This window comes from Hyla sarda, chromosome 10 (assembly GCF_029499605.1).
Source record: "Hyla sarda isolate aHylSar1 chromosome 10, aHylSar1.hap1, whole genome shotgun sequence".
In the NCBI taxonomy this organism is placed as follows: Eukaryota; Metazoa; Chordata; class Amphibia; order Anura; family Hylidae; genus Hyla; species Hyla sarda.
The window spans coordinates 132770428-132831375 of NC_079198.1; the positions used below are offsets into that span (position 1 = coordinate 132770428).

The 60948-nt window shown below is 44.4% G+C and overlaps 1 protein-coding gene across 1 annotated transcript; it reads right to left on the bottom strand.

Moving 5' to 3' along the window:
* Positions 1-26135: 26135 nt before the first annotated feature.
* On the bottom strand, positions 26136-54221 carry LOC130294449 (indolethylamine N-methyltransferase-like). Its single transcript, XM_056544274.1, has 3 exons — positions 54071-54221; positions 33105-33312; positions 26136-26559 (listed from the first exon to the last, which is right to left on the bottom strand). The coding sequence occupies exons 1-3, from the start codon at positions 54219-54221 to the stop codon at positions 26136-26138; spliced, it is 783 nt and encodes a 260-aa protein (XP_056400249.1).
* Between the last annotated feature and the right edge of the window lie 6727 nt (positions 54222-60948).

Genomic DNA, 60948 nt, shown 5'->3' on the forward strand with positions numbered 1-60948 from the left:
ACCCCAGTAGTAAGGAGATTACATGAGGAGGAGGTTTGTTACAGTGTGTCACCCCAGTAGTAAGGAGATTACATGAGATGGAGGTTTGTTACAGTGTGTCATCTCAGTCGTAAGGAGATTACATGAGGAGGAGGTTTGTTACAGTGTGTCACCCCAGTAGTAAGGAGAATACATGAGGAGGAGGTTTGTTACAGTGTGTCACCCCAGTAGTAATGTGATTACACTAGGAGGAGGATTGTTACAGTGTGTCTCCACAGTAGTAAGGAAATTACATGAGGAGGAGGAGGTTTGTTACAGTGTGTCTCCACAGTAGTAAGGAAATTACATGAGGAGGAGGTTTGTTACAGTGTGTCACTCCAGTAGTAAGGAGATTACATGAGGAGGAGGTTTGTTTCATTGTGTCATCTCAGTAGTAAGGAGATTACATAAGGAGGGGGTTTGGTAAAGTGTGTCACCCCAGTAGTAAGGAGATTACATATGAAGGAGGTTTGTTACAGTGTGTCACCCTGGTAGTATGGAGATTACATTAGGAGGATTACATGTGTTCATGTGTTCAATTATGTAATAATTGCGCACATACCAGGTTTACACAAGCCACACCTGGCAATGTTCAAAAATTCTGAGAGCTGTGGTAAGCCCGAAATTCAGGTCGAAGTCCTGTTCGCAAGGCTCTAGGCTCGCTTATGTTTAATCCTAAGGATGTGAATTAAGTTGAAAGTTGTGCTTGACCATAATCAACCTGGGGCCCATGAGTGACCCCTGATATCATGGAGCCTTTTCTGTGTAGTCAGGTTTTGAATAGCATATGAGGACCCTGGCACTATGTGGACTTTATTTAAATCTATATTGAGATCATCTGGTTGACTATCGGTTGTATGTACAGTATGTTGTAACACTGTGTAGGAATTGTATGATTATGTGAACAAACTATCACCTGATGTCTTATGATTTCTTTGTCAATAGGAATGAACAATGTTTAACCCCTTAAGGACACCCATACGCCCTCGTTTTTGAGTCCTTAAGGACTCAGGGCATACAGGGTTACAAGATGGCTGCCGATTATATAGGGCTGTGACATCACAGGGGTGACTGGCTGCTGGTAGGCTGCATCCTGCATGTGATTCAGGGTCATCCCGCCTACCCGCCTTCCCAGGATTCCTTGCCCCATGTCCTCACATGTGAATCTGCCATTTTAGATGCCCTGGAGCCTGGACCGCACTAAATGGAGTTTAATGAAGCAATTTGTGCGATCGTTGCAAAGCGAATTTTTTCTGAAATTCCGAACAAATTCGGATTCATCAGATTCGATTCGCTCATCCCTAATTACAATGATAGGATAATAGGGGAGCTGAGCAGCAGAGTACCCCTTTAAGGACAGTATGGAACTATGTGTTTTTTGTTTAATCCATAATGTATGATTATATGGAAAACAATGGCACTTTAAGGAAGAATATGACTATATAGTTGACCTTGTATGGCACGGCTCTATGGGCACAGTCCATCTCTAAGGATAGGTCATCTATGTCAATGTCCAAGAGAAGTCCTCACCAAGATCATAAAATATCATAAGTCGTATTAGAAATGCAGAAACATCATGCACACATCTCATGTCTTGTGATTCTTTTGTCAATAGGAAAGAACAATATTTTTTAATTAACGAAGTCATCTCGAGCAAACAATGACTGTGCATCACATGGAGATCAGCTCCCAACAACTAAATATACCTGTAAAATACAAAGTCACATAACAAATTTTTGTTTAGTATTCTTAATCCTTTAATATCACACATAACAATACGGATGGCCTCTCCTCAGTATACAGAGTTGGGAACTGGTCCTTAGCACTGAGTTTACGATCACATCCCAGGAGAGCGGCTGTGACTGCTGTCACCTCATGAAAATGGCTGGGATCAGGAAAAAGCTCCATTCTCACTATTTAACCCTTGTTATACTGAGATCAGTAGTGATCAGTGGCGTCATTAGAAAGGGGGCTGGGGGGGGTAGGGGGCTGTAGCCCAGGATCTGGTGCCCATAGCTATGGGTCTCAAGACGCTACTGCACAAATAATGTCACTGCTGCTTTAAGACAGCAGTGGCTTCTGGTAATAGATGCACCGCACGTACAGGACCAGCACCTACCCCAGTGGCCTAGAGTGCCCACTTGATAACATGTGGCTGCATGGGAGCACAGCTAAAACACATCCCTAGCACATTGCTGCGGATGGAATGGTGCTGTGTGCGGCTGCAGAGGCCGATGGTTGTAGAGCAGCAAATCAGGTTTTTGTTTAGCTGAAACAGCAGTAGTGCTCATCACATACCACCTCCTGTGCACCTCACCCCGGGACTGACCATGGACCAGAGGCACGGTAAGGAGCTGCTGTTTACTAGTATCTACATGTGTGCACTGTAGCGAGTGATGGACATCATGCCACATATGTATGTATGTATATATATATATATATGTATATATATATATATATATATATATATATATATATATAAATACACACACACAAACACATTACTAATATATTCATCATACAAATACATACTGTACAGCAGTTAAACAGCCATTATATACACATATACAGTACAGCAGTTATACATCCATTACATACACATATACTGTACAGCAGTTATACATCCATTATATACACATATACTGTACAGCAGTTATATATCCATTATATACACATATACTGTACAGCAGTTATACATCCATTATATACACATATACTGTACAGCAGTTATATATCCATTATATACACATATACTGTACAGCAGTTATACATCCATTATATACACATATACTGTACAGCAGTTATACATCCATTATATACACATATACTGTACAGCAGTTATACATCCATTATATACACATATACTGTACAGCAGTTATATATCCATTATATACACATATACTGTACAGCAGTTATACATCCATTATATACACATATACTGTACAGCAGTTAAAACAGCCATTATATACACATATACTGTACAGCAGTTATACATCCATTATATACACATATACTGTACAGCAGTTATATATCCATTATATACACATATACTGTATAGCAGTTATACATCCATTATATACACATATACTGTACAGCAGTTATATATCCATTATATACACATATACTGTACAGCAGTTATACATCCATTATATACACATATACTGTACAGCAGTTATACATCCATTATATACACATATACTGTACAGCAGTTATATATCCATTATATACACATATACTGTACAGCAGTTAAACAGCCATTATATACACATATACTGTGCAGCAGTTATACATCCATTATATACACATATACTGTACAGCAGTTATACATCCATTATATACACATATACTGTACAGCAGTTATATATCCATTATATACACATATACTGTACAGCAGTTATACATCCATTATATACACATATACCGTACAGCAGTCATACATCCATTATATACACATATACTGTACAGCAGTTATACATCCATTATATACACATATACTGTACAGCAGTTATACATCCATTATATACACATATACCGTACAGCAGTCATACATCCATTATATACACATATACTGTACAGCAGTTATATATCCATTGCATGCACATATACTGTACAGCAGTTATACATCCATTATATACACATATACTGTACAGCAGTTATATATCCATTATATACACATATACTGTACAGCAGTTATACATTCATTATATACACATATACTGTACAGCAGTTATACATCCATTATATACACATATACTGTACAGCAGTTATACATCCATTATATACACATATACTGTACAGCAGTTATACATCCATTATATACACTGTGACGATCCGTCTTGGGATTAGCTCTGGGATCGTCCTTGACCACGCCACAGGATGCGTTTCTTCTCAATAAACCAGCAAACAAACGCTTATAATGCAAATCTGGCACCTTGCCAGTTTTATTAGACAGGTTGCAGGGAAAGAAATAAACAAAAAAAAGCAGGAACAAACAAAATCCTAGACCGTCTGGTCACTGACTAAACAGATCAGCTTGTCCTGACTAACAACCGCTGAGCTTCCCTCAGCCGGTTAAACATATGTCCCCTGCAACCTTCTACTCACAATTCATGTCAGTCTCTTTGAGCCCCTCATATCTCGGGCTGTGTACTCCTCAGCAGCCTCTGTCTCTTCCCTACAGCCCACATACTGTCTCCTAGGAAGAGCCCCAACTATTCTGTCTCTTTTCCTTTTAAAACACACACTTTCCCTTCCTGATACCTCATTAATCAGGCCACAGGTGGAGCATTCTGCAGAGATAGCAAGGGAAATACACCCTTTCCTTGCCACACTGCCACAACACATATACTGTACAGCAGTTATATAGCCATTATATACACATATACTGTACAGTAGTTATATATCCATTTTATGCACATATACTGTACAGCAGTTATACATCCATTATATACACATATACTGTACAGCAGTCATACATCCATTATATACACATATACTGTACAGCAGTCATACATCCATTATATACACATATACTGTACAACAGTTATACATCCATTATATACACATATACTGTACAGCAGTTATATATCTATTGTATACACATATACTGTACAGCAGTTATACATCCATTATATACACATATACTGTACAGCAGTTATACATCCATTATATACACATATACTGTACAGCAGTTATACATCCATTATATACACATATACTGTACAGCAGTTATATATCCATTATAAGCACCTGTCTTACATATATGGTACTTCAATGGATCATGCATCAGGCATACATACAGCAATGTACATTATACATATATGCTCTATACCTCTCTTCTCTCTCTCTCTCTCTCTCTCTCTCTCTCTCTCTCTCTCTCTCTCTCTCTCTCTCTCTATATATATATATATATATATATTATACTTTATGGGGTAGTATAGGGGTTTAATATTGCATAGAGGACTACTAATATATGGGGCCAATATGGGGGCCTGCTACTATATGGGAGCAGTGTGGGGGCACTATTACTGTGTGGGACAATACATATGGGAGGATTGTATAGAGCTGGAGAAAGGATCCTTAAATATTTGTCCAAATTGCTGATTCTGTGGCAACAAGTTTTGGCAAAGAGAAGTTTACATTGAAGTCTTGGTCAGACAGAGAAGACAATTGAAGGAGTCCGATCAGAGAAGATTTCTGCTGTTGTAACTGTATGTAATCACTTATATGATCTGCAGAGCCTGTGTACAGCTGGTATCTTCCACTATATGGCCTACTACTTCTCTATTGTGGCCTAACCACTGTATGGGGCCTTACTTCTGTAAAGAAGGAGGCTGGGTGTGCTTGGGCGTGTTTGAGGATGTGGTTGGGATCAGAGGCGGCTCTCTTATTAGGAGATTTAGGCAGACACCTCAGGCCTCGTGCTAAAAGGGGCCTCGCGGCCGCCTAAATCTTGTAATTAGAGTGCTGCAGGCTGCTGTAATTAAACATATGTCGGCATTTGCATGGTATCGGGGACTCGTTTAATGTCCCCAATGCCATGTCCGATACCTGCTGCTGTGCGGCCCCACTCCACTGTCCTGCTCTCCCGATCGCATCATGGCGTCCTATGGAGGAACATAATATCCAGAAGAAAAAGAAACACGTAAAACAGCGCACACCCATGCAAGGTATATATAAAAAAATCCTTTTATTAATACATAGATCAAAAAGACAGACAAGATCATTAAAAACACTTAAAAAGGCCAAAGCACAAAACGGGGTGAGCCTTCTCAACAAGGGAACCCCACCCAGAGCACCTGCCTATTACAATGCGTCAATAACGTCACTATGATATACACATAAGCAGCCACATAGTAATATATTCATGTCAACAGCCCATATACAACCTGTATTCTCATGCAGCATAAGTATGATAAGATGACACAGGACGATCAATGGAGGAGTTACCAGGCAGGTGCCCCCCTAAAGACACACGTCACTCCTCCTCCCCTGCGCTCAGCGTAACGCTACGGAGGAAGCAGAGTGACGTGTATGTCACATGCTTTTCCATAGGACGCCATGATGCGATCGGGAGAACAGGACAGCGGAGCAGAAACACCCGAGGACAGCTGCAGTTGAGTGGTGTCAATAAGGGAGGGGGGCTTGCTGTCTATAAGAGGGGGGCCTGCTGTCTATATAAGGGGGGCCTGCTGTCTATAAGGGGGGCCTGCTGTCTATAAGAGGGGGGCCTGCTGTCTATTTAAGGGGGGCCTGCTGTCTATAAGAGGGGGCCTGCTGTGTATATAAGGGGGCCTGCTGTCTATATATGGGGGGGCCTGCGGTCTGTAAGGGGGGGCTGCTGTCTGTAAGGGGACAAGAGGGAGCACTGTCTACAAGGGAGGGGGCCTGCTGTCTATATAAGGGGGGCCTGCTGTTTATATAAGGGGGGGCTGCTGTCTATATGGGGGGGCCTGCTGTCTATATATGGGGGGCCTGCTGTCAATATAAGGGGGCCCTGCTGTCTATATATGGGGAGTCTGCTGTCTGTTAGGGGAGCTCTATCTACAAGGGGGGGGGGTGGGTCTGTTGTCTACAAGGGGAATACAGGGGGTGGGGATGCTGTCTACAAGGGGAGCTGCAGTCTACAGGGGGGCTGCTACTAATGTCTACATCTATCTATACTACCTACAAGGGGATACTACCTACTATTAAAGACAATCTTACAGCAGAGTCACCTGCACTTATTTGAATTTATAGGTAGATAGTGCAGGTGACCCGGTTTCTACCGCTGCTCACCATGTGAACGTCAGCGCAATTTCTCCGGAGACATCGGTCTCGCCGCCAATGCAAATTCCCAGTTCTGTCCAATGGAGAAGAGAGAAATCTTGGCTCATACTACAGCAGCTGCCTCCATTGTAAACAACAAGAACCCACATATCATACGGTAAACAGCGCCAGAAACCGCGTCACCCTGGTGTCAGATTCCCTTTAAAATAAAAGTACTCGTACATGGTATCGGCGAGTACTAGAATTAAAGTATCGGTACTTGTACTCGGTCTTAAAAAAATGGTATTGGGACATCCCTAAATGTAATTATAATATATTCTATAATTATATTATATAATATATTAGATAAATAATATATTAACTGTTAATATATTAATATTAGCAATAATATTATATGTAATATAGTATGACTACAGTATAGTATGACTATAGTATAATCATATTTAAAAAAAAAATAATAATATATATATATATATATATATATATATATATATATATATATATATTGTCAATTCCTGCAGGCTTTTTATGTAAACACTGCCTTTTCAGAGAAATGGCAGTATTTACATTACAACCTAGGAGCACCTCTAGTGGCCACTCCTTAGACTGCCAGTACAGGTGCTTTCTAGGTCAGTGCTTCCCTGACGTTCAGCAACTGCACGCTCTATTAGGAGATGCTGATTAACCATGGCAGCTGTCCCTGTTTTGACTCCTTGGCTGACATCAGAATTGAAGTTTTAACAGCTCATTTTCACCTTAAGGACGCAGGACTTTTTTGCAAATCTGACCACTGTCACTTTAAGCATTAATAACTCTGGGATGCTTTTACCTTTCATTCTGATTCCAAGACTGTTTTTTCGTGACATAGAATAACTTTTTGTTAGTGGTACAATTTCGTCGATACTTGCATAATTTCTTGGTGAAAAATTCCAAAATTTCATGAAAAATTTGAAAATTTTGCATTTTTTTAACTTTGAAACTCTCTGCTTATAAGGAAAATGGACATCCCAAATAAATTATATATTGATTCACATATACAATATGTCTTCTTTATGATTGCATCATAAAGTTGACATGTTTTTACTTTTGGAAGACATCAGAGGGCTTCAAAGTATAGCAGCAATTTTCCAATATTTCACAAACTTTTCAAAATCTGAATTTTTCAGGGACCAGTTCAGTTTTGAATTGGATTTGAGGGGCCTTCATATTAGAAATACCCCATAAATGACCCCATTATAAAAACTGCACCCCTCAAAGTATGGAAAATGACAATCAGTAAGTGTGTTAACCCTTTAGGTGTTTCACAGGAATAGCAGCAAAGTGAAGGAAAAAATTCTAAATCTTCATTTTTTCCACTGGCATGTTCTTGTAGACCCAGTTTTTGAATTTTTACAAGGGGTAAAAGGAGAAAAATCTTCCTAAAATTTGTAACCCAATTTCTCTCGAGTAAGGAAATACCTCATATTTGTGTGTGAAGTGTTCTGTGGGTGCACTAGAGGGCTCAGAAGGGAAGGAGCGACAATAGGATTTTGGAGAGTGAATTTTTCGGAAATGGTTTTTGGGGGGCATGTCACATTTAGGAAGCCCCTATGGTGCTAGAACAGAAAGAAAACCCCACATGGCATACTATTTTGGAAACTACACCCCTCAGGGAACATAACAAGGGGTCCATTGAGCCTTAACACCCCACAGGTGTTTGACGACTTTTAGTTAAAGTTGGATGTGTAAATGAATTTAAAAAAAATTCTCACAAAAATGCTGGCTTTTCCCCAAATTTTACATTTCTACAAGGGGTAATAGGAGAAAATGCCCCCCAAAATTTGTAACCCCATTTCTTCTGAGTATGGAAATACCTCATGTGTGGACTAAAAGTGCTCTGCAGGCGCATTACAATGCTCAGAAGAGAAGGAGCGCCATTGAGCTTATGGAGAGAGAATTTGGTTGGAATAGAAGTCAGGGTCCATGTGCGTATACAAAGCCAGAACAGTTAAAAAATATACCCCTCACAGAATTTAATCAGCGGTGCAGTGAGCATTTACACCCCACTGGCGTTTGACAGATTCTTGTAACAGTGGGCTGTGCAAATGAAAAATTTTAATTTTCATTTTCACGGACCACTGTTCCAAAAATCTGTCAGACACCTGTGGGGCGTAAATGCTCACTGTACCCCTTATTACATTCCATGAGGGGTGTAGTTTCCAAAATGGGGTCACATGTAGGAGGGGTCCATTGCTCTGGCACTATGAGGGCTTTGTAAATACACGTGGCCTTTAATTCTGGACAAATTTTCTCTCCAAAATCCCAATGGCGCTCCTTCTCTTCTGAGCATTGTAGTTCGCCCGCAGAGCACTTTACATCCACATGTGGGGTATGATCTTACTCTGAAGAAAGGGGGTTACAAATATTGGGGGGCTTTTTTCCTATTTTCCCTTTTGAAAATGAAAAATTTTGGGTAACACCAGCATTTTTGTGAAAAAAAATTATTTTCTTCATTTTCCCATCAAACTTCAACGTAAATTTGTCAAACACCTGTGGGGTGTTAAGGCTCACTATACCCCTTGTCATGTTCTGTGAGGAGTGTAGTTTCCAAAATGGGGTCGCATGTGGGTATTTATGTTTTTGCGTTTATGTCACAACCGCTGTAAAATCAGCCATCCCGGTGCATATCACCAATTTAGGCATCAAATGTACATAGTGTGCTCTCACTCCTGAGCCTTGTTGTGCGTCCGCAGAGCATTTTACACCCACATATGGGGTATTTCCGTACTCAGGAGAAATTTGCGTTAAGAATTTTGGCGGTCTTTTCTTCTTTTTACCTCTTGTGAAAATAAAAAGTATGGGGCAACACCACATTAGTGTAAAAAAAACATTTTTTTTTACAATAACCGGCTGATATAGACCCCAACTTTTCCTTTTCATAAGGGGTAAAAGGAAAAAAAGACCTCCAAAATTTGTAACGCAATTGCTCCAGAGTACGGAAATACCCCATATGTGGCCCTAAACTGTTTCCTTGAAATACGACAGGGCTCCAAAGTGACAGAGCGCCATACGTCTTTGAGGACTAAAAAAGGGTGTTACGCCGAGCGCTCCGTGTCCCTGCTCCTCCCCGGAGCGCTCGCGGCGTTCCTCTCTCTGCAGCACCCCGGTCAGACCCGCTGACCGGGAGCGCTGCACTGACATTGCCAGCGGGGATGCGATTCGCATAGCAGGACGCGCCCGCTCGCGAATCGCATCCCAAGTCACTTACCTGTCCCAGCCCCCGGCTGTCATGTCCTGGCGCGCGCGGCTCTGCTCCTTAGGGAGCGCGCGCGCCAGCTCTCTAAGATTTAAAGGGCCAGTGCACCAATGATTGGTGCCTGGCCCAATTAGCCTAATTAGCTTCCACCTGCTCCCTGGCTATATTACCTCACTTCCCCTGCACTTCCTTGCCGGATCTTGTTGCCATTGTGCCAGTGAAAGCGTTTCCTTGTGTGTTCCTAGCCTGTGTTCCAGACCTCCTGCCGTTGCCCCTGACTACGATCCTTGCTGCCTGCCCTGACCTTCTGCTACGTCCGACCTTGCTCTTGTCTACTCCCTTGTACCGCGCTTATCTCAGCAGTCAGAGAGGTTGAGCCGTTGCCGGTGGATACGACCTGGTTGCTACCGCCGCTGCAAGACCATCCCGCTTTGCGGCGGGCTCTGGTGAATACCAGTAGCAACTTAGAACCGGTCCACCCACACGGTCCACGCCAATCCCTCTCTGGCACAGAGGATCCACCTCCAGCCAGCCGAATCGTGACAAAGGGATTGCATAGGGGTGGACATAGGGGTGTTCTACGCCAGTGATTCCCAAACAGGGTGCCTCCAGCTGTTGCTAAACTCCCAGCATGCCTGGACAGTCAGTGGCTGTCCAGAAATGCTGGGAGTTGTTGTTTTGCAACAGCTGGAGGCTCCGTTTTGGAAACACTGCCATACGATATATTTTTCATTTTTACTGGGGGGGGGGGGGCAGTGTAAGGGGTGTATATGTTGTGTTTTAACCTTTATTATGTGTTAGTGTTAGTGCAGTGTTTTTAGGGTACATTCGCAATGACGGGTTTACAGTGAGTTTCCCGCTAGGAGTTTGCCGCAGCTCGAACTTGAAGCAGGAAACTTCCTGTAAACTTGCCTGTGTGAATGTACCCTGTACATTCACATGGGGGGCAAACCTCCAGCTGTTTCAAAACTACTTTTGCAACAGCTGGAGGCACACTGGTTGGAAAACCTTCAATTAGGTTCTGTTACCTAATTCAGTATTTTCCAACCAGGGTGCCTCCAGCTGTGGCAAAACTGCAACTCCCAGGATGCACTGATTGCCGAAGGGCATGCTGGGAGATGTAGTTATGCACCACCTGGAGGTACACAACTACAACTCCCAGCTGTTTGGGCATCTTGGGATTTGCAGTTTTGCAACATCTGGAGGGCTACAGTTTTGAGACTACTGCACACTGATCTCCAAACTGTGGCCCTCCAGATGTTGCAAAACTACAAATCCCAGCATGCCCAGACCGCAATTGGCTGTCTGGGCATGCTGGGAGTTGCAGTTTTGAAACAGCTGGAGGCACACAACTACAACTCCCAGCATGTCCAGACAGTCGTTTGTAGCCGGGCATGCTGGGAGTTGTAGTTTTGCAAAATCTGGAGGACTACAGTTTGGAGACCACTGTGTAGTGGTCTCCAAACTGTGATCCTCCAGATCTTGCAAAACTACAACTCCCGGCATGCCCAGACAGGCATTGGCACTACACAGTGGTCTCCAAACAGTGGTCCTCCAGATGTTGCAAAACTACAACTCCCAGCATGTCCAGACAGTCTGGGCATGCTGGGAGTTGTAGTTTTGCAACATCTGGAGGATCACAGTTTTGCGACCACTATACATTGGTCTCCAAACAGTAGTCCTCCAGATGTTGCTAAACTACAACTCCCAGCATGCTCAGACAGCCAATGCCTGTCTGGGCATGCAGGGAGTTGTAGTTTTGCAACATCTGGAGCATCCCTCACCGGCCAGCCAGATCCCTCTGCAGCCTGCAGGATCCGCCACGGCGCCACCGGGTAAGGCTGCATTCCCTAAGCAATTACTTCTTATTCCCCCTCACCCCGCTGTGCCCCGCTCACCCCAGATTTCCACACGTGGGCGGAGGTCCGGCAGCGGCGATGGCACTTACCCCCGCCATCGCCGCTGCCGGACCTTCAGATAGCCGCTGCCGGACCTCCGCGCACCCGCCACACCCCCTGCCGCCCCTGCACACCCGATCGCTGATCGGGTTAATCAAATGGAGTCCCGGGGTGTCGGGCAGGAGTGGTTTCCTGCCGGACACCCCGGGACTTTAGCTAATTAACTCGATCAGCGTCACAGGAGCGCGCACTTAATGAACGCCGCCTTTATACGGCAGAATGCGCAAAGGTATCACGTTATCCACCGTATAAATGCGGGTTCAGCGCGACGGGGGTTAAGCCGAACTTCTCACCTGCCGAAGACAACCAGAGGTGACAAGTTCAGCCCCCGGGATGTAGCAGTAGCTGCAAATATGTGAACGACAGGTATACCCGTCGTTTTGCGTTAAGGGGTTAAGCTAATCTAATGCTTTCCTATGGGAAAGAGCTGTGATTGACTGAGATCATCAATTTAGATTATGTCAGCCAATATGGCGCATCCAGAGCTGGTGGACTTGTGCCACTCTAGAATTAAGGTACCTTTTTTCTAAATTTAAAGGGGATGTGTGGTGCTAAATAGTTTACCACTATGGGGTCAGGAATACACATTTGTGTTCCTGATTCTAGAGGGTTCTTTGAATACCCTGTTGACAACTTTATTTCAGTTTTAGGAAACACTAACAAGAATAACTGAGTAGTCAGACACATTTTTTTTTTTTTTTTTATCTATACCCAATGTTTGTGTATAGATATTTTGTAGAATAATTTAATTAGAAAAGTAAGATTTCAAGAGCTGTAAATAGCAAGGTTATGATATATATTAAAGTTTGCCTTAAAATATGCAATTTATATAGTTTATTTTAATATCGCCTGCTTACTTATGTTTCTTCTTTTTATCGAGCTTGGGGGGCCTCAAAAAGTCCAGAGCCGCCTCTGGTTGGGAGCGTGTCTGGGGTCTGTGGTTTGGGGGCATATGTGAGGGTGTGGTTAGGGGCATATCTGAGGGTGTGGTTAGGGGCATATCTGAGGGTGTGGTTAGGGGCATATCTGAGGGTGTGGTTAGGCGTGTGGCTGGGCTATGGGCTCTTTCTCTGAAGCTTTTGGAGCCCTAGCACTGCCCCTGATAGTGGTTATTGCTAAGAAAAGAATTAAAAAGTCCCTATCAGCTCACCTTGGGCGTGGTGCATGTATAATCCTCACAATAGAGTGAAAAATTAGAACAGCAGCCAACACTCAGAAAAATATCTTCCTCTTTATTGAAAAGTCATACAAAAGCAGCACAGACATACAGCCTAAAAAACACAAAACAATGCAGTAGAAACGCAAAGCTAGGTTTAATTTTTTTTTTTTTTTACCATTTCTTTATTTAAGATTTTCAAATATAACAAGTTATGAATAGCAACGGTGACAGTGTTAGCAAATAAACAGTGAAGTACAAAACAGTTGATACTAAAGACAAAACTTGATATTCCAGCAAAGCTCATTCAGGCACATTGTAAGGATGGCATAAAGCAAAGAGTATGAAGACCTTGTTCAACAGCTTCATCAGCATTTGGACCATACATATGGTCCCCATATAGTGTGCCTGAAGAAAATACAACTAGGATACAAAGGGAGAAAGATTAGGGGAAGTATATCCAGTCTATTGAAGAACAGAGAATTCTAAGAGGGGGTGAAGAGCAAAGGGCAAGGGGAGAGAGAGTAGAGGGTTAAGCAGGAGGTGTAGAAAGAGGAGAAGGCAGTTCCTCCATTCTACAAATATGTGAGGAACTGTTTGCATCCAGTGGAGAGGAATCAGTGCCTTGGTGGCGGCCAGGAGGTGAGTTACCAAAGTTTTCTGTGAGAGATGACAAGTCGGTATCGACAGCCCCAGAAAAATCTGGGATGGAGTCAGCAGTACTGGAGAACCAACCACTCTATTAATGGCTCTATTGATTTCTCTCCAGAAGGTGGTTAACACTTTGCAGTCCCACCAGATATGAGAAATCAAGCCCTTTTCGGCACAGCATCTCCAACAAAGCGCATCTGGCACCAGACCACAAGAGTGAAGTAGCTCAGGTGTGCAATACCATCTGGTAAGTAATTTATAGTGACCCTCTAGCAATCTTACTGACCTGGAGAAGCCATGGCAGTTCACCAGGATCCTCCCCTTCTCCTCTTCGCTGAGGGATATGCCTAATTCTTTTTCCCAAGAGATGAGAAAGAGCGGAGAGAAACGCATTGAGTCCGCCAAGTAGTGAGTGCAGAACATAGCTAATTTAGGTTGGTTCACAGTGGGAGTATGAGTAAGGGCTAGCTTTTCTAGCCAATCCAGGTAGTCACCTATGCCATACACATCATGTATGTCTGAAGGAAGTTGAGAGAAGCGTGAGTGTTACGCCGAGCGCTCCGGGTCCCTGCTCCTCCCCAGAGCGCTCGCGGTGCCACTGACCGGGAGCGCTGCTCTGTTATCACCGGTGGGGATGCGATCCACGTGGCGGGACGCACCCGCCCACGGGTCGCATCCCAGTCCCCTCACCTGCCCCGTTCCCCTACTGTCACGTCCCGGCGCGCGGCCCCGCTCTCTAGGGCGCGCATGCGCCGGCTCTCTGAAATTTAAAGGGCCAGTGCACCCCTAATTGGTGCCTGGCCCCATCAGTGCTAATCACTCCCAAACATATAAAAACCCACTTCCCCTTCCTGTTCTTGCCGGATCTTGTGGCCTAGTGCCCTGAGAAAGCGTTCTGTGTGTTCCCAAGCCTGTGTATCCAGACCCTTGCCATTGCCCCTGACTACGAACCTTTGCCACCTGCCTTGACCTTTTGCTACGTTCGACCTTGCCTTCGCCTTGTCCTTTTGTACTACGTCTATCTCAGCTGTTAGTGAGGCTGAGTCGCTATTGGGGGATACGACCTGGGAGCACCACGATAGAAGCAAGATCCGCATTGTCAGGCAGAGGAACCCTAGTGGGATACATGGCCAGATCTTACTATAATGGAGCTGGATGTGGATCCTCTATCTGTGTGGCTGATGACTCGGACCGTATCGGGGAGTGGAGTTTAAGGTGCTGCTGGTCTTCACCAGACACCCAGGTCGCTACCCCCGACACGGCACGACCACACAGGTTACTGGGCAAGGCGAGGTACCGAAGGAAGAAGCAGTAGCGTAGTCAACGTAGCAGAAGGTCAAGGCAGGCGGCAAAAGTTAGTACTCAAAAAACGTAGCAGGAAGGTCTGGATACATGGGTATGGCAAATCAGGCAATATGAATGCTTTCTCTCAGGCAATAGGCACTGAAGATCCAGCAGGGAAGTGTGGTAGGTGCAGACAACTTATAATGTGGTGTCAGGTGTATTCACTAATTATGGCCGTACTGGCCCTTTAAATTTCAGAACTCCGGCGCGCGTGCCCTAAGGGATGGAGACTCGTGCACCGGAGCTGAGAGACAGGAGGAGCAGAACGAGGTAAGAGATGGGCCGGGATTCGCATGTGGGCGCGTCCCACGATGCGAATCCCGGCCCCGTCGGCGTTCGGTGACACAGGGACACTGCGCTCAGTTTTTGTATGATATACAAGAGGAAAAAAAAAATTATCTATCCTTACCCATATGAAACAGTAACACTGGGTTCACATTGTGCAATCGCTGGATGGAATTTCCACCAGAGATTTTGAAGGTGGGGATAGGACCGGGTGGACTGAATTGCCATCCCTACAAACAGCAATGCACTTCTCAGAGCATCTGCCAAAAGACCCGCCCAGAAATGCATTGCCGTCTAAGGGGATGGCAATGCAGTCTGTGTGGTCCTAGCACCGCCTGAGGGAATTCCTACAGAAATTTCCCCCAGAGATTTCATAAAGTGAACCGAGCCTAAGGCACCTTGCACACTATTGAGATTCCACTAGGAATGATTCTGTGTGGGATTCTGCTGCACTGTGCACACTACAGAAATACTGCAGTTGAAGTTCCAAGGCGGTTCTTGATTCTGACAAATGAATGAACAGTGTTCGTTCTTTCACCGGAATTCTCCCAGAAATGCATTGCAGTCAATGGAAAGGAGCCTAATGGCCTCCCAGCCAATAAACGCAGATTCTGATGGAGGCTGCTGCGAACAGAATACCACACAGAATAATTCAAGGCATTAATTCCATAGTTTCCAAGGGCTCTAAAGGTCTTATTCATTTTTATTGAAAGCCTATTATATCTCTGTACAAAACAAATCTATAATAGGTCAGTGGATCTGAGCTTGAAGGATGAAGAAAATTCATGGAAAGTGTTTCTCATAATTTATTTGCTGTGTGATATAATACAAATCTATGACACATAAATCTAGATCCATAATTCTTATGCTAAGGGTGCTGTCACGATGCCGGCTGGCAGGAGGTGGATCCTCTGTGCCAGAGAGGGCTTGGCGTGGACCGTGCTAGTGGACCGGTTCTAAGTCACTACTGGTTTTCACCAGAGCCCGCCGCAAAGCGGGATGGTCTTGCTGCGGCGGTAGTGACCAGGTCGTATCCACTAGCAACGGCTCAACCTCTCTGACTGCTGAAGATAGGCGCGGTACAAGGGAGTAGACAGAAGCAAGGTCGGACGTAGCAGAAGGTCGGGGCAGGCAGCAAGGATCGTAGTCAGGGGCAACGGCAGGAGGTCTGGAACACAGGCTAGGAACACACAAGGGAACGCTATCACTAGGCACAAGGGCAACAAGATCCGGCGAGGGAGTGCAGGGGAAGTGAGGTATATATATGGAGTGCACAGGTGAACACACTAATTAGAACCACTGCGCCAATCAGCGGCGCAGTGGCCCTTTAAATCGCAGAGACCCGGCGCGCGCGCGCCCTAGAGAGCGGGGCCGCGCGCGCCGGGACAGGACCGACGGAGAGCGAGTCAGGTACGGGAGCCGGGGTGCGCATCGCGAGCGGGCGCCACTCGCATCGCGAATCGCATCCCGGCTGGAGGCGGTACCGCAGCGCACCCGGTCAGTGGATCTGACCGGGGCGCTGCAGCAACGAGGATGAGGCGAGCGCTCCGGGGAGGAACGGGGACCCGGAGCGCTCGGCGTAACAGTACCCCCCCCCTTGGGTCTCCCCCTCTTCTTGGGGCCAAAGAACCTGAGGAACAAAAACTCAATTTTTTCGTGATGAGGTCCGATGCACATTAGGAGGGGTTCCGTGCGGTAACGCACGGCACAGTCCAATCTTTCATTGTTAACACAATTGATGTAGAGGGGTCTGGCGAGACTGGTCACAGGGACGTTGAACCTGTTGATAAGAGAGGCCAAAAAAAAATTTCCTGCAGATCCGGAATCCAAGAAGGCCATAGTAGAGAAGGAGAAGGTAGAGGCAGATATCCGCACAGGCACAGTAAGGCGTGGAGAAGCAGAGTTGACATCAAGAACTGTGTCACCTTTGTGCGGAGTCAGCGTACGTCTTTCCAGGCGGGGAGGACGGATAGGACAATCCTTCAGGAAATGTTCGGTACCGGCATAGTACAGGCAAAGATTCTCCATGCGGCGTCGTGTCCTCTCTTGAGGTGTCAAGCGAGACCGGTCAACTTGCATAGCCTCCACGGCGGGAGGCACAGGAACGGATTGCAGAGGACCAGAGGAGAGAGGAGCCGGGGGGAAAAAACGCCTCGTGCGAACAAAGTCCATATCCAGGCGGAGCTCCAGACGCCATCCGGAAGAACGCATGTCAATGCGAGTGGCAAGATGAATGAGTTCATGTAGGTTAGCAGGAGTTTCTCGTGCGGCCAGAACATCTTTAATGTTGCTGGATAGGCCTTTTTTAAAGGTCGCGCAGAGGACCTCACTATTCCAGGACAACTCGGAAGCAAGAGCACGGAACTGAATGGCGTACTCGCCAACGGAAGAAACACCCTGGGCCAGGTTCAGCAGGGCAGTCTCGGCAGAAGAAGCTCGGGCAGGCTCCTCGAAGACACCACGGACCTCAGCGAAGAAGGACTGGACTGTGGCTGTGGCAGGATCATTGCGGTCCCAGAGCGGTGTGGCCCAAGACAAGGCCTTTCCAGAAAGGAGACCACGGCAGAGTCTAGAGTCCCCATCAAATTTGTCCGGCAGGGACAAGCAGGGGTTAGGAGCGGACGGACGCTGGGGAGGAGTTGCAGGAGCCGGCGGAGGAGATGGTTGTTCCAGTTGCAGCTGCTGTGTCAGTGACAGCAGCTGCTGTAACTGTGACTTCAGTTGCTGTGTCACGGTGGTCAAGCATGCCAGCTGGTGATTTCGTTGGGTGATCATCGTGGAAATGTCGGCAAGACTTGACAGCGGCACCTCAGCGGAATCCATGGCCGGATCTACTGTCACGATGCCGGCTGGCAGGAGGTGGATCCTCTGTGCCAGAGAGGGCTTGGCGTGGACCGTGCTAGTGGACCGGTTCTAAGTCACTACTGGTTTTCACCAGAGCCCGCCGCAAAGCGGGATGGTCTTGCTGCGGCGGTAGTGACCAGGTCGTATCCACTAGCAACGGCTCAACCTCTCTGACTGCTGAAGATAGGCGCGGTACAAGGGAGTAGACAGAAGCAAGGTCGGACGTAGCAGAAGGTCGGGGCAGGCAGCAAGGATCATAGTCAGGGGCAACGGCAGGAGGTCTGGAACACAGGCTAGGAACACACAAGGGAATGCTATCACTAGGCACAAGGGCAACAAGATCCGGCGAGGGAGTGCAGGGGAAGTGAGGTATATATATGGAGTGCACAGGTGAACACACTAATTAGAACCACTGCGCCAATCAGCGGCGCAGTGGCCCTTTAAATCGCAGAGACCCGGCGCGTGCGCGCCCTAGAGAGCGGGGCCGCGCGCGCCGGGACAGGACCGACGGAGAGCGAGTCAGGTACGGGAGCCGGGGTGCGCATCGCGAGCGGGCGCCACCCGCATCGCGAATCGCATCCCGGCTGGAGGCGGTACCGCAGCGCACCCGGTCAGTGGATCTGACCGGGGCGCTGCAGCAACGAGGATGAGGCGAGCGCTCCGGGGAGGAACGGGGACCCGGAGCGCTCGGCGTAACAGGTGCATTCACACTGAGGAATTTGAGCGGTATTCTCGCTTAAAAATTCTGCTGTGGAATCTCCGTTTTTTTCCCCGCAGAATTTGTGTGGAATTTGCATGGAAATCCACACAGATGCTTCATGAGGAGGAAATTGTTGTTGTTTTTTTTTAGCTGACCTACAACCACCAATTAGAATTTCTTTTTTTTTTCACTCGGAAAAAATTTACTATTGGATTCTGAACATGTTCTTTCTTCAAGCGGATTTCTGCAGTGTGACCAGGAAAGTGTAAAACACATTGCAGTCAATGGGAAGAGAGGAAGTTGCTTAATTTAGAGCGGAGAATTGAAGAGGAATTACTCAGTGTGAACGCACCCTAAGGAGAAGAGAAAAAACACAAATCCTCCTCAAGAAAAGCGCAGACAGTCCGGTGTTATATATTTACCTTTATTACACTGTTGGTATAATGCAAATAATCAGAATCCTTATAATACACATTGATGTCCAAGAAGAAGACATATTGTTTAACAAGAAATGTGCAGTAAAAATCATATTCAATCATAGCAAAGCCTATTGTGCTTCTTAGTACATGTCTGCCTATCATTATGTGTAAGCCGTGTATATTCAGAAGTAGAAGGAGCAGTAAATATGGAGCCTTGTGCCATATATTCTCTTATTTCTAAATAGGTCTAAATGCTGCACTGATTAATTTTATATTTTATACTATATAAATATTAGAGCTTATTTATTCATATATATCGGAGTATTTATTCTGCAGTAAATATTGAGAAATCTTAGGCTTGAATACAATCTAAGCATTGTCTAAGGCCGGGTTCACACATTGATAATTGGAATTTTATATCAGACAGGAGGCCTCACATTATATTGCATTTCCTTCTTTACTGACATTATTAGCAGCAAAAATAGTAAAACATTTTTTCATACATTAAAAGAAAAACTTGCAACAACTAGCCAATGAGAGAGGAGTCCAGGTGGTAAAAGGTATAGATTAATGGTAATAATCTTTCTTTCTTTCTTTGCTGCTGCTGCTGCTGCTTCGCAGCTTATGATGAGTATTTTGTGCTCTGTTAATTTTTTCCTCACAATATTTTACTCTCCGTAATACAATTTCCTCTTAGCAATATTTTTTTCAAATTAATTTTTTATTCGCAAAACAAAACAAACACATGCATTGAAAACAGGTACAAATGAGTTGTGCTGAAACAGTAAGGCGATGGTATAAATTCAGTTTCCAAGCCAGTAGTGTTAGACAAAATGTGTGGGCTTATATGGAGAGCCTGGCCATACGGCTACAGTAGTGGAAAGAGGATGAGTAGGTAAGGACAATTGGGGTCAGCAACAAACAAATGTCCCAGGAAGTTCACGTAGCGGTTCAGGCTTGGAACAAAGGCAGGGCAAGTACGTACCCATAGACAGTCAAATTGTGACACAGCAAGAAGAGAGGGGTGCCCATAGTGGGAGTAACTGCATAGTTAACTAATGATACTGTCATTGGGCATCTTTTGCTGACTAAGAACGGAGAACACAACAATGCAAAATAAAAAAAATAAAAAAGAAGGAACCTAGTGAGCAGGCAACTAAGGTGGAGCATTGGGAGTGGGGAGAGAGATAAAAGAGGAAGAAAATAAAAATAAAAAGGGGGGGAGGGAGAAGGAGAGGTGCTGAGAAATAGAGGGGGGAGAAGAGCAGGGAAGAAAGGGTAGAGAGAGGGGAGAGATGTAGAAAGACAATCAATATTTTTTTTACATTCACATACATTCACTCCTTATATGTTTACGGTTTACTGAAATCTCCATTTTCTTGGTTGTTCCCTTTCACTAGATTCCTACATATCTAGATTAACTTTTACTTATTTCTTCTGATTATATCCTTATCCCTTTCACCTAATATCCATATTACCTCCTGTTTTCTCCTCTTATACTCCGTCTCGTGCTGCTGCCGCCGCCATTACTGTGACGCAGCAAATATTTTCCCCTCCTCTCCGTGTCACGCGACTTAGTTGGTCATCACCTAAGCCGTTCCCACCCTTCTCCTTACACTCGCTCTGAGCTCCGTCAGTCAAACGCTGCATACTTGCCATTAGTCCTCTGCTTCCTTACTACAAACTCCTATATTACGGTATTCTACTGCCCCCTAGTATCCTTTTTAGGACACTGCAGTATATATAGAAGAATATTTTTATTCTACCTTTCTGACATAATTTTTTTTTTTTACCTCACAACTTCTTCTCATAACAATGGAAGTCTTGAATATTACCTCAGAGATCCATATGTTGTTCATTCTCTACTCTTATTGTAATATGTATATTATTATTTCTATTATTATTACCCATATAATTATTTGGTTAATATTTACAATATTTACAAAAAACTAATCTTTCTATCCATTATTTAAAACTATACTACAAAACTATATACAAAATGTCCACTGAACAATTTATGCCTTTGGATACTAATTTTGTTTCTAGCAATCAAATCCAAGATTTGGTTGATGAATCGGGGGCCAGATCAGTTAAATCAGCAGTTTAATCCTCTGCTATGCTCTCCATGCAGGAGACAATCGCCAAATCAGTTGCTCAAACTATAATGCAATTTTCCTCTCAACAAGTGCAAACCGCTCATAGGTCCCAGAGTCATCCCAAAAAGAGGCCATATAATATAGACGACCCTATCCATAAACATACTTTGGGTCAAGACAATTTTTCAGACGTGCACCCATCATGCAGTCACCATTCAGATCCCCAAATGTCACATCCCCGACCCTCAATGCATGAGGAAGACTTAGACATATGGGGTGAAAAAGCCTCTAAACGTTCCAAGCCTAATTATTTTAATGAATACTCTTTGGATGACTCTAGTGATGAATACTCTGATACCTCAGAAATAGATGGAATCGATCCTACGGAATCGGAAGCAAGTTATACCAGTTTCGGTGAAACAAATTTCGGTGAAACAAATGTTTCTGACTCAGCTGTCCTTGACAGTTTAGGGATGCCCTTCTTCGACCCATCCCATCTAAAGCACCCCAGGTCGGGCAAATGGGCCCCAAATCCTGAAATTAAGAGATATCTCATTGGATCAAGAAAGGCATAGACAGGAAGGCTAGAAATAAACTACGGGCAGAATGCCCAAGACCAACACTCTCCCTCAATGCCGCTGAAACCCCAGAACTCCAGATGTTATTCTGGAATCAGACGCCAGTCTTTCCGGCTGTGGCGCTCGCTTCGGCTCCCTTTCTCCTGGAGGCAAATGGTCCCCTTCGGAATCATTACTCCAGGTCAATTGTCTCAAACTCTTGGCTGGTTTCTTCGCTTTGAAGAGTTTTGCTAGAGACATGTCACAATGTTGCATACTACTTTGCATGGACAACATTTCTGCTGTCCCAGATATAAAATGTCTAGGAGGAACCAAATCAGAACCTCTGGCCAATATGACGAAAGATCTATAGCATTTCTACCTAGACAGAAACATTATTTTAAAAGTAGAATACCTACCAGTTTATCCAACATTGTAGCAGATTGGAATTCTCGTTATATTGTAGATTCCAGCGACTGGAACTAGATCCCCTCATTTTCCAACATATTAATCTCCTCTGGGGTCCCCTTATCTGAAATGATTTGCCTCTTGACTCAATCGTCAGCTCCCTCTATTTTTCAGTTGGCAACCAGATCCGGAAGCCGTGGGAGTGGACACTCTCCTACAATCTTGGCCTCCTCAGACACTGTATGAGTTCCCTCCTTTCAATCTCATTCCCAGAGTCTGTCTTCAAACTCTTCTACAGAAATCAACCAATGTTCTAATCACTCCTCCGTGGCCAACTCAATTTTGGTTTCCCCAAGTTCTCAGCATGGTCATAGACTTTCCGAGAACCATTCCTCATTCTCCATATCTTCTTCTAGATCCATTGAACAATCCTCATCCTCTTATTTTCTCCCTTCAACTTGCCCTGGTTGCATGGCTAATTTCGGATCAGTCACATTTGACAACATTTTTTTTTCATCAACAAGAGGTATCCTCTTTGAGGCCTGGGCCACAGGCACTGCTTACCGATCAGCCTGGAAACTTTGGGTTGATTAGTGCACACAACGGAATTTGGATCCCGTTCCTTCATCTATCCCCCACACCCTAAATTATCTCTCTTTTTCTTTTGATTCCGGTAAAGCTTACCATAATTTAAATATCTACTGTTCTGCTATCTGTTTTTATCATGATCCTATTAAATCCACCCCCATCGGCAAACATCTATCAGTTTACAATCTCAAAGGAATTTGTTTTAAACGCCCACCTTTACCCAAATATCATTCAACTTGGAATGTCAATCTTCTCCTTAATTTATTCATTTCTTGGGATGATAATGACTTATTTCCCCTCAAAGTACTATCTTTTAAACTTACCACTCTCCTTTGTCTAATTACCAAATCTCGCAGAAACTATGCCCCTCAAGGTGTCATATTTTCTATCCATAGACGTACAAAACCTAATTTACATGAGGTCTTCTACCCTACTTTCTTAATTCTTATGAGACTAAGACTGAATCTCTTAGACTTTCCTCTTTTTCTCAATTACTTATTTCTTACTGTAAACCTCATTTACCCGTTTCTTCTACTACTCTGGCTAGATGGATCAGACAGGTAATGTCATTAGCCAATATCTACATGTCCACTTTTGGTGCTCCCTCTACTAGAGGTGCAGTTTCTACCAAACATGTTCAAGCAGGAGGTTCTCTTTCAGATCTTCTTAAAGCTGATGATTGGTCTTCTGAATCAACTTTTAAGACCTTTTACTTTAGACCTGAAACTCATGTCTCTATGGCTCTTTTATAATTGTAAAACTGTATTATTGTTGTTTTACATATATTTGATATTGTCCTATTAGAACATTATATGCTTTAAACTTGCAATATAATGAAACCTCCTGTCTGATATAAAATTGGAGATTTTCCTATCCTAGGTGACGGAGAATATAAATTTTATGAAAGACAGGAGGCGAGCATTATCCATCCCCTTTACCCATCCCTCATTTTATTGTTCTTATTCTCTTTTTCAGCATATTAATTACCTGAGATGTTATTTATCTACATTAGCTTCATTCAGATCTGAATACTACTGTTTTTCATTCACCTTCAGTTTAATGACTACTCACCTCATCGTTGATACCGGTTTTAATTCAGCTTGCTATCTACCTTTAAAGGGGTACTCCGCCCCTAGACATCTTTTTTTTTTTTCAAAGTAAAAGATTTTATTAGTTTTCAAAACAGAAAGATAAGAACAGTGACAATAATCATTCTGAGTAGTCATCAAGAACAACAGCAATGTGAGCAACATAATAGTACAGCTATGCAGATGGGTAAATTTCGCAATTATTTGTAACAGGGATATCGGTTTAGTACATCAGCAGTCTTGCATAGTGTCTAATCGCAACCATAGTGACCATAAGGGTCTTTTAACTATGTTATCAGTCACTTGAGAGTCTCATGAATCACCGGTGGCAGAGTGGAGGCAAGTTCAAAACATTCAGAGCTATAGTGATATATATGAAAGATCCGGCTCATACTGGTGGGGACATCGCTATAGTGTGGGGCCACCAGTAGCGAGGAAAAGGAAGAACAAGGAAAGGAGAGAGACAGTAGAGGTGAAGGGGGGGAAGACAGGCAAGATAGGACAAGGAGCAAGATCACTTACCCTGCGGATCGAACGGACACGGCTCATCTCCAGGTCCAGATGACGGCTAGCGCCAACTGGAGAAATGGTGGGGGTATCATGTTCCCAAATTTAGGAACTCAAGTGCAAGGAATCAAACTCCGGGGACGCTATGAAGGTAAGCCAGGGGCCCCATATAAGATGATATTTATCATGGTCCTGTTTAGATTCTGCTAACAGTTACTCCATCCTACAGATCCTGGAGAGCTCTTGAAGGAAGGAGGAGAAAGTTGGAGGATGTGTTGACTTCCATAGTCTCGGGATGACAGTGGGGGCTGCAATCAGTGCGAAGTGCAATAATCGGGCTAAGTGCTTGGGCACGGAGCAGGGGAGGACAGACAAGAGTAGTAATTCAGGGGTCCTCGGAAGTGCGTCGGAAACCCACCGTGACAGGAGATCGAGAACCGCAGTACAATACCCGTCTAGTCTAGGGGCCCCTAGACATCTTATCCCCTATCCAAAGGATAGGGGATAAGATGTCAGATCGCCGGGGTCCCCGGGGATCGCTGCTGCAGCACCCCACTATCATTACTGCGCAGAGCGAGATTGCTCTGCATGTAATGACGGGCAATACAGGGGCCGGAGCATCGTTATGTCATGGCTCCGCCCCTCGTGATGTCATGGCCCGCCCCGTCAATACAAGTCTATGGAAAGGGGGCGTGGCGGTCTTCACGCCCCCTGCCATAGACTTGCATTAAGGGGACGGGCCGTGATGTCATGAGGGGCGGAGCCATGATGAAACGCTGCTCCGGCCCCTGCATCGCCCGTCATTACGCACAGAGCGAACTCGCTCTGTGCAGTAATGATGGCGGGGTGCCGCAGCGGCGATCCCCGGGGTCCCCAGCAGCGGGACCGTGGCGATCTGACATCTTATGCCCTATCCTTTGTATAGGGGATAAGATGCCAGGGGCGGAGTACCCCTTTAATGAAGATTCTTCAGAACTCCAGCTTGTCAGCTTATTTGAGACTTGTATTTCCATTGTTATTACTTACGCATGTCCAGTTATTCTACGCAAAGAAAGAAGATTATTACCGTTACTCTATACCTTTTGCTACTCCTCTTTCATTGGCTAGTTGTCATGCCAGTATGTTTGGTTGTCACTATATCTGCATACCTGTGTATCTAAAGTTTTTCTTTTAATATATGAACAAACGTTTCACTATTTTTGCTGCTAAGCATGTGAGTAAAGAAGGAAATGCAGTATAATGTTCGCCTCCTGTCTTTTATAAAATCTATATTTTCTGTCACCTAGGACAGGAAAATCTCCAATTATAAGGCTGTGGACATTCTGCAAACTAGGACCGCACTTGGATGGCAATGCATTCCTTGCGGAGTCCGCAGAAAGAATTAACATGCTCATTCATTCTGCAGACACAAAATTCTGAATTTGAAATTTGGCAAAACACAGCCTTTTTATCCTCATTTTGTGGCTGCATTTTTCATGTTGTGTGCTAAGCCAAATTTGTTTGTTTTGAATTTCTACTTCTCCTTGTGAGCTGCAATGAACATGACGGCCTTATAATCAATAAGGTCACTCACAGCCGTTCTCTTCTTAATCACACAGTTATCTATAACAAATCCTTCTCCAACTAGAGCTTTCCTGGCAAAATCCTCATCATATGGGAAAGCATGGAGCCTGTCTTTCCCAACTGTGTAATATGTCATACCTAAAAGTCCAATTAGTATGAGGTGTCCTCCAGGTTTCAGTAACCCTGAGAACTTCCTAAGATATCTCCTGTAGTCATCTTGGTCTTTGCTGATCTTCACTAGGAGCCAAAAACTGATGATACAATCTACTGGTGGTAAGACTATTGGATCCGTCATATTTTCTTTCTCAGGGTGACATTTAACCACACGCTGAATGGCTGATCTCACTTTTCCTTCTTTTTCCTGTAGCTGGTCACTAAAAGAGATTAAAAAAAAATATAGCAGTTACTTTTGGATTCTCTTTTCAAGTAGAAAAAAGTTAACTCAACTGAAAGTTGAACAGATTTGTAAACTATAAAAAAATCTTAATCATTACAGTACTTTTTAGGAGCTGTATACTACAGAGGAAATGCTTTTTCTTTTTAGATTTCTCTTCTGTCACAAGCTCACGACCACAGTGCTCATATGTTTGCTATGGGGATTTTCTCCTGCTCTGGACAGTTCCTGAAATGGACAGCTGAGAGCAGTGTGGTCATGACAGAAGATAAATCCAAAAAGAAAAGCATTTCCTCTTTAGCATACAGCCTGTAACGCCGAGCGCTCTGGGTCCCTGTCCCTCCCCGGAGCGCTCACGGCATTCTTCTTCCTGCAGCGCTCCAGACAGTCCTGCTGTCCAGGAGCGCTGCTCTGGTGTCCTCGGCGGGGATGCGATCCGCGTGGCGGGACGTGCCCGCCCGCGGGTCGCATCCCGATCCTCTCACCTGCCCCGTCCTCCTTTGGCTCCGTCCCGGCGCGCGCGGCCCCGCTCTCTAGGGCGCGCGCGCGCGCCGGCTCTATGAAATTTAAAGGGCCAGTGCACCACTAATTGGTGCTTGGCCCAATCAGTGTATAACACCCAAGCACTACTTAAACCAACTTCCCCTTCCTGTCCTCGCCGGATCTTGTTGCCCTAGTGCCCTGAGAAAGCGTTTTGTGTGTATCCCTTGACTGTGTATCCAGACCCCTGTTGTTGCCCCTGACTACGAACCTTGCCACCTGCCTTGACATTCTGCTACGTCTGACCTCGCCTTGCCTTGTCCTTGTGTATTGCGCCTGTCTCAGCTGTCATTGAGGTTGAGTCGCTATCGGGTGTAACGGGTGCAACCATCTCCTTCACCAGCTCCAGCATCTCCTCCACAGCGAGCTGCTGCCTCCACTTCTAGACTCTGCTTGTCTCTACCTGACAAGTTTGATGGGGATTCTAAGCTCTGCCGTGGGTTCCTGACCCACTGTTCGCTGCACCTGGAGATCATGTCGGACCAGTTTCTCACAGAACGGTCTAAGGTGGCATTCGTGCTCAGTCTACTATCGGGGAAGGCCTTGTCCTGGGCCACACAGCTTTGGGACCGCAACGATCCTGCCACTGCTACCATTCAGTCCTTCTTCACCGAAGTACGCAGTGTCTTTGAGGAACCTGTCCGTGCATCTTTTGCTGAAACAGCCTTGCTTAACCTCGTCCAAGGAGACTCTACAGTGGGTTAATATGCCGTACAGTTCCGTACAATGGCCTCTGAGTTGGCATGGAATAATGAGGCTCTCTGCACGACCTTTAAGAAAGGTTTATCCAGCTACATCAAAGATTTTCTGGCCGCACGAGAGATACCCTCCTCCCTGACTGAACTCACCCATTTGGCTACCCGCATTGATATGCACTACATCGTAAGAGGCCAGGAGCTTCTCCAGGAAAAAGATCTTGTTCGCAGCAGGCATAATCTGTGCCTGGCTCCTCTCTTTCAGCATCCATTGCAACCTGTTTCTGGGCCTTCCGCCGAGGAGGCCATGCAAGTGGATCGGTCACGCCTGACTCAACAAGAGAGTAGGAACGAGAACTTGTGCCTGTACTGTGCGAGCTCCGAACATTTCTTAAAGGACTGTCCTCTTCGTCCTCCGCGTCAGGGAAACGCCCGCACCTAGTAAACGCGGGAGAGATGTTACTAGGTGTGAATTCCTCATCTCCACGCCTGACTATACCAGTACGGATTTCCTTGCCCACTAAGTCTTCCTTCTCTGCTGAGGCCTTTCTGGACTCTGGGTCTACGGGGAATTTCATTAAAGCCTCATTGATCAATAAATTCAACATTCCGGTGACCCGTCTCCTCAAACCATTCTACATTTCCTCTGTTAATGGTCAAAATCTGGACTGTACTGTGCGCTATCGCACTCAACCCTTGCGCATGGGTGTGGATGTCCTCCATCACGAGGACATAGAATTTTTTGTACTTCCTAACTGTACCTCAGAAGTCTTACTTGGCCTGCCGTGGCCCACACACCCCAGATTTAAAAGTTAGGGTCCTTCCTGTCGCAAGCGATGCCTGAAGTCTCTACCCATCTGTCAAGTTTCTGTCACTACACCTCTGCCAGGATTACCTAAGGCCTACCAGGACTTCTCCGATGTGTTCAGTAAAAAGCAAGCAGAAGTTTTACCACCACACAGACCCTTTGACTGTCCTATTGACTTGCTTCCTGGTACTACTCCACCCCGTGGCAGAATTTTCCCTCTTTCCGCTCCAGAAATGCAGGCCATGTCTGAATATATACGAGAAAACCTTGAGAAGGGTTTTATCAGAAAATCTTCATCTCCTGCAGGAGCAGGCTTTTATTTTTTCGTCGCCAAAAAGGATGGATCCCTACGGTCTTGCATTGATTACCGTGGTCTTAACAAAATTACAGTAAAAAAAACGTTATCCTCTGCCTATCATCTCAGAACTATTTGATCGCCTGCGTGGAGCAAAGATTTTTACCAAAATCGATCTTATGGGTGCCTATAATCTCATCCGTATTAGAGAAGGTGACGAGTGGAAAACTGTGTTCAATACTGAGATGGTGGTCACTTTGAGTATCTTGTCATGCCCTTTGGACTTTGCAATGCCCCTGCAGTCTTTCAGGACTTTGTCAACGAGATTTTTTGCGACATGCTGTATTCTTGTGTGGTAGTCTATCTTGATGATATCCTCATATTTTTCTCCAACCTAGAGGAACACCGCCTCCATGTCCGTCAAGTGCTCCAGCATCTATGCAAAAAACATCTTTACGCCAAAATTGAAAAATGTCTCTTTGAGCGTAGCAGTCTACCCTTCCTGGGATATATAATGTCCGGTCAGGGCCTTCAAATGGACCCTGACAAGCTATCTGCGGTTCTAGATTGGCCACGCATCACTGGTCTACGAGCTATCCAACGCTTTCTCGGATTTGCTAATTATTATCGTCAATTTATTTCCCACTTCTCCACCATCGTTGCTCCTATTGCAGCATTAACCAAGAAAATGCTAATCCGAAATCCTGGCCACCGCAGGCGGAGGAAGCCTTTAACCACCTCAAAGCTGCATTTGCCTCTGCTCCTGTACTGTCCAGGCCTGACCTGCTGAAGCCCTTTATCCTCTAAGTGGATGCCTCATCTGTCGGAGCTGGTGCTATCTTAATTCACAGAAAAACATCTGGAAAGACCCTCACCTGTGTTTTTTTCTCTAAAACTTTTTCTCCTGCAGAGAAAAATTACTCGATTGGCGACCGAGAACTCTTGGCCATCAAGTAGGCACTTGAGGAGTGGAGACATCTCTTGGAAGGATCTGTTCACCCCATCATCATCTATACGGACCATAAAAACTTATCCTATCTTCAATCTGCACAGCGATTGAACCCACTCCAAGCTAGATGGTCGTTGTTTTTTGCTCTCTTCAATTTTGAAATTCATTTTCGTCCTGCCGACAAAAATGTCAGGGCTGATGCTCTATCACGTTCCACCGATGTCTCCGAATCTGAAGCTCTTCCTCAGCACAGTATTCCTCCTGAGTGCCTTATCTCCTCTGCTCCTACCACCCTTGTGCAAATCCCTCCTGGAAAGACCTTCGTACCTCCACGTCTTTGGCTCAAAATCCTTAAATGGGGTCACTCATCTCATTTAACCGGACATGCTGGTGTCAAGAAGTCTGTGCAGTTAATTTCCAGACACTATTGGTGGTCTTCCCTGGAGAAGGAAGTGACTGATTTCGTTCGGGCTTGTACTGTTTGTGTCCGTGACAAAACCCCACGCCAGAAACCTGCAGGTCTTCTTCTTCCTCTGCCTGTACCTGAACAACCATGGTCCCATATAGCCATGGACTTCATTACTGACCTCCCTCTTTCTCACGGCAACACAGTAATTTGGTTGGTCCTTGATCGTTTTTCTAAAATGGCTCATTTTGTCCCTCTGCCAGGACTGCCTACTGCGCCTCAATTGGCGAAACAATTTTTCCTTCATATTTTTTGCCTCCATGGGCTTCCCACGCACATCGTCTCTGACAGAGGCGTGCAATTTGTTTCCAAATTCTGGAGAGCGCTTTGTAGTCAATTAAAAATCAAATTAAATTTCTCTTCTGCTTACCACCCTCAATCCAACGGTCAAGTGGAAAGAGTTAACCAAATTCTCGGTGACTACTTGCGTCATTTTGTCTCCGCTTGTCTGGGTGGACCTTTTGCCCTGGGCCAAATTTTCATACATTTTTAAAGATTCTGAGTCTTCTTCCAAGTCCCCATTTTTTGTGGTGTACGGCAGTCACCCGATTCCCCCCTCCCTATTCCCTCTTCCTCTGCAGTTCGTAATTCTCTTTTGCTGGCCTCATCTTGCATGAAGAAACATCCGATAAAAAGAGAAGACCTCCTCTTGTTTTTGCCCCTGGTGACAAAGTGTGGCTTTCAGCCAGGTACATTCATTTCCGGGTGCCTAGCTACAAGCTAGGTCCTCGGTTTCTTGGACCTTTTAAAATCAAAAAACAAATCAATCCTGTCTCCTACCAACTTCATCTTCCCCCTTCTCTTCGTATTCCCAATTCTTTCCATGTTTCTCTTCCCAAACCTCTTATACTTAACCGTTATTCTCCCAAGGTCCCTGTTCCTGCTCCTGTTTCTGGCTCCTCTGATGTCTTCTCCGTCAAGGAGATCCTCACCTCCAAGGTTGTCCGAGGTAAAAGATATTTTTTAATTGATTGGGAGAATTGTGGTCCTGAAGAAAGGTCCTGGGAACCTGAGGTTAACATTCTTGATAAAGACCTCATCCGCAGATTCCTGGGCTCCAAAAGGAGGGGGAGACCAAAGGGGGGGGGTGTACTGTAACACCGAGCGCTCTGGGTCCCTGTCCCTCCCCAGAGCGCTCGCGGCATTCTTCTGCCTGCAGTACCCCGGACAGTCCAGCTGTCCGGGAGCGCTGCTCTGGTGTCCTTGGCGGGGATGCGATCCGTGTGGCGGGATGTGCCCGCCCGCGGGACGCATCCCGATCCTCTCACCTTCCCCGTCCTCCTTTGGTTCCGTCCCGGCGCGCACGGCCCCACTCTCTAGGGCGCGCGCACATGCTCTATGAAATTTAAAGGGCCAGTGCACCACTAATTGGTGCCTGGCCCAATCAGTGCATTACACCCAAGCCCTACTTAAACCCACTTCCCCTTCCTGTCCTCGCTGGATCTTGTTGCCCTAGTGCCCTGAGAAAGCGTTTCCTGTGTATCCCTTGCCTATGTATCCAGACTCCTTGCCGCCTGCCTTGACCTTCTGCTACGTCTGAGCTCGCCTTGCCTTGTCCTTGTGTACCGCACCTGTCAGCTGTCAGTGAGGTTGAGTTGCTATGGGGTGTAACGACCTGGGGGTTACCTGCCTCAAGTCCATCCTGCTTTGCGGCAGGCTCTGGTGAAAACCAGTAACCTCTTAGATTCCATTCCCCTGGTACGGCCCACGCCATCGCCTCACTGACACAGAGGATCCACTCACGTGTCCTCTCCGCAAGCCAGTCCTGACCCTGACACAACCCCTAAAAAGTACTGGAAGGATTAAGATTTTTAATAGAAGTAATTTACAAATCTGTTTAACTTTCTGGCACCAGTTGATTTAAAAAAAAAAAAAGTTTTCCACAAGAGTACCCCCTTAAGGCTGTTGAACATGATGGACATTTTTTGATGAGAATAGAAATAAATGTGGATACATGCAAATTGTTCTACTGACATCTAAAGTTTCAAAAATAAAGTAAGCAGAGGACTTCTCACAAGAAAATTAGGTAATATAGTGTTTTTATTTAATTCACCATTAACGTCACAACTAGTTTGGTAGCAGTACAGAGCCCCAAACCATTTTTCCTTCTTAATTAGACAGTCCAGCATTAATGGAGGCCCTCAACTGGGTTATGGTCCCTACACTGAAGTGAGTTCACAAGTATGTCAGGAAAGTCAGACATGCCAGGTAAGCAGCATCTGGGCAAATCAGAACAAAATCAGCAGACAAGAAGTTAACCAGGGACATACTAGAGAGTCAAAAACAACAGGGCAGCATAGTACAGAATCAGAAGTAATTTCAGGACAAGAAAGGGTCAAACCTAGTAATAAGCGTGGTACAAAATAAGCAAAATAGAGACAAGGTCAGGTCACATGCAGAGTTCAGGTGACAGAATAGCACAGGTACAGCAATGCCTATAAAGGGAAAAATCCACTATCATGGGCATAGAGCTGAGCAGTTGACTAGTGTAAATCTCCTGCCACCGGGTGGTCTGGACGCTGAATGGCCCAGAACTCCCATGGTTAAGAAGGCTGACTCATGCAGTAACAAATGGCTCTTCAAAGTGCAGGACTATCATGAGGATGACAAAAGACACCGCTGCTTTTACCAAGGGTGGACTGGATTTGGCACTGGAGCACAGAGAGGTATGTGCTACAATAGGAGATATAAAACCTAAACAATTCCAAAATGTATCTTCATATCTCTTGTACATTAGCAACATCCCAAGTGGTTGTCCAGTAATATATTCACCTTTTTCCTTCTATCTCTCCATGAAGTTTTGTGGCATGTCCCCAATCGAATGCTCCTGTCCGTGTGCCCAGCCATCTCTTCAGCTCAAGGATGCATCTGTCACTGACCTTCAGGACTATGATGTGTTTGAAAAACTCACAGGCTGAATATAGATGATGAACAAAAGAACTACAGCTGATGTCAATCAGGACATCTCCTTTAATATTTCCTGCTGAAAAAAAATAACAGCTAGCATATTAAACCTCAGCGGTGTTGTGATAATTAAAACATTAAGCAAAATATATATGCAAAGAATGAATATAAATTTATATATGAAATACATAAATTATATATTAAAACCAGTCCTCAAAGGTGCATAGAGAAAAGAAGATTCGATCCAGTGATTATATTTAAAGTTGAGCAAACTTACAGTAAATTGGCTTTTAGCTAACCTTGCAGCTCGGCTATTGATGACTTTAGTCTGCATAAATTAGTTCAGCTTTCCAAGGGCTCCAGTTGCCTGGAAAAGGTGGATACAATCCTAGGTGACCTAAGACTGTCATCCCTGACTTTTCCAGGCAACCAGAGCTCTTGGAAAGCTGAACTAATTTATGCAGACTAAAGTAATCAAGGGCCAAGCCACGAGGTTCACTACAAGCCAATATGCTGTAAGTTCGCTATACTCTAATTATATTAATAATCGTGTTTTTATTAATTACTCATAAAATAACATATGTAACAACTGGGGTCTAGCGCAGGGCCAGTGTATCCAATGTATGCAATAATTATAGATGGTGAAAATATCAATAAAAACAATATGAAATAGAATAAAGCTAATGATAGCAGTTGGACCACTACAAATGTTCCCCCAAGTATTGTCTTTCTATACCATATATGTCAGGTAAGAATGCTCTTGCAAAGTTCCGCAATTCAGGATACTGTGGCAGTGTGGCAAGGAAAGGGTGTATTTCCCTTGCTAACCCTGGAGAATGCTCCACCTGTGGCTTGATTAATGAGGTATCAGGAAGGAGAAGTGTGTTTAAAAGGAAAGGAAACAGAATAGTTGGAGCTCTCCCTGGGAAACAGCATGTCGCTGTAGGGGGAGACACTCGGACCCTGTTGAGGAAGCACACAGCTGGAACAGTGAGTGGTCCAAGAAGTGGTGTGAACTGTGAGTAGCAGGTTGGCTGAGGGTAGCTCACCAGTTAGTAGTCAGGGCATGCTGATATGTGTAGTCAGTGACCAGACGGTCTAGGATTTAATTTTGTTCCTGCGTTGTTTGTTTTTCCCCTGCAACCTGTCTAAATAAAGCTGGCAAGGTGCCAGACTTGCATGAATAACCGTTGTCTGCGAGTGGAAATGTGTCCCGTGGCAGTGTCCAGGACGATCCCGGAGCTATCCCCAAGGAGGAATCCTTACAATTGGTGGTGTATGCGGGCAAAACGTTGCTAGGAGCAACCAGCAGACGAGTTGCAATGAAGTTGTTGCCAAGAGAAAACAACCGTGCATGTTGCAAGGGTGTACTCTTTCTCAGAGAGGAGACAGTAGGACGGGCCCAGCTGTGGAGTACAAGAGCAGGACTGAGCCTGTGGTGAAGTTGTTGATAGGGGCAACAAATCGCATCAAGCGAGTGGGAACTCTTTCTCAAGTAAGGAGACAGAGTGCAAATGAAGATATAAGACTGTATAAAGGTGTTGCTAGGGGCAACGGAAAAATTTGTTGGCAAGCAGCTGACCTTTTGGCAGAGGACTGTGCTGTGTTTGCAAGGTTTAAAGTGTTGCAAGATGGATGTCCTGATAAGTGCTTTGTTGCAGACTGCTGCAGAGCAAGAGGAGGCTATGCTGAACCTTGTGAATAAAGATGAGCCAAAAGGGGGGTTGAAATTGCATGGTCATCTGGAAGAGGTGACTGGAAAAGAAGTTACAGAGATGTCTGTGGATAATGCAGAAGTACTGAAGAGAGTACATGTGGAGCTGGGGGCTGCGCTTACTGTCACAGACAGAGTCCTGAGTGAAGGAGATGTGACGTCTGGACCAGAGATGGATCGTGACCAGGAAGGTCGAACCACTGGAGCAGATGTTGATGCAGACCCAGGAGCCCTAGACCTTTCTGAAGGGCAGCGGAGAGACGGTGTTGAAGTGAGAGAGAAGTCTGCCAGTGAGCAGAGAGACAGTCCAGAGAGACTGTCCGGGAACTACCCTGAAGCCCAAGTGGCGAAGACTCTTGAAAAGGGGGAGACTACTCCTAAAGGTGGAGAAGAGTCTGAACGAGTTGGCTTGAAGGAAAAGACAGGCCAAAGACAGGTGACTGTCAGAGGACAAGAGAATGTCTCAAGGTCCAGCAGTGAGAGGAAGCAGACCACTGTATGTAAGAGATCTCGGAAAAAACGAGCTGGTCTTGGTAAAAAAAAGGGAGCAGATCCAAAACCTTGAAGAAACCTTACAGATAACTTCTGCTAAATTGTCGCAAAATGAAGAAGTAGTTCATCACCTGACAGAGGAGAAATAAAAAATGCTTGCAGACTTGAATAAAGAGCAGGAAGCGAAGTTCCAGCTGCAAAAGTGAGTTTGCGGCTCTGCAGCATGAACTATTCCGCTCCCAGGGTCTTGTGACCAGCAAGGAGAGAGAATTGGAGAGTGTAGCCAAGCAGATCAAATTCAAGGAAGAAGAAGTGAATGTCCTGTGTGAGGCATATCTGGCTCTACAAAGTGATCACAAGGCTAGGTCGGTAGCCATGGAAGAGCTGGAGAAGGAGAAAGTGAGGTGCAGAGCCTGGATGCTCAGAATGAAATGCACATTAACCCCTAAAGGAACGGGGGTTTTTCCGTTTTTGCATTTTCGTTTTTTGCTCCTTGCCTTTAAAAAATCATAACTCTTTCAAATTTGCACCTAAAAATCCATATGATGGCTTATTTTTTGCGCCACCAATTCTACTTTGTAATGACGTCAGTCATTTTGCCCAAAAATCTACAATGAAGCGGGAAGAAAAATCATTGTGCGACAAAATTGAAAAAAAAACACTGTTTTGTAACTTTTGGGGGCTTCCGTTTCTACGTAGTACATTTTTATGTAAAAATGACACCTGATATGTATTCTGTAGGTCCATACAATTAAAATGATACCCTACTTATATAGGTTTGATTTTGTCGGACTTCTGGAAAAAATCATAACTACATGCAGGAAAATTAATACGTTTAAAATTGTCATCTTCTGACCCCTATAACTTTTTTATTTTTCCGTGTATGGGGCAGTATGAGGGCTCATTTTTTGCGCCGTGATCTGAAATTTTTAACGGTACCATTTTTGCATTGATAGGACTTATTGATCGCTTTTTATTCATTTTTAAATGATGTAAAAAGTGACAAAAAATGCACTATTTTGGACTTTGGAATTTTTTTGCGCACACGCCATTGACCGAGCGGTTTAATTAATGATATATTTTTATAATTCGGACATTTCACACGCGGTGATACCATATATGTTTATTTTTGTTTTTATTTACACTGTGTTTTTTTTTTATTGGAAAAGGGGGGTGATTCAAACTTTTAAAGGGGAGGAGTTAAATGATCTTTATTCACTTTTTTTTTTCCCTTTTTTTTGCAGTGTTATAGGTCCCATAGGGACCTATAACACTGCGCACACTGATCTTCTATGTTGATCACTGGTTTCTCATAAGAAACCAGTGATCAACGATTCTGCCGCATGACTGCTCATGCCTGGATCTCAGGCACTGAGCAGTCATTCGGCGATCAGACAGCGAGGAGGCAGGAAGGGGCCCTCCCGCTGTCCTGTCAGCTGTTCAGGATGCCGCGATTAGACACGGCTATCCCGAACAGCCCGACTGAGCTAGCCGGGAACTTTCACTTTCACTTTTAGCCGCGCGGCTCAGCTCTGAGCGCGTGGCTAAAGGGTTAATAGCGCGCGGCGCCGCAATCGCCGCTGCGCGCTATTAGAGGCGGGTCCCGGCTTCACTATGACGCCGGGCCCACCATGATATGACGCGGGGTTACTGTGTAACCCCGCGTTATATCAGAAGAGCAGGACCAAGGACGTACCGGAACGTCCTTGGTCCTTAACCTGTTGGGGACGAAGGGCGTATGCATACGCCCTTGCGTCCTGGTACTTAAGGACGAAGCACGTATCCATACGCCCGTGGGAATTTCGGCCCCCGCCGCGCGCCGGGCGGGGACCGGGCCGGGGTGACTGCTGATATCTATCAGCAGGCACCCCGTGCAAATGCCCAGGGGGGTCATTAGACCCCCCATGTCGGCGATCGGCGCAAATCGCAAGTGAATTCACACTGGCGATTTGCGCCGATTCCGGGTCATTACGGGTCTATGGTGACCCGGTGACCCGGAATAGAAGGGGGATCGCGGGTGTCTAAGACACCCACGATCCCCCTAAAGCGATAGGAGTGAGGTGGCATGGGTGCCACCCCTCCTATCTCTGCTATTGGTAGTCTAGACGCGACCACCAATAGCAGATCTGGGGCGGAGGGGTTTACTTTCGTTTTCCCCGTCCTGCCCTCCCACAATAGGCGGGGCAGAACGGGGAAAACGAAGAAGAGCGGCGCCGGAGTCCACTTACCCCTCCAGAGGCAGCGGAGCGACGTGGATCGGCGGCGGCGACGGAGATCTGCGGCGGCGTGCGGCAGAAGAGGACGGCTCCCGGATGCGAGGGAAGCCGGTGAGTAGTTGCATAGCAACATCTAGAGGGCTACAGTCTGAGACCACTATAGTGGTCTCTAGACTGTAGCCCTCCAGATGTTGCAAAACTACAACTCCCAGCATGCCCAGACAGCTGTTTGCTGTGTGGGCATGCTGGAATTTGTAGTTTTGCAACAGCTGGAGGTCTGCAGTTTAGAGACCACTGCACAGTGATCTCTATACTGCCCTCTAGATCTTGCAAAACTACAACTTCCAGCATGCCCACACAGCTGTTTGCTGTCTGGGCATGCTGGGAGTTGTAGTTTTGCAACATCTGGAGGTCCACAGTTTGGAGATCACTGTTCAGTGGCCTCTAAATTGTAGCACTCCAGATGTTGCAAAACTACAAATTCCAGCATGCCCACACAGCAAACAGCTGTCTCGGCATGCTGGGAGTTGTAGTTGCGTACCTCCAGCTGTTGCATAACTACATCTCCCAGCATGCCCTTCTGTGATCAGACATGCTGGGAATTGTAGTTTTGCAACAGCTGGAGGCACACAGGTTGGAAAGTACTGAGTTAGGTAACAGAACCCAACTCAGTATTTTCCAACCAGTGTGCCTCCAGCTGTTTCAAAACTACAACTCCCAGCATGTACTGACAGACCGTGCATGCTGGGAGTTGTAGTTTTGCAACAGCTGGAGGCTCACTGGTTGGAAAATACTGAGTTAGGTAACAGAACCTAACTGAAGGTTTTCCAACCAGTGTGCCTCCAGCTGTTGCAAAACTACAACTCCCAGCATGTACTGACAGACCATGCATGCTGGGAGTTGTAGTTTTGCAACAGCTGGAGGCTCACTGGTTGGAAAATACTGAGTTAGGTAACAGAACCTAACTGAAGGTTTTCCAACCAGTGTGCCTCCAGCTGTTGCAAAACTACAACTCCCAGCATGTACTGACAGACCGTGCATGCTGGGAGTTGTAGTTTTGAAACAGCTGGAGGTTTGCCCCCCCCATGTGAACGTACAGGGTACATTCACACGGGCGGGTTTACAGCAAGTTTCCTGCTTCAAGTATGAAGGCAAATTTTTCGCCACAGCGCAAATTCCTAGCGGGAAACTCACCGTAATCCACCAGTGTGAATGTACCCTAAAAACACTACACTACACTACACTACCACCTAATAAAGAGTAAAACACTACATATACACCCCCTTACACTGTCCCCCCCCCCCAATAAAAATGAAAAACGTATTGTACAGCAGTGTTTCCAAAACGGAGCCTCCAGCTGTTGCAAAACAACAACTCCCAGCATTTCCGGAGAGCCACTGATTGTCCAGGCATGCTGGGAGTTTAGCAACAGCTGGAGGCACCCTGTTTGGGAATCACTGGCGTAGAATACCCCTAAGTCCACCCCTGTGCAATCCCTAATTTAGTCCTCAAATGCGCATGGCGCTCTCACTTTGGAGCCCTGCCGTATTTCAAGGAAACAGTTTAGGGCCACATATGGGGTGTGCATATATGCACTACAAATTTTGGGGGGCTTTTTCTACTTTTACCCCTTATGAAAAGGAAAAGTTGGGGTCTACACCAGCCTGTTAGTGTAAAAAAAAAAATAATTTTTACACTAACATGCTGGTGTTGCCCTTTACTTTTTATTTTCACAAGAGGTAAAAGGAAGAAAAGACCCCCAAAATTTGTAACGCAATTTCTACTGAGTACGAAAAAACCCCATATGTGGGCATAAAATGCTCTGCGGGCGCATAACAAGGCTCAGGAGTGAGAGCGCACCATGTACATTTGAGGCCAAAATTGGTGATTTGCACAGGGGTGGCTGATTTTACAGCGGTTCTGACATAAATGCAAAAAATAAGTACCCACATGTGACCCCATTTTGGAAACTACACCCCTCACGGAATGTAATAAGGGGTACAGTGAGCATTTACTCCCCACAGGGGTCTGACAGATTTTTGGAACAGTGGTCTGTGAAAATGAAAAATTTTATTTTTTTGTTTGCACAGCCCACTGTTCCAAAGATCTGTCAAACGCCAGTGGGGTGTAAATGCTCACTGCACCCCTTATTACATTCCGTGAGGGGTGTAGTTTCCAAAATGGGGTCACATTTGGGGGGGTCCACTGTTCTGGCACCATGGGGGGCTTTGTAAATGCACATGGCCCCCGACTTCCATTCCAAACAAATTATCTCTCTAAAAGCTCAATGGTGCTCCTTCTCTTCTGAGCATTGTAGTTCGCTCGCAGTGCACTTGACGTCCACATATGGGGTATTTCCATACTCAGAAGAAATGGGGTTACAAATTTTGGGGGGAATTTTCTCCTATTACCCTTTGTAAAAAAGTAAAATTTGGGGAAAAAACAGCATTTTAGCGGAAAAATATTTTTTTTTCATTTACACATCCGACTTTAACAAAAAGTTGTCAAACACCTGTGGGGTGTTAAGGCTCACCGTACCCCTTGTTACGTTCCTTGAGGGGTGTTGTTTCCATAATAGTGTGCGATGTGGTTTTTTTTGCTGTCCTGGCACCATAGGGGCTTCCTAAATGGGACATGCCCCCCAAAAACCATTTCAGAAAAACTCACTCTCCTAAATCCCATTGTTGCTCCTTCGCTTCTGAGCCCTCTAGTGCACCCGCCGAACACTTGACATACACATATGAGGTATTTTCTTACTCGAGAGAAATTGGGTTACAAATTTTGAGAGAATTTTTTTCCTTTTACCCCTTGTAAAAATTCAAAAACTGGGTCTACAAGATCATGCCAGTGTAAAAAATTAAGATTTTGAATTTTCTCCTTCACTTTGCTGCTATTCCTGTGAAACACCTAAAGGGTTAACACACTTACTGATTGTCATTTTGAATACTTTGAGGGGTGCAGTTTTTATAATGGGGTCATTTATCGGGTATTTCTAACCAGAAGACCCTTCAAATCCACTTCAAACCTGAACTGGTCCCTGAAAAATTCCGATTTTGAAAATTTTGCGAAAAATTGGAAAATTGCTGCTGAACTTTGAAGCCCCCTGATGTCTTCCAAAAGTAAAAACTCGTCAATTTTATGATGCAAACATAAAGTAGATATATTGTATATGTGAATCAATACATAATTTATTTGGAATATCCATATTCCTTATAAGTAGAGAGCTTCAAAGTTAGAAAAATGCAAAATTTTCAAATTTTTCATGAAATTTTTGCATTTTTCACCTAGAAAGGATGCAAGTATCGCCGAAAATTTACCACTAACATAAAGTAGAATATGTCACGAAAAAACAATCTCGGAATCAAATTTATAAGTAAAAGCATTCCAGAGTTATTAATGCTTAAAGTGACAGTGGTCAGATTTGCAAAAAATGCTCCCGTCCTTAGGGTCATAATGGGCTCTGTCCCCAAGGGGTTAAGGGGTTAAAGGGGTACTCCGGTGAAAACCTTTTTTCTTTTAAATCAACTGGTGCCAGAAAGTTAAACATATTTGTAAATTACTTCTATTAAAAAATCGTAATCCTTCCAGTACTTATTAGCTGCTGAATGCTACAGAGGAAATTCCTTTCTTTTTGGAACACTGATGACATCACGAGCACAGTGCTCTCTGCTGACATCTCTGTCCATTTTAGCAACCATGCATAGCAGATGTATGCTAAGGGCAGCATGGTGGCTCAGTGGTTAGCACTGCTGCCTTGCAGTGCTGGGGACTTGGGTTCAAATCTCACTAAGGACAACAATAAATAACCCGTTATTATTATTATAATAACGTCAGCAGAGAGAACTGTGCTCGTGATGTCATCAGAGAGCATTCCAAAAAGAAAATAATTTCCTCTGTAGTATTTAGCAGCTAATAAGTACAGGAAGGATTAAGATTTTTTAATAGAAGTAATTTACAAATATGTTTAACTTCCTGCCACCAGTTGATTTAAAAGAAAAAAGGTTTTCACTGGAGTACCCCTTTAACCTCTTAAGGACCCATGACGTATGCATACGTCATGGGTCCCGGTCCTGCGATATAACGCGGGGTCACACGGTGACCCCGCATCATATCGCGGTGGGCCCAGCGTCATAGTGAAGCCTGGACCCGCCTCTAATAGCGTGCGGCACTGATCGCTGTGCCGCGCGATATTCACCCTTTAGCCGCGCGCTCAAAGCTGAGCCGCGCGGCTAAAAACGAAAGTAAAAGTGCCCGGCTAGCTCAGGGAGCTGTTCGGGATCGCTGCGGTATAATCGAGTCATCCCGAACATCTGTAGCACAGGAGGAAGGTCTCTTACCTTCTCCTGTGCTGTCCGATCGCCGAATGAATGCTTCAAGCCTGAGATCCAGGCTTGAGCATTCAATCGCCGAAAACACTGATTGATCCATTCCTATGGAGATGGATCAATCAGTGTAAAAGATCAGCAAATGCAATGTTATAGCCCCTTATGGGAGCTATAATGTTGCATAAGAAAAGTGTAAAAAAATCATTAACCCTTTCAATTATCCCTTCCCCTAATAATAGTTTAAATCACCCGGCATTTCCAAAAATAAAAAAAAACATTATGTAAATAATAATAAAAATAAACATATGTGGTATCGCCGCGTGCGGAAATGTCCGATTTATAAAAATATACCGCTTTTTAAACCGCTCAATCAATGGCGTACGCGCAAAAAAATTCCAAAGTCCAAAATAGCGCATTTTTTATCACTTTTTATACCACTAAAAAGTGAATAAAAAGTGATCAAAAAGTCTTATCAGAACAAAAATTGTACCGCTAAAAACTTCAGATGACGGCGCAAAAAATGAGTCCTCAAAGCACCCTGAACACAGAAAAATAAAAAAGTTATAGGGGTCAAAAGATGACCATTTTAAACGTATAAATTTTCCTGCATGTATTCATGATTTTTTTCTGAAGTGATACAAAATCAAACCTATACAAGTAGGGTATCATTTTAACCGTATGGACCTACAGAATAAAGATAAGGTATAATTTTTGACAAAAAATGTACTGCGTAAAAATAGAAGCCTCCAAAACTTACAAAATAGTGTTTTTTCATCAATTTTGTCGCACATTGATTTTTTTCCCGTTTCACCGTAGATTTTTGGGTAAAATGACTAATGTCATTACAAAGTAGAATTAGTGACGCAAAAATTAAGCCATTATATATAATTTTAGGTGAAAATTTTTAAGAGTTATGATTTTTTAAAGTTAAGGAGGAAAAAATGAAAATGAAAAAACGGAAAAAGCCCGGGTCCTTAAGGGGTTAAAGGTGTCTCAGATGGAAACTGAGGCCAAAGCCACATCTGAGTAAAAGAAGAAAAACTGCTTGTGGGGCAAAAGCTACTGGAGACAGGGATGCTTTCTGTAAAAGTGGCAAAGTCTGAACAATGGACGCAAGAAACAGTAGAGTCTGAAGACCATGAGAAGAAGCCATATGAGAGGTCCTCTGAAGCTGAGATGGAGGTGAAACCATATGGGAAGTCCTCTGAAGCTGAGACTGAGGTTAAACCATATGGGATGTCCTCTGAAGCTGAGACTGTGGTGAAACCATATGGGAAGTCCTCTGAAGCTGCAGAGATATTGATATTGGATGGTGAAAATGCTGAGGCAGAGAAGTTCTCTGAGGCAGAAGTTAAACCAGAGATAACTGCAGAAGCTGCAAGTAAAGTCAGTGACACATCTGAAGGTGCAGGTAAAAAAAGGCCTAAAGAAGCCACGAGTTCTCAGCCTAAAGATGAGCCTGTGAAGGTTGGTGTCCCTAAGGAAAGGGCTAATAAGAAAGCAGAGTCCTTCAAAAGATGTCACTGTGATAGAAGACTGGGTCGTGGTAGAAACCCTGAGAGGCGCTGGATTAGTTTCAGAAAACACCGGAAGAAAGTCAGCGGAAGTAGAATTTGGAAAAGAGTCCATCTCAAGGAGAAGATGGACATGTGCATTAAAGGGAAGCCTCCTGAAATTGTGGAGGATGTCTTAAAAGTGCGGCAAATGGGTGATACAGGCTGTGACATGAATAGAGGTGTGACATGAAAGGAGCTTTTTACAAGGAATTTGTCAAAGGTGAACAAAAGTCTTGTGCTTGGTGGCTGATGCGAATGAAAGAAGTAGTGCAGATAAAATCTGCTGATGAAGGAAGCCAAGTGCCTCAAAACCTATTGTACGGAGTTGTTCAAGGAAAAGGAAAGGTAGTTGGACTACGCCTTTTGAGTGCTCCTTCCCGGTGGTCTGAGCAGAGGGGGGGGGGGATATGTGGCAGTGTGGCAAGGAAAGGGTGTATTTCCCTTGCTAACTCAGGAGAATGCTCCACCTGTGGCCTGATTAATGAGGTATAAGGAAGGGGAAGTGTGTTTAAAAGGAAAGGAAACAGAATAGTTGGGGCTCTCCCTGGGAAACAGCATGTCGCTGTAGGGGGAGACACTCGGACCCTGTTGAGGAAGTACACAGCTGGAGCAGTGAGTGGTCCAAGAAGTGGTGTGAACTGTGAGTAGCAGGTTTCAGGAGTCACATGTTTAACTGGCTGAGGGTAGCTCACCAGTTAGTAGTCAGGGCATGCTGATATGTGTAGTCAGTGACCAGACGGTCAAGGATTTAATTTTGTTCCTGCGTTATGTTTGTTTTTCCCCTGCAACCTGTCTAAACAAAGCTGGCAAGGTGCTAGACTTTCAAGAATAACCATTGTCTGCGGGTTTATTGAGTGGAAACGTGTCCCCTGGCAGTGTCCAGGACGATCCCGAAGCTATCCCCAAGGAGGAATCCTTACAATACTTATGAAATCAAAGTCAGAAAGTGCATATACTGTGGTGCACAGCACCGCTTACCAGTCTCCGGGTGTGATGCTCCGATTCGAGGCTCCAGCCTCCGGGCCGGGCAAATTTGCAATAACAAGCTGGTAGTCTGGAAAGTTTGTCAATGTGACCACGCGTGTGATTGCATATACAGCAGTCGCGTGCTTGCAGCGCGAGGAGTTATATGACGGTGTCACGCTTGTATGATGCACATTCGGTCTCTGTGGTCTCCGCGTCAGCAGCGGGTGTGCGCCTCCCGATCCCAGCAAGGATCTCCAGCGGGAGTGAGTGTGCACTTCGTTAGGAGTCACACCACGGTCAGACATGCTGGCAACGGACGCACTCCTTCTCCTTTGCCCGGCACTGCCCGTCACGCGATGCAATCGCGTGATGCGATCGCATCCAGCCCTATAAGTACAAGCACTTCCTTTTGACCCTTGCCAGATCTTTGTGCCTTATCATCCTAAGAGAAAGCGTTCAGTTTGTCTTGCTTTGCTGTGTATCTGACCCTATTGCTACTTATCCTGACCTTGCTCCTGTTCCGCCTGCCCTCTGACCTCTTGTTACGTGACCTGACCTTGCCTTATCCTTCCAGTAGCACGTTTCACATCATCATCTACACAGGTACAGCGGATCCTCTTCACCTCAGCCATAACAGTTAAATCCGGCCATGGATCCCGCCAAGGTGCTACTGCCTAGTGCTGAGGATCTCTCCTCAATAGTGGTTTAGCAGTCGCAACAGCTGGCTCAACAGGCTCAGAAGCTAAATCAGCTGTCCACCATGATGCAGCAGCTCCTCACAGTACATAAGCAGCAGCAACAACAGTGACAGCAGCTTCTGGGGCATCTCTTGGTCCGAAGCTTCACTTGTCTCTGACACCAAGTATAAAGGTTACCCTAAATTGTGCAGAGGCTTTGTTACCCAGTGCTCTCTGCAAGTGGAACTCTTGTCTGATCAGTTCCCGTCTGAGCGTGCTAAAGTGGCTTTTGTGTTGAGCCTTCTTTCCGGTAAGGCTCTGGCATGGGCTACCCCTCTCTGGGACAAAGGAGATCCAGTGACGTCCAATCTGCAAGCTTTCCTGTCAGAATTCTGCAGTGTATTTGAGGAGCCAGAACATTCTTCCTTGGCAGAAAGGACTGCACTCCTGAATCTCCGTCAAGGGGATTCCTCCGTTGGCGACTATGCGGTCCAATTCCGTACCTTAGCTTCTGAATTGGACTGGAATGATGTTGCCCTGTGTGTAACTTACAAGAAGGGACTAATTAGTAGAGTAAAGGATGCCCTGGCCACGCGGGACCCACCATATTCTCTGTCTGAATTGATTCTGCTGGCTACCCGCATTGATATGCGTTTTGCTGAGAGGCAAGAGGAACTCCGTCAAGAAGGTGAACCTGCCCGTCCACGTCGTCTTCCCCGTTTGGCTCCGGTCTTTCAGTGGCCACCTCTGACTACTTCTTTGCCTTCTTCAGAAGAGCCCATGCAAGTGTATCGAGCTCACCTGTCTCCACAAGAGAGGTCACGCAGTCGGGAAGAGAATCTGTGCCTGTATTGTGCCAGCCCAGAGCATTTTTGCAATAACTGCCCTCTTAGGCCTCAGCGACCAGGAAACATGCGCACCTAGGGCATGTGGGAGAGGTATCCCTAGGTGTGAAGACTCCCTTTCCTCGCTTATGCATGCCAGTCCTGCTCTTCTCCTCGTCCAGTTTCTCATTCCCTGTTTCTGCTTTTGTGGACTCTGGTTCAGCAGGGAACTTTGTGGATGCCTCTCTGGTCCAAAAATATCATCTTCCAGTTACACAGCTCGCAAGGCATCTGCACATCTCTACTATCAATGGAGAGTGCCTGAATTTTGCTGTGAAGTTTATCACTGAACCTCTGAAGATGCAAGTGGGCGCTATGCACAAGGAGTGGATCAAGTTCTATGTGCTTCCTCACTGTTCTTCCTAGGTTTCCCTCAGTTTGCTGCGGCTGCAACACCACCCCCAGTTCTTGATTGGCGCTCTAGAGAAGTCTCCCTTTGGGGTCAGGATTGCCGAAACCGTTGTCTGGTGACAATTCAACTGAAGCATCCTATTCCTTGTCCCTCTCTGCCGGGTCTGCCTACCCCGTATCAAGACATTGCTGACGTGTTTTGCGAGAAGCAAGCTGAGAGTCTTCCTCCTCTTCGACCCTACGATTGTCCAATTGATCTTCTGCCTGGTTCTTTGCCGCCTCGGGGAAGAATCTGTCATTTGTCGCGACAAAGGCTATGTCAGAATACATCAGTGATAATCTGCAGAAGGGCTTCTTTCGTAAGTCTACCTCTCCAGCCGGAGCCATTTTTTTTCCTTTGTAGAGAAAAAGGACGGTTCTCTCATCCCTGCATTTATTACTGGGGACTTAATAAGATCACCATCAAGAACCGGTACCTCCTTCCACTGATCCCTGAACTATTTGATCGCCTATGGGGAGCAAAAATTTTCCCCAAGTTGGACTTGTGAGGGGTGTATAACCTTATTAGAATCCGGGAAGGAGACGAGTGGAAGACGGATTTTAATACTTGTGATGGGCATTATGAGTACCTAGTGATGCCGTTTGGTCTCTGTAAAGCCCCGGACGTTTTCCAAGAATTTGTTAATGACATTTTCCGTGATCTCCTTTACACTTGTGTTGTGGTGTATCTGGACAACATCTTGAATTCTCGCACAACTTGGAAGCTCATCGCACTCATGTGCGTCTGGTCCTGAGACGTCTCCGGAGCAGCTGCTTCCATGATAAGCTCGAGAAATGTCTCTTCGATAAGTCGTCTCTAACCAAGGCCTTCGAATTGATCCTGATAAGTTGTCTTCGGTCCTTATTTGGCCATGACCTACTGGTCTGCGGGCTATTCAACGCTTCCTAGGCTTTGCCAACTATTATTGGCAGTTCATTCGGTATTTCTCCACCCTGGTAGCTCCGATTGTGACTAAGAAAGGCGCCAATCCCAAGTCCTGGTCGCCAGCAGCGGAAGAAGCTTTTTCTCGTTTGAAGTCGGCTCTTGCCTCTGCACCTGTTCTGATGAGACCAGACCTGGATAAGCTGTTCTCCCTTTAAGTGGATGCCGCTTCTGTAAGAGCCGAAGCAATCTTGACTCAAAAATCCTCCAAGGGCAAAGCAGCGATTTCCGGATTCCTCTCTAAAACCTTTTCTCCTGCTGAGAGGAATTACACCATCGGTGATCGGGAACTCTTGCCCATTAAGCTCGCTCTGGAAGAATGGTGTCACTTATTAGAGGGAGCAACTCATCCTATCAATATCTATACGGACCATAAAAATCTTCTTTACTTACAGTCCGCTCAACAGTACGCTTAAAAAAGTATTGGTGTAAAACTCCAGCCGGTGATTACTTTTGCCTGGCCTTTTACAGTAGCTAGTCCCTTGACAGATTAAAAGGTACAAAATAGTACACTACTTAGATGTAGGTATGTGGTATGCACTTATGAGGGCAGAAAAATGCGCTACAGTATGCTTAAAAAACATAACGCAGTTAAACACCAACTGGTGATTACTTTTGCCTTGACTTTTACAGCATCTAGGCCATTGACAGATTAACAGGTACAAAATAGTTCACTACTTAGATATAGGTATGTGGTATGCCCATATGAGGGCAGAAAAATGTGCTACAGTACGCTTAAAAAACATATTTTTGCACAACACCAGCAGTACACAACAGTGCTGCAGCACACAGTCGCTGTGTACTAAACCCAAAATTGCACTCTCTCAAAGACTAATAGGAATGGGTATTATACTGTCTACAGACTAGCATAACCAGCAGACCATTTGTTTTGAAGCAAAGACACAGAGTTGCGCTGAAAAATCATTCCTCTATCCTCTGCTAAGGTTTCTCCAGCTGAGCCAGCTTGTTCAAATGTATGAGGCAACACACAGCTCTCTGCCCCTCTCTGTAATACAGTGCTGTATAAAGTGACTGGGAGGTTAATGGCTGCATTAAAACATATTTTCAGAGAAAAACGCACTGTTCTCTGTCCACCAGAACACTGAGGTGACTAGGAGGTAACACGCAGCTGGAAAAAGCTTTTCTGTGTAACACACAAAGCACTGACAGACATGTCTCTCTGAAGGGACTAGCCGGAATATGGCTGCGGATTATATAGGGCTGTGGCATCACAGGGGTGACTGGCTGCTGATAGGCTGCATCATGCATGTAATTCAGGGTCATCCCGCCTACCCTTGTTCCCGCCTTCCCAGGATTCCCTGTCCCATGTCCTCACATGTGGATTCATCATTTTAGATGCCCTGGAGCCTGGACCGCACTAAATGGAGTTTAGTGAAGTGATTTGCGCGATAGAATCGCGGCAATATTCACATTTGTTGCAAATCAAATTTTTCATGGAATTTGTAACGAATTCAGATTCGTAATATTCCATTCCCTCATCTCTAGTAATTCGGGGACCCCATGCTCGTATCTTGCACAGCAGGTCTTTGCTGCTATCAGCAGCCAGGGACACACTGGTAATGGTGGACATCAGCAATCGCGCTGATGTCTGCCATTAACCCCTCAGATGCTGTGATCAATACAGATCAAGGCATCTGCGGCAATGTGCATGTTTAAATAGATTATCGGATCACCCCAGGCACTGCCGCAGGGATCCGATCATCCGAGATGGCCAACAGAGGTCCCCTCAAATGCATCTGCCACTCTTTCGGGGTCTTCTCCTCTGGTCTGATATTAAGTAAGACCACAGAAGAAGATCAACGATAATACTGATCACTGCTATGCCTAGGCATAGCACTGAACAGCATTAGCAATCTAATTATTGCTATAAATAAACCCCTATGGGGACATAAAAAGTGTGTTAAAAAAGTTTTTAAAAATATTTAAAAAATCCCCCCCCCCTATAAAAATTTAAATCACCCCTTTTTCCCATTTCCCCCCAAACAGAGTAAAAAAAATTACTAAAAATATTTGGTATTGCCCCATGTGTAAATGTCAGAACTAGGAAAATATAATTTAAATGATCCCATATGGTGAACGGTGTAAATGCCCCCCCTCCCCCAGAAAAAAAAAAGTCCAAAGTTGTGGTGTTTTTTTCACATATTAAAAAAATATTAAATAATAAAATGTGATCAAATAGTCACAAAAGTGGTACAAAAAAAACCCCTACAATTAACGTCGCAAAAAAATTTGTCTTCATACAGAAAAATTATAGTAATTATAAGAGTTATAGATGGTCAAAATTGGGCAATTTTAACCACTTAAAGGGGTACTCCGGTGGAAATTTCTTTTTTTTTTTTTTAATCGACTTGTGCCAAAAAGTTAAACAGATTTGTAAATTGCTTCTCTTAAAAAATCTTAATCTTTCCAGTACTTATTAGCTGCTGAATAATACAGAGGAAATTCGTTTCTTTTTGGATTTCTTTCTGTCTTTCTTCAGTGCTCTCTGCTGACACCTCTGTCCATTTTAGGAACTGTCCAGAGCAGCATATGTTTACTATGGAGATTTTCTCTTGCTCTGCACAGTTCCTGACAACTTATACATTTAAAAATGTCATCTTCTGACCCTATAACTTTTTTATTTTTCTGCATATGGGGATGTATGAGGGCTCACCGCGATTGGTGATGTCCGATACTAGCCGCTGGTCCCGACCGTTGATGGCTGCCGGGACCAACCCCCGTTAAGGAGTTAAGGTCGTCATTTTGGCCTTAAAGGGGTTATCCAGGAATATAATTTTTTTTTTAAATGTATTTCCAAAATGGCCCCCTGTCTGTCTCCAGGTTGGGTGTGGTTCTGCAGCTCCGTTCCATTGAAGTGAATGGAGCCAAATTGTAATACCACACCCAACTTGGAGACAGACAGAGAGCGGTTTTGGAAAGAAATTACCCGTGTTTTTATGTTCCTGGATAACCCCTTTAAGGAACCAGCACATTTTTCTTATTGCATTTTAGTTTTTTCCTCCTTCCTTTCTAAAAATCATAACAATTTCAATGTTGCACCTACATACCCATCTAAGGGCTTGTTTTTTGCATCACCAATTGTACTTTGTAAAGACATTACTTATTTTATAACATAATCTGCGGCGAAACAAAAAAATATATATTTTTTGCGCCGTGGTCAGTAGTTTTTATCGGTACAATTTTTGTTTTGATTGGACTTTTTGATCGCTTTTTATAATTTTTTTTTAATGATATATGAAGTGATCTAAAATGCACAATTTTGGACTTTGGTACTTTTTTACGTGTACGCCATCGACCGTGCAGTTTAGCTAACCTTATATTTTAATAGTTCGGACTTTTATGCACGCGGAGGTACCACATATGATTATTTTAATTTTTTATTACATTATTTTATTTTAAAAATGAGAAGGGGGTATTCAAACTTTTAATAGGAAAGGGTTAATTATCTTTAAACTATCTTTAAATTAACTTTTTTTAACACTTTATTATTATTATTATTATTATTATTATTATGATGCCTCATAGGGGACTATACCATGCAATCTTTTGATTGCATATACTGTTCAATGCTATGCCATAGCATAGCATTGATCAGTGTTATTGGTGCTCTGCTGCTTTAGCCTGCTGAAGCTTCCTGGAGCAGCAGATCACCGATCGGACGGCGAGGAGGCAGGTAAGGGCCCTCCCACCATCCTCTTAGCTGATCGGGACATCTCGGTTTTACTGCGATGGTCCCGATCAGCTGCGCTGAGCTGCCGGGATAATTTTAGTTTCTTTTTAGATGCCGCAATTAACTTTTGTTGCGGGTCTTAATGCTGGGCATTGGCTCTATCGGCAGTGCCCGTCATTAACCCTGGATCCTGGCTGCTGATAGCAGTCAAGACCCACTGGGTTTGAAGCATTCTGAATGCTTTAAACCCTGGTAATGGGACCAGGGCATACAGGTACGCCCTGCGTCCATAAGGGGTTAACCATAATGTGTTGTAAAAAAAAAGTTTGTGTTTTTTTTTTAAAGCAGTACAATAGTAGAAAAGCATGTAACCATGGGTGTCATTTTACACAGAATAAAGAAAAAAAATCATTTTTACCGTAAAGTGTACAGCGTGAAAACGAAACCCTCCAAAATTAGCAAAATTTCAGTTATGTTTTCAATTTCCTCAAACGAATAATGATTTTTTGGGTTTGCCATACATTTTATGGAAAAATTTGTGAAGTTATAACAAAGTACAATTGATCATGTAAAAACAAGCCCTCCTATAGGTTTGAGGATGGAAAAAAAAAAAGGAGTTAGAAAGCAAGGAGGAAAAAACTAAAACGCAACACCAGCATGTTAGTGTAAACATTTTTTTTTCTTTTTACACTAAAAAGCTGGTGTAAAACCCAACTTTTTCTTTTCATACGGCGTTAAAGGAGGAAATGCTCCCACAAAATTTGTAAAGCAATTGCTCCTGATTATGAAAATACCCCATATGTCGCCCTAAACTGTTTCCTTGAAATACGACAGGGCTCCAAAGTGAGAAAGTGCCATGTGCATTTGAGGCCTAAATTAGGGACTTGCATAGAGGTGGACTCGGATGCAAGCGTTACAATTGGCTCCGCTATCAAAAATATTCTACTCCAGTGATTCCCAAACAGGGTGCCTACAGCTGTTGCTAAACTCCCAACATGCCTGGAAAGTCAGTGGCTGTCCAGAAATGCTGGGAGTGGTTGTTTTGCAACAGCTGGAGGCTCCGTTTTGGAAACATTGTAGTACAATACGTTTTTCATTTTTATTAGGGGAGGGGAATACTGTAAGGGGGTGTATATGTAGTGTTTTACTTTTTATTTTGTGTTAGTGTAGTGTTTTTAGGGTACATTCACACAGGTGGGTTTATGGTGAGTTTCCCGCCAGGAGTTTGCTCTGCGGCTGAAAATTTGCTGCAGCTCAAACTTAAATGGGTACTTTCATTAAAACTAATTTTTGCTATTGCACTCCTTATGGTAAATAAAAAAGATTTCTAATATACTTTGGTTTAAAAAAAATAAAGTTTTCTATGTATTATTTGTGCTTAAAAAAGCTCAAGAGCACATTTTCCCCCATCATATACACAGACTTGGGACCGAGGTCCAAACACAGAAAGTGCAGCCTGGAGTGCTGAGGGGGGGGGGGGGGGATATTTTTTATTTATCATAAGGAGTGCAATATCAAAAATATGTTTTAATGAGAGTTACCCTTTAAAGCAGGAAACTCACTGTAAACCCACCCATGTGAACGTACCCTGTAAACCCACTCGTTTGAATGTACCTCCAGCTGTGGCAAAACTACAACTCTCAGTATACACTGACAGACCTTGCGTGCTGGGAGTTGTTCTTTTTTCAACAGCTGGAGGCACACTGGTTGGAAAACCTTCAGTTAGGTTCTGTTACCTAACTCAGAATTTTCCAACAAGTGTGCATCCAGCTGTTGCAAAACTACAACTCCCAGCATGTACCGATCGCCAAAGGGCATGTTGGAAGATGTAGTTATTCAACAGCTGGAGGTACGCAACTACATCTCCCAGCATGTCGAGACAGCCGTTTGCTGTTAGTGCATGCTGGGAGTTGTAGCTTTGCAAGATTTAGATGGCCACAGTTTAGAAACCACCACACAGTGATCTCCAAACTGCGGCCCTCCAGATGAGGCAAAACTACAAATCCCAGCAATCCCAAACAGCTGTCTGGGCATGCTGTGAGTTGTAGGTTGGCAACATCTGGAGGGCTACAGTTTAGAGACCATCGCATAGTGGTCTTAAAACTGTCGCCCTGCAGATGATGCTAGGAAACTACGCACCTCCTGCACCAGGATCGCCACATGCCGCGCAAGCTGGAGGATCGCCGCCCGCTGTCGCCGATCGTTGCCCGGTAAGGGACTTCCACCGCCTCTGCTGCTCACATCACAGTTCTCCTGCTCTGCCCATACTACCGTGGGTCGGAAGAGTGAGGGAACCAGTCACTTCTGACTGACCAATAGCAGGAATGGCACCCCTGCCACCTCACTCCTATCTCTTCAGGGGATCGGGGGTGTTTTTGCATATAAAGTGGAGAATAACTTCTAATATGTATGGGACAGACCAGTAGATTACAATGAATCTGATAAAATCAGATCTCCATGGATGCTATTAAGTGGTCATGACCAAGGCGAACAGGTTATCAACACAAAGCAGGCACATGGGGGATTAGTACTGTAAGTATATACTGTATCTCTCAAAGAGAACATAGTCCAAAATACTTGTACATCCTCAAAAAAATGTTTCACATTATGCATCAATATAAACCTATTTATCTTAATAGCAAAACCCCTGTAACTTCTAGGTTATCATTGTTAAAAAAAAAAGACCAAGAAGAGGCACTGGGACAAACTTGTAAACAACAAATTCTCATATCAGATCAGATATAAAAGTGATAACAATCTTAGTTTTTCAGGAGTTTTAGTGATTATATAAGGTAAAACAATGACTTTATAAACCCTATAATTCGACATCTCTCATCATATTCAAGACTTTGCTTTGCTCTCTATCAATGAAAGTGACTAGGGCCATGTGCTCCTTCTGATCTGCAACACCCCAAAAAAGTTTATCTAGTAGTATTCATTTGTTTACAAATTTTTAAAACCAATTAACTAAGATACATACCCTCCGTGAAGGTTTTTGTAAGATTTTCAATGGGAAATATCAAGGAATCTTCTACAAAGGCCATATCAGTTTTGTCTGAAAAATAATCCTCCAGGGCTTGTCTGGAGTCATAACCGTGTACATGATAGATCTTATGGGGGCTGGAATCCATCATCTAATCTTCTATCCCCGACAGGTGACTATCTCTACACCGGTGCTCAAGTTTATATCATTTTACAAAGGCTAAGGAAGAATAATCAGCCGAGAGATGAAATATTCATAAATCAGTCATGGGAAAATGTGTTATAATAGATTCATGTGTTAAGTTAAACAAACTAGCTTTGCCATTTAAAAAAACAAAAAACAAACAAAAAAAAGCCTATACAAATACTATTTAACATAGCAATGGTCTAGTATGTCTCACAATGAAATACAATACAAAAAAAAAGGAGAAACACCAATACAGTATGATAAAACATTATGAGTTAAAACAAATGATAGATAAAAACATACAATACAGTGCAATATACAATAAATATACTATTTATACAATAAATCAAAAAGAACTCTACCAGGAGGAATGTAAGAGGCATAAAATATACCACAGGTCAGACCGCACCATGCCAACCACAATGAGTGTTTCACAAGTTACTTTGTCCAGGGGGAAACATGTCTCCTATACCTGTTACATTCTCCCCTTGCCAAAATGATACCATCTCTTAGTACCCTCCTCCTTAACTTTCTCATGATCAACCACAGACCTGTCTATAGCATGTCTCCAGGATAAACAAGCTCGAGGAATATCAATCGTATACATTTACTCAGAGTTATACCATTTAGGCCTCCACTGCCTATAGCATAAGTAGATTTGCTCTGCAATCTTAACAATGACCCTCTAGTTCTTAGAATTTCCATACCGGTCAACCACGACTAAATGGGAAAGAGGAGTGAAAGGAGATGGGGAAAAGAAAAAAAAAGGAAATTTCCCCCTTCCCTATCTCTCCTCCCTCATTCTCCATCCCCATTCCCCCTCCTCCACAATACACCTAAGGCTACCTTCACACCATGGTTGCAGCGCACGGCTGCCGGATCCGGCTGACTTTACCCCAGCTGGACCAGCACCGAACTCCATTGACTTTAATGAGCCAAACTGAGTCAAACTGTGACTCCGGTTGGCTCATTTCTGCCCCTTATCCGGCTTTTGTGATGGCCGCCACGCCCCTTTCAAAAGACTTGCATTGAGGGGCGGGTCGTGACATCATGAGGAGATGGGGCCGTGACGTCACGATATCCCACCCCCTGTATTGCTTGTCATCAGCCACGGAGCAAACATAGCTCCAAGCTGCTGATGTATGGGGGTGCAGCAGGAGAGATCGTGGGGGTCCCCACGATAAGACATCATAGGGGATAAGATGTCTAGGGGTGGAGTACTCCTTTAAGGACCAGGCCAATTTTATTTTTGTGTTTTTGTTTTTTCCTCTTCGCCTTCTAAAATCCTTAACTCTTTTATATTTCCATCTACAGACCCATATAAGGGCTTGTTTTTTGTGTGACCAATTGTACTTTGTAATGACACCTCTCAGTTTACCATAAAATGTATGACAAATAAAAAAAAAATTTAGGGAGGAAATTTTATAAAATTTAGCAAATTTTGGAGGGTTTTGTTCTCACACTGAACACTTTACCGTAGAAATTTCAAACTTTTTGTACAAAATCAGTATATTTAGAATTGCCATATTTTGACCACCTATGACTTTTTCATTTTTTCTGTTTATGGGGCTGTGATCTGTTATTTTTATCTATACCGCATTTGCGTACATGAAACATTTAAATCACTTTTTATTATTATTTTTTGAATAAAATGTGACAAAAAAAAGCATAACTTATTTTTTTTTTTTATGTTTACACCATTTACCGTACGGCATTATTAATATTATATTTTTATAGTTCGGACATTTACGCATGCGGTGATACCAAATATGTTTATTAATTTTTTTAATGCTCTTTGGAGTCAAAATGGGAAAAAAGGACAATTTCCATTTTTATTGGGGGAGGGAATTTTTCACATTTTCTTACTTTTTATTTTTACTTTTTTTTTACTTTTTTTTTCTTACACTTTTTATGTCCCCATATGGAACTATCTATAGCAATCACTTGATTGCTAATACTGTTCAGTGCTATGCATAGGGCATAGCACTGACCAGTATTATCGGCGATCTTCTGTTCTGTTCTGCTCAATCTCAGACCAGAGAAGAAGACCCCAGGAGACGGCCAGAGGCAGGTGAGGGGACCTCCAGCAGCCATTTTAGATGATCGGATCTCATGCGCATTGCCGCAGATGTCGTGATCTGTATTGATCCCGGCATCTGAGGGGTTAATGGCGGACATCAGAGCGATCACTGATGTCCGCCATTACCTGCGGGTCCCTGGACTGTTGATAGCAACGGGACCTGCTGTGCATAATGCGAGGTAGTTAAGAGGTTAAAAAAAAAAAACACTAAAATTAGTATTGTTGAGTTGTTATGGCCAGATCATGCTTCTGTTATGTTGTCGCTCACTGATAATGCCCCTTTGTATAGTGATTATGTTTGTATAGCAAATACGGTTATTAACCCCTTAAGGACCCAGCCAATTTTCAGTGTAGGACCCAGCCATTTTTTGCACATCTGATCACTGTCACTTATAATAATTAATAACTCTGGGATGCTTTTACTTTTCATTCTGATTCCGAGATTATTTCTTCGTGAAATATTCTACTTTATGTTCGTGGTAAAAGTTTGTCGATACTTGCATCATTTCTTGCTGAAAAATTCCGAAATTTTATGAAAAAAATTTGAAGCCCTCTGCTTATAAGTAAAATGGATATTACAAATAAATTATATATTGATTCACATATACAATATGTCTACTATGTTTGCATTATAAAGTTGAGAAAAGGAAGTGGAGGGGGTCCAGCTCCTGGGTAGAGGTGTCCAATAAAACTTAACCTTTAATGGCAACTACCGTATTTATCGGGGTATACCACGCACCGGCCTATAACACGCACCCTCATTTTACCAAGGATATTTGGGTAAAAAAAGTTTTTTACCCAAATATCCATGATAAAATGAGGGTGCGTGTGTGCGCGTGTATACCCCGATATACCCCCAGGAAAGGCAGGGGGAGAGAGGCCGTCGCTGCCCGCTTCTCTCCCCCTGCCTTTCCTGGGGTCTAGAGCGCTGCTGTCGGCCCTTTTCACCCCCTGGTTATCGGCGCCGCTGCCCGTTCTGTCCCCCTGACTATCGGCGCCGCTGCCCCGTTGCCTCCCCCCATCCCCGGTGGCATAATTACCTGAGTCGGGTCCGCGCTGCTCCAGGCCTCCGTCGTGCGTCCCCAGCATCATTGCTATGCACGGCACGGCGCTCTGACGTCATGCGCCGCGCCGTTCAGCGCATAGCAATGATGCCGGGGACGCACAACGGAGGCCTGGAGCAGCGCGGACCCGACTCAGGTAATTATGCCACCGGGGATGGGGGGAGGCAACGGGGCAGCAGCGCCGGCAATGGGTGCCGCTGCCCCTTCTCTCCCCCTGGCTGTCGGCGCCGCTTCTCTCTCTGGCTATCAGGGGGTGAAAAGGGCTGACAGCAGCGCTCTAGACCCCAGGAAAGGCAGGGAGAGAGAAGCGGGCAGCGACGGCCTCTCTCCCCCTGCCTTTCCTGGGGGTGTATCAGCGTATAACACGCACACAGACTTTAGGCTAAAAATTTTAGCCTAAAAAGTGCGTGTTATACGCCGATAAATACGGTAATTAAAACATGGAAATTCGCCACGAGGTGGCAAGTGACATGTCACTTAAAAACAAAAGGGGGGTGAAACTCCGACGCGTTTCGAGCAGTTGCTCTTAGTCATGGCCTATAATGTCATCATAAAGTTGACATGTTTTTAATTTTGGAAGAGATCAGAGGACTTCTAAGTTCAGCAGCAATTTTCCAATTTTTCACAAAATTTTCTAAATCTGAATTCAGTTCAGATTTGAAGTGGATTTGAAGGGCCTTCTTATTAGAAATACCCCATAAATGACCCCATTATAAAAACTGTACCCCTCAAAGTATTCAAAAGGACATTCAAAAGGTTTGTTAACCCTTTAGGTGTTTTACAGGAATAGCATAAAATTGAAGGAGAAAATTCAAAATCTTCTTTTTTTACACTGGGATGTTCTTGTAGACCCAGTTTTTGAATTCTTACAAGGGGTTATAGGAGAGAAATCTTCCTAAAATGTGTAACCCAACTTCTCTCGAGTAAGGAAATACTTCATATTTGTATGTCAAGTGCTCTGTTGGTGCACTAGGGGCTCAGAAGGGAAGGAGCGACAGTGGGATTTTGGAGAGTGAGTTTTTCTGAAATGGTTTTTGGGGGGCATGTCACATTTAGGAAGCCCCTATGGTGCCAGAACAGCAAAAAAAGAAAAAAAAACACATGGCATAATATTTTGGGAACTAGACCCCTCAAGGAACATAATAAGGGGTACAGTGAGCCTTAACAACCCACAGGTGTTTGACGACTTTTTGTTAAAGTTGGATGTGTAAATGATTTTTTTTTTCACTAAAATGCTATAGTTATCCCCCAAATTTAAAATTTTTACAAGCAATAATAGAGGGAAATGCCCCCCAAAATGTGTAATCCCATCTCTTCTGAGCATGGAAATATCCCATGTGTGGACGTCAAGTGCTCTGCTGGCGCACTACCATGCTCTGAAGAGAAGGAGTCACATTTGGCTTTTGGAAAGCAAATTTAGCTGAAATGGTTTTTGGGCAGGGCATGTCATATTTAGGAAGCCCCTATGGTGCCAGAACAGCAAAAACAGCACATGGTATACTATTTTGGAAACTACACCCCTCAAGGAACATAACAAGGGGTACAGTGAGCCTTAACACTGTGCAAATGTGCAAATGAAAAAAAAAAAACATTTTCACTAAAATGCGGTTTTTTCACCATATTTTACATTTTTACAAGGGGTAATAGGAGAAAATGACCCCCAAAATTTGTAACCCCATTTCTTCTGAGTGTGGAAATACCCCATGCATGGACGTCAAATGTTCTGCTGGCGAACTACAATGCTCAGAAGAGGAGGAGCGCCATTGAGCTTTTGGAAATATTTTTTTTTTAAATGGAAGTCAGGGGCCATGTGCATTTACAAAGCCCCCCATGGTGCCATGTGACCCCAGAATTTAACAGAATTTAATAAGGGGTGCAGTGAGTATTTACACCCCATTGGTGTTTAAAAAAAATATATACATTTTTCATTTTCACCGACCACTGTTCCAAAAATCTGTCAGACACCTATGGGGTGTAAATGCTCACTGTACCCCTTAATACATTACATGAGGGGTGTAGTTTCCAAAATGGGGTCACATGTGGAGGGGGGGGGGGGGTCCATTGTTCTGGCACTATGTGGGCTTTGTAAACACATGTGGCCTTCAATTCCGGACAAATTTTCTCTTCAAAAGCCCAATGGCGCCCCTTCTCTTCTGAGCATTGTAGTTCGCATATGTGGTGTGTTCTTACTCAGAAGAAATGGGGTTACAAATTTTTGTAAAAATGAACAATTTAGGGTAACACCAGCATTTTAGTGAAAAAAAAACATTTTTATTCATTTTTACATCCAACTTTAATGAAAATTCTTGAAACACCTGTGGGGTGTTCAGGCTCACTATACCCCTTGTTACGTCCCATGAGGGTTGTAGTTTTCAAAATGGGGTCACCATTTTTTTTTGTTTATGTCAGAACTGCTGTAAAATCAGCCACCCCTGTGCAAATCACCAATTTAGGCCTCAAATGCACATAGTGCGCTTTCGCTCCTGAGCCTTGTTGTGCGCCCGCAGAGCATTTTACGCCCACAAATGGGGTATTTCCGTACTCAGGAGAAATTGCATTACAAATTTTGGGGGTCTTATTTTCCTTTAACCGCTTGTGAAAATAAAAAGTATGGTGCAACACCAGCATGTTAGTGTAAGCATTTTTATTTTTTTTACACTAACAGGCTGGTGTAGCCCCCAACTTTTCATAAGGGATAAAAGGAGGAAAAAAAAAACAAAATTTGTAGTGCAATTTCTCCCAAGTACGGAAATACTCCATATGTGTCACTTAACTGTTTCCTTGAAATACGACAGGGCTCTGAAGTGATAGAGCGCCATGCGCATTTGAGGACAAAATTTGGGATTGCCAAAGGGCATGCTGGGAGATGTAGTTATCCAACAGCTGGAGGTACACAACTACAACTCCCAGCATACCGAGACAGCTGTTTGCTGTTTGGGCATGCTTGGATTTGCAGTTTTGCAACATCTGGAGGGCTACAGTTTAGATACCACTGCACAGTGATCTCCAAAATGTAGCCCTCCAGCTGTTGCAAAACTGCAAATCCCAGCATGCCTACACAGCAAACAGCTTTCTGGGCATGCTGGGAGTTGTAGTTTTGCAACATCTGGAGGGCTACAGTTTAGAGACCACTGTATAGTGGTCTCAAACTGTAGCCCTCCAGATGTTGCTAGGCAACTCACCAGCTTTCGTAGGATCCAGGGAGCCGCATCGCCATCATCTTCTGCCTCTGATCACCGCCACCGATCACCGCCACCGATCGCAGCCAATGGGTAGGTGGACTTCGGCGCCGGTCCTCCTCGGTTTCCCCGTTCTGCCCAGCCTACTGTGGGTGGGCAGAACGGGGAAACCGAACTTTAATTCCCCCCCCCCCCCCCCCCGATCTGCTATTGGTTGTTGCTTCTAGACGACCAATAGCAGGGATAGGAGGGGTGGCACCCCTGCCACCTCACTCCTATCCCTTCAGGGTGATCATGGGTGTCTTGGACAACCCTGATCCCCTTTATTTTCCAGGTCATCATAGACCCGTATGACCCGGAATTGGC

What these genes read in the sequence shown, in the direction of transcription:
- LOC130294449 (XM_056544274.1), bottom strand. Translation starts at nt 54,221, where the DNA reads ATGGATTCCAGCCCCCATAAGATCTATCATGTACACGGTTATGACTCC. An exon ending in TACAAAAACCTTCACGGAGG is followed by an intron (nt 33,313 to 54,070) that starts GTATGTATCTTA and finishes TTTTTTCAGCAG; the next exon opens with GAAATATTAAAGGAGATGTC. An exon ending in GGAGAGATAGAAGGAAAAAG is followed by an intron (nt 26,560 to 33,104) that starts GTGAATATATTA and finishes AATCTCTTTTAG; the next exon opens with TGACCAGCTACAGGAAAAAG.